The sequence below is a fragment of the Bufo bufo genome, chromosome 2, assembly GCF_905171765.1.
Source record: "Bufo bufo chromosome 2, aBufBuf1.1, whole genome shotgun sequence".
NCBI classification, from domain to species: domain Eukaryota; kingdom Metazoa; phylum Chordata; class Amphibia; order Anura; family Bufonidae; genus Bufo; species Bufo bufo.
The window spans coordinates 33,706,513-33,771,725 of record NC_053390.1 but is presented as its reverse complement, the minus strand read 5'-3'; the positions used below and the strand labels follow the sequence as shown (position 1 = coordinate 33,771,725).

Below are 65,213 nucleotides of genomic sequence, written 5' to 3'. Positions count from 1 at the left end.
TTATTATGATGTACAGTTTCTTTGGTGATATTCTGTATTATTGTGTTTTCTTTCTGGTTTGTCGTGCTTGCACGTGTCGTACACATGGAGCATTTTCTTTCATGTATTTTATTCTCTTTGTAGGATGAGTCCGCTGATGGGTTATACCCATTTGTTCCTGTGGAGTAGCTTCGTCCTGTTCCAGTTCAACGGTTGCGGGTTCAGAGGTCTACCCTTTTTCCAGAGGTTCCGGAAGAAGACTCTGTTGTTGTCCCTTTCGGGGTGTTTCAAGTTCGTATGGTTCCAGTTTCATGCGGTTCAGTTTGGAGTGTCCAATGTCCGGTCCGGTTGGAGTGGCATCCGCCAAGAAAGAGGAAGTGCTATGGTCTAGTGGACATTATATAGAGGACTAAGGTGGGAGGGACGGTTGCTATGGCAATATGTTAATTTGGTTTCAGTTTTCTTTGCTGCTGTGGCTGTCAGTAAAGAGAGATGATGCAATACTCGCCTCCGTGTCTTTCATAAAATCATGACTTTACGTCATAAACTAGTAAAATCCCATAATTTTCTTTTGCTCTCAATAAATCTTGTGTTAAGCATAAAAAAAAAAAATATATGATTTCATCGAGCAGTTTTGATGGGGGAGAGTTTTTTTGACACTCGCCCTGACAGAAATTTTACCTAGAAACTGCACTGGTGTAATGTATACGGTGCAGAGCTGTGTGTGTAATGTATACGGTGCAGAGCTGTGTGTGTAATGTATACGGTGCAGAGCTGTGTGTGTAATGTATACGGTGCAGAGCTGTGTGTGTAATGTATACGGTGCAGAGCTGTGTGTGTAATGTATACGGTGCAGAGCTGTGTGTGTAATGTATACAGTGCAGAGCTGTGTGTGTAATGTATACGGTGCAGAGCTGTGTGTGTAATGTATACAGTGCGGTGTGTGTAATGTATACAGTGCGGTGTGTGTAATGTATACAGTGCAGAGCTGTGTGTGTAATGTATATGGAGCAGAGCTGTGTGTGTAATGTATACGGTGCAGAGCTGTGTGTGTAATGTATATGGAGCAGAGCTGTGTGTGTAATGTATACGGTGCAGAGCTGTGTGTGTAATGTATACTGTGCAGAGCTGTGTGTATAATGTATACGGTGCAGAGCTGTGTGTGTAATGTATACAGTGCAGAGCTGTGTGTGTAATGTATACGGTGCAGAGCTGTGTGTGTAATGTATACTGTGCAGTGCTGTGTGTGTAATGTATACGGTGCAGAGCTGTGTGTGTAATGTATACGGTGCAGAGCTGTGTGTGTAATGTATACGGTGAAGAGCCGTGTGTGTAATGTATACGGTGCAGAGCTGTGTGTGTAATGTATACGGTGCAGAGCTGTGTGTGTAATGTATACAGTGCAGAGCTGTGTGTGTGTGTAATGTATATGGAGCAGAGCTGTGTGTGTAATGTATACGGTGCAGAGCTGTGTGTGTAATGTATATGGAGCAGAGCTGTGTGTGTAATGTATACGGTGCAGAGCTGTGTGTATAATGTATACAGTGCAGAGCTGTGTGTAATGTATACTGTGCAGGGCTGTGTGTGTAATGTATACGGTGCAGAGCTGTGTGTAATGTATACGGTGCAGAGCTGTGTGTGTAATGTATACGGTGCAGAACTGTGTGTGTAATGTATACGGTGCAGAGCTGTGTGTAATGTATATGGAGCAGAGCTGTGTGTAATGTATATGGAGCAGAGCTGTGTGTGTAATGTATACGGTGCAGAACTGTGTGTGTAATGTATACGGTGCAGAGCTGTGTGTGTAATGTATACGGTGCAGAGCTGTGTGTGTAATGTATACGGTGCAGAGCTAGGATTGCAACCCGTAGGGGAATCACCCGGACAGTCCGGGTTTGTAATCCTGTGCCCGGGTACAAGCCTTTCTCAGACCCGGGCAAAGAAAGATTCATTTCAAACTGCAGAGACTTCTACGCTAGCCCCGGCCCTCCCCTGACAGCTGGCGGTGAGTGTCAGTGATGAGGACAGGTGTCAGCAGCGGACGTCAGCTGAGCCTGTCACTCACTGCTCACAGGCTGTGATTGCTAGCAGGGCGGGCGGCGCTGTCTTCAGACCCTGCTCTCTGCTAGTGAGTGGAGGAAGTGACATCAGAGGGGGAGGGGGAATCATTCTCCGGCAGCTGCCTGCACGTGGAGCTGCTCCACTCCTCCAGCCCCGCAGCAGTCAGTACTTTCTTCTTCTTTTCGTCTGGGAAGGAGACAGTCAGTAAAAAAAGGTATTTGAAGACAGTGTTTACTAAAAAATATTAATTGGAAGGGGGGGGGGGGGGGGGGGGGCACTTGTTAGTATTGCCCATAAAACATGCCCCCATAAAAAAAATCCCCCAGGTAACCAGTGACATGTTTTGTGGGGGCATCTTTTATGTGCAGTAATACATATCGTCCAAATACAGACAAATTTCATGTTCGTGCAAAATCCATTTTATTGATAGTTGTCGTCCGATCGACAAGTGTTTTGGGGCCGTGCAGGGTCCCCTTCATCAGGCCCAGAAATGCACTTGTCGTTTCAATGACAGCTATCAATAAAATGGATTTGCACTATAGATGCACCGAACTACCGATACCGATACTAATATCGCTGCTAATACAGAGTACTTGTACTCGCCCAAATGCTCCGACACCTTCCCTGATATTGGAACTTCCGGTCGGAGGGAGATGTCCCTCTGCCTGGCAGCGCCAAGGGAGCATACAGCCGACTTCCTTTCCAATCAGGAAGCCGGGAGGTGGGTTATCATCCGCTTCCTGATCGGCTAGGAAGCCTTCTTCACTTGTTGCTAGGCAGCCTGGCTTCCTAACCAATCAGCAAGCTGGGCAGTATGTCCCGGCCTCCTGATTGGTCAGGAAGGTACGCTGCCTACAAAAAAGTGAATTTACCAAAAAATTGCAGCGAGGTACTAAAGTGTTCGGGTTTGGCTTGAAGAAAAGGTGGCAACCCTATGCAGAGCTGTGTGTAATGTATACTGTGCAGAGCTGTGTGTGTAATGTATACGGTGCAGAGCTGTGTGTGTAATGTATACTGTGCAGAGCTGTGTGTGTAATGTATACGGTGCAGAGCTGTGTGTAATGTATACGGTGCATAGCTGTGTGTGTAATGTATACTGTGCAGAGCTGTGTGTGTAATGTATACGGTGCATAGCTGTGTGTGTAATGTATACGGTGCAGGGCTGTGTGTGTAATGTATACGGTGCAGAGCTGTGTGTGTAATGTATACGGTGCAGAGCTGTGTGTGTAATGTATACGGTGCAGAGCTGTGTGTAATGTATACGGTGCATAGCTGTGTGTGTAATGTATACTGTGCAGAGCTGTGTGTGTAATGTATACTGTGCAGAGCTGTGTGTAATGTATACTGTGCAGAGCTGTGTGTGTAATGTATACTGTGCAGAGCTGTGTGTGTAATGTATATGGTGCAGAGCTGTGTGTGTAATGTATACGGTGCAGAGCTGTGTGTGTAATGTATACTGTGCAGAGCTGTGTGTGTAATGTATACCGTGCAGAGCTGTGTGTGTAATGTATACCGTGCAGAGCTGTGTGTGTAATGTATACGGTGCAGGGCTGTGTGTGTAATGTATACGGTGCAGGGCTGTGTGTGTAATGTATACGGTGCAGAGCTGTGTGTGTAATGTATACGGTGCAGAGCTGTGTGTGTAATGTATACTGTGCAGAGCTGTGTGTGTAATGTATACGGTGCAGAGCTGTGTGTGTAATGTATACGGTGCAGAGCTGTGTGTGTAATGTATACGGTGCAGAGCTGTGTGTGTAATGTATACCGTGCAGAGCTGTGTGTGTAATATATACCGTGCAGAGCCGTGTGTGTGGAGCAGTACAGATGTGTATGTCTCAGGCTCAGGCAGCGCACACATCTCTATCACCTCATGAGGAGGAGCTTCTTATTATCTAGAATCTGAATCTCCTCAGACAGCACTGCCTGGAGCCTGACTCCGCCCACACATGGTCACATGGTCATGACATCACCAAAGGTCCTTTCGCCTACTAGTCATCTATTACTCCAGGTCATGTGATTCCTGACTCCTCCCACACAGGTGACTAATCACATGGCTATGACATCATCACAGGCCCTATAACAACAGAACAACCAAGCTGCAGCTCTACAGCAGGAGGTAAGTGTGTGGTCACAGGCATGTAAGGATTGGGGTCCATGGTGACCCTGTGAGGGGCGCAGCTTCTCTTTATGGCCGTTCTCTGACCTCACTGACACAGAATGTTGTTGCGCTACAAGACCCTTAAAGGGGTTGTGACATATCGCTTGGACCCCTACCTCTGGGGCCCGCTCCTTTCTCCAGAATTGGCCCCTCGAAGTGAATGAGAGCGCACCTCACATGCACAGCCGCCCACCACTCATTTCTATGGGCGTGGCGAAAATAGCCAAATGCTGGTTCTGCCATTCTCGGGACTCCCATAGAAGTAAATGGAGAGCAGGCTGGTCTTGCGCGGTGCAGCCTCATGAGATGAGCGAATAAAAAATAAAACACCTGATCCATTTGATCGCGATGGCCCGGCGGCCGCCATCTTGATTGAAGATCATGCAGCTGGCATGGTGAAGTCTTACATCACCACGAACAGGATTTAGTGTGAGATCTTCAGGCAAGATGACGGCCGCTGGCCCGTCATGATCAAATGGATCTGGTAAGTATGTTTTTTTCTTTTTTTTTTGCATTTCCATGGGGCCGATAGAAATAGCCGAGCCAGCGTTCCCTGAATTCAATGAAGGCCATTATAGCTCCAGCGGAGGTAGGATTTAGTGTCGTATTTTTGTCATGAGTAAGGATCTGTATTTGGTGGTCTGAAACGCGTAGACCTGATGTACATGTATGCATTTTAAGCACCTATTTATTAAAGCTTGAACACGTTGTTTGGAAGCTGGATCTCCTTTCTTCATTTATGATACCACTATCGCTTAGTTCCTGGCGTATGTCCGTGCCTCCTCACTAACTCAAGACCAGGGGAGCCTCGACAACCCTCTTAGTGTTTAGTGTAGGTTCCCGTCCTAAAGAGATCGCCTTGCCGTTGGTGGACAGGCACAAGTCATTTTGTACAAAATGTATTTGCCAAGAATCTCACATTTATAACATAGCATTAGTACATTTTCTATGGGGAGTATGGCACGATTGTGTTTACTGTATTATATGTGTTTGCAGTGTGCTGGTGCATTGTGTTTTTGCTTTTGCGCTGTCGGCCATGCTGACGTGCACCGGTGCATTGGGATGTGCTGACTAACCCCCATTTCTTTCTTCAAAGATATTAATGACCTACTGTATACTCGGGATAGGTTATCAATATGCCCTTTCCCCTGCAATCAGCTATTTTAAAGGGGTAACAGCACTTGTGTGAGCGCTGCTTCCTCTTCAGTTACCTGTTCGCCGTGTAACTACAGCTTGACTAGGAAGAGCACTTGTGATTACACTGCGCTGCCTCTATAAGCAATACAACATGAAGGTAATTTGAAACGTAAGCAGCCCTCATGCGAGCACCACTACTACTATAGACTGAGGCACCCTCCGAACTTACATACCTTCCATGAGTGGAGCATTGATCTGGCCTTCAGTAGGACTTGTCTGGTACGAAGTGTCACACAGTATTCTGTAACCAGAAGTGGAACAGAGGAAATCCTCAGTCTGTAGCAGCCACGGACATAGCCTGATCCCAATGCAAATGATGCTACCAATATCGGTGCTACACAATGGGACTACCTTCCCACAGGAATACTTACTCCCAGAACAAGGAGGGAGGATACTGCTACCACCGGTAACCCTCATTCCCTGCACCAGCCCTCCCAGTAAGGATCAGTGGAAGAGGACGGGCTGGGCAAGATAGAAAATTCCTCTGCTGTGGATCAGTGGCAGGAACGTCTTCCCCGTCTCCTGTTGGATCAGGTACAGGGGATGAACTTTTTATTGCTGTCTTACATGTTTTTTCCTGTCCCTGGGAGGCGGTGAAACCCTCCTGTCGGTATTGTTGTGGAGGTTTGCGGAAGAGAGAAGCTTGCTGCTTTTTCAAGGCTGCTAATCTAGTGCTGGTCTAATCAAGTGCTGGTCTGCAAGTGCATTGGAGATATTCAGGAGACAAACTTAGTCTAACTCCGAGTTTTTCCACTGTAGCAGAACTTCAGTGGTGTTTCGGGTGGATACTCAGACACTGTGTTTCACAAGAGGTAAGGAATTTGCTAGACACGGTATCTCTATTGTCTGATTGCAAATGAGCATAGGCGGGTAAGGTGTTAATTTGCTGTTGGGGGAGGAGTCTTTGTGGAGGGTGTGTATATATAGCAACATTGCATTAGCTTGCTAATTATAGCTTGCTGCTTTTTCAAGGCTGCTAATCTAGAGCTGGTCTGCAAGTGCATTGGAGATATTCAGGAGATACTCAGGAGGTAATCTGGAGGTGGATACAATCTAAAAAAGTAAGATTTTTTTTTATTTTTTTTCCCCCCTCTTTGCAATGGCAGACCTGGTTCTGTGCAGCAATTGTTGTGCTTTTATTTCAGGTTCCACTCTTCAGAGGTTTGGATACTGTCTGATCTGTACAGTCGTGGCCAAAAGTTTTGAGAATGACACAAATATTAGTTTTCACAAAGTTTGCTGCTAAACTGCTTTTAGATCTTTGTTTCAGTTGTTTCTGTGATGTAGTGAAATATAATTACACGCACTTCATACGTTTCAAAGGCTTTTATTGACAATTACATGACATTTATGCAAAGAGTCAGTATTTGCAGTGTTGGCCCTTCTTTTTTAGGACCTCTGAAATTAGACTGGGCATGCTCTCAATCAACTTCTGGGCCAATTCCTGACTGATAGCAACCCATTCTTTCATAATCACTTTTTGGAGTTTGTCAGAATTAGTGGGTTTTTGTTTGTCCAACCGCCTCTTGAGGATTGACCACAAGTTCTCAATGGGATTAAGATCTGGGGAGTTTCCAGGCCATGGACCCAAAATTTCAACGTTTTGGTCCCCGAGCCACTTAGTTATCACTTTTGCCTTATGGCACGGTGCTCCATCGTGCTGGAAAATGCATTGTTCTTCACCAAACTGTTGTTGGATTGTTGGAAGAAGTTGCTGTTGGAGGGTGTTTTGGTACCATTCTTTATTCATGGCTGTGTTTTTGGGCAAAATTGTGAGTGAGCCCACTCCCTTGGATGAGAAGCAACCCCACACATGAATGGTCTCAGGATGCTTTACTGTTGGCATGACACAGGACTGATGGTAGCGCTCACCTTTTCTTCTCCGGACTAGCCTTTTTCCAGATGCCCCAAACAATCGGAAAGAGGCTTCATCGGAGAATATGACTTTGCCCCAGTCCTCAGCAGTCCATTCACCATACTTTCTGCAGAAGATCAATCTGTCCCTGATGGTTTTTTTGGAGAGAAGTGGCTTCTTTGCTGGCCTTCTTGACACCAGGCCATCTTCCAAAAGTCTTCGCCTCACTGTGCGTGCAGATACACTCACACCTGCCTGCTGCCATTCCTGAGCAAGCTCTGCACTGGTGGCACTCCGATCCTGCAGCTGAATCCTCTTTAGGAGACGATCCTGGCGCTTGCTGGACTTTCTTGGACACCCTGAAGCCTTCTTAACAAGAATTGAATTGAACCTCTTTCCTTGAAGTTCTTGATGATCCTATAAATTGTTGATTGAGGTGCAATCTTAGTAGCCACAATATCCTTGCCTGTGAAGCCATTTTTATGCAACGCAATGATGGCTGCACGCGTTTCTTTGCAAGTCACCATGGTTAACAATGGAAGAACAATGATTTCAAGCATCACCCTCCTTTTAACATGTCAAGTCTGCCATTTTAACCCAATCAGCCTGACATAATGATCTCCAGCCTTGTGCTCGTCAACATTCTCACCTGAGTTAACAAGACGATTACTGAAATGATCTCAGCAGGTCCTTTAATCACAGCAATGAAATGCAGTGGAAAGTTTTTTTGGGGATTAAGTTAATTTTCATTGCAAAGAAGGACTATGCAATTCATCTGATCACTCTTCATAACATTCTGGAGTATATGCAAATTGCTATTATAAAAACTTAAGCAGCAACTTTTCCAATTTCCAATATTTATGTAATTCTCAAAACTTTTGGCCACGACTGTAGACAGCTCTCCATAATGCAACAGGAAATTACCTTTTTGATATATGAGATTTGTAAATTGACCATTAAGCAAACTCCTACTGAGAACATTGCAATGCCACTGCCACAAAGGCCCCCTAGAAATGGAAGATGGGTTACTGTAGGTTCTGGTAGACTGAGAGTTGTGGATAGAAGACATGTCCCACAGTCTGTGGCTCTCCATAATTCATTTGCAGCACTTTCAGAGTGCAAGAGCAACATGGCGGATGGCTCAAGCACAGTGGGTGAGAAACAATCATCTCCCATGCCTAAAGTATGCAAGACTGCAGCCAAAGACAAAAAGGAGAAGGTGAGGACTGATAGTAAGCAGCTGTTGGTGGGCGATTCCATCATAAGAGGTGTGAAGTTTGAGGAGAATGGTGTTGTAAGATGTCTCCCTGGTGCTACCGCTAGCAGGGATAGACGACGGATCCTTAATATTGTTAGGCAAGCAAACAGGAAAGGGAAATAGATGTTATTGTCCATCTGGGGACAAACGATCTGGCTTGCAATGAGGTTTCAAAGGTGAAAGAAGCTTTTCACACACTTGGAAAAGATATACGGGAGGTTGCATCAACTGTTTCATTATCTGCAGTTTTGCCTGTGCATAACCTTCAGCATGACAGGAAGATGCGCATTAAGGAATTCAATGTATGGCTTGGTGAATGGTGTCGGAACCAAGGGTTTGGCTTTGTGTCTCATGTTAGCTCTTGTTGGAATGGAAAAGAACTGTACAAGAAAGATGGTTTGCATCTTTCTCTCAAAGGAACGAATGTCCTCGGTGAACAGTTCCAAGTATTTGCTAAGGAGCATTTAAACTAGGAAAGGGGGGCAAAAGAGTGATAATCCAGCAGTCCGACTGCCCCCCGGAACAATGCCAGAAGATGCCAGTAGCACAAAGGTTAAGAAATGACAAACTCAGATTCTTATCTACAAATGCTCGCAGTTTAGGGAATAAGATCAATGAACTTGAGGCTATAATGGCATCTGAGAATATAGATGTAGTGGTTGTTACTGAGACGTGGTTCAAGGGGAGTAATGACTGGGATATATCAATACCAGGGTTCTCTCTATACAGGAAAGACAGAGAAGGCAAGAAGGGGGGAGGGGTGGCCCTGTATGTGAAAGACAACATAAAATCTACTTTGATACAAGTTAGCGAGAACAATTTAGAGTCAGTTTGGGTTACCTTGCAGCTTGATAATCATAAGGTAACTCGTGTAGGTGTGATATATAGACCACCTAGCCAAGTCAAAGAATTAGATGATCTACTAGTTGAGGAAATAGCTAAAATGACATTGAAGGGGGAAGTTATCATTATGGGAGACTTCAATCTTCCTGATGTAAACTGGAAAACCAAAATAGCTAGTTCTGCCAGGAGTACAGATATTCTAAATTCCCTACTGGGATTATCTCTACAGCAAGTAGTTGAGGAGCCAACCCGGAAGGAGGCCATTTTAGATTTAGTATTCACAAATGGGAATTTGGTATCTGATATTACTGTAGGGGAAAGCTTGGGATCTAGTGATCACCAGTCAGTGTGGTTTACTATAAGTACAGTGACTGAGTCACACCACACAAAAACAAAAGTTTTAGATTTTAGAAAAACTGACTTTTCTAAAATTAGATTAGCGGTATACGAGTCCCTATCAGATTGGAACAGTTTCATTGGAGTCCAGGAGAAATGGGACTACTTAAAAGAGGCACTATTGAAGGCAACAGAAAATTGCATTAGGCTTGTCAGTAAAAGCAAAAAAAGGAAAAGACCACTGTGGTACTCAGCAGAAGTGGCCAAAATCATTAAAAACAAAAAGATAGCATTTAGGAATTATAAAAAACAAAACAAAACAAGGATGACAGGCTAATTTACAAGATTAGGCAGAGAGAGGCCAAACAAGTTATAAGAGCTTCTAAAGCACAGGCAGAAGAGAAATTAGCTCAGTCAGGGTAAAAAGGCCAGAAGGCATTCTTCAGATACATAAATGAAAAAAGTAAACTAAAACAAGGAATTACCAAATTAAAAACAAAAGAAGGAAGGTATATGGAAGAAGATAAAGAACTAGCTGACTGCCTCAATGAATACTTCTGTTCAGTCTTTACGAAGGAAAATGAAGGAAAAGGACCTCAGTTAGGAAAGAAGACTAATGAATCTTTTGATGCATGTGTCTTTACAGAGGAAGAGGTTCTAAGTCAGCTGTCTAAAATCAATACAAATAAGTCACAGGGGCCTGATGGGATACACCCAAAGCTATTAAAAGAGCTCAGCGGTGAACTAGCAAAACCATTAACAGATTTATTTAACCAATCACTGGCAACAGGAGTCGTTCCAGAAGATTGGAAATTAGCAAATGTTGTGCCGATTCACAAGAAAGGTAGTAGGGAGGAATCGGGCAACTATAGGCCAGTAAGCCTGACATCAATAGTGGGGAAATTAATGGAAACCATACTTAAGGAGAGGATTGTAGAACATCTAAAATCCCATGGATTGAAAGATGAAAAACAGCATGGGTTTACTTCAGGGAGATCATGTCAAACTAATCTTATTGATTTCTTTGATTGGGTGACTAAAACAATAGATGGCGGAGGTGCAGTAGACATCGCTTATCTAGACTTTAGTAAGGCTTTCGATACTGTCCCACACAGAAGGCTTAGCAATAAATTGCAGTCTTTGGGCTTGGACTCCCATATTGTTGAATGGATTAGGCAGTGGCTGAGGGACAGGCAACAGAGGGTTGTAGTCAATGGAGTATATTCAGACCAAGGTCTTGTTACCAGTGGGGTACCTCAGGGATCTGTTCTGGGATCCATATTGTTTAATATCTTTATCAGCGAAATTGCAGAAGGCCTCGATGGTAAGGTGTGTCTTTTTGCTGATGACACAAAGATTTGTAACAGGGTTGATGTTCCTGGAGGGATACACCAAATGGAAAAGGATTTAGGAAAACTAGAGGAATGGTCAAAAATCTGGCAACTAAAATTTTATGTGGATAAGTGCAAAATAATGCACCTGGGGCGTAAAAACCCAAGAGCAGAATATAAAATCAGTGATACAGTCCTAACCTCAGTATCTGAGGAAAGGGATTTAGGGGTCATTATTTCAGAAGACTTAAAGGTAGGCAGACAATGTCATAGAGCAGCAGGAAATGCTAGCAGAATGCTTGGGTGTATAGGGAGAGGCATTACCAGTAGAAAGAGGGAGGCGCTCATGCCGCTCTACAGAGCACTAGTGAGACCTCATTTGGAGTATTGTGCGCAGTACTGGAGACCATATCTCCAGAAGGATATTGATACTTTGGAGAGAGTTCAGAGAAGAGCTACTAAACTGGTACATGGATTGCAGGACAAAACTTACCAGGAAAGATTAAAGGACCTTAACATGTATAGCTTGGAATAAAGACGAGACAGAGGGGATATGATAGAAACTTTTAAATACATAAAGGGAATCAACAAGGTAAAAGAGGAGAGAATATTTAAAAGAAGTAAAACTACAAGAGGACATAGTTTTAAATTAGAGGGGCAAAGGTTTAAAAGTAATATCAGGAAGTATTACTTTACTGAGAGAGTTGTGGATGCATGGAATAGCCTTCCTGCAGAAGTGGTAGCTGCAAATACAGTGGAGGAGTTTAAGCATGCATGGGATAGGCATAAGGCCATCCTTCATATAAGATAGGGCCAGGGGCTATCCATAGTACTCAGTATATTGGGCAGACTAGATGGGCCAAATGGTCCTTATCTGCCGACACATTCTGTGTTTCTACAACATCTACACTGTAATATCTCCTCAAATGTTTCCCCTTATTAACTACAGTAAGTGTATTTTTACATTACATTTTGTGTGTTTTTTACATGTTTCTTCTTCTTTCTGTTTAGGTTCCAAAAATATAGAATTGTCTGTTAATATCTTCTACGTGACAGAATTTTCCTGATAGACTCATTAAGGATGTATAGGGACAGAGACAAGATGGCTGAGAGGATAATAAATCTCACCCTAGAGATACTCTTCCAACTTACTGGAGAGGTGAGAGATTCTGATGATGTCACATTACATCATTCTTATCTATGGTAATAACAGAAGGACATGGCTGTAGAGGTTATGGACTCTGGAAATGTCAGTACTGATATTTATTACGCTGTCTTCCCATAAACAGGGTTACACAGTAGTGAAGAAGACCTCTAGTGAGGTTCCTTTGTCTGAAGGATGGGGAAGAACCCTGAGCCCAATCACGTGGTCTCCACATCACCCCCTGATACATGAGGAAATCAATGAACAGAAGATCCTAGAACTCACCCACAAGATGATTGAGCTGCTGACTGGAGAGGTGACACTGCTGGGAATGCTTGGACATTATACAGGAACAGCACTGGAGGGGTCTGGGTGATGACGGTATCATTGTGTTGTCAGGTTCCTATAAGGTGTCAGGATGTCACTGTCTATTTCTCCATGGAGGAGTGGGAGTATGTAAAAGGACACAAGGATCTGTACAAGGACGTCATGATGGAGAACCACCAGGCCCTCACATCACCAGGTAATAGACAGGACTGAATACAACCATATGTATGGTTTATGGCCACTGCTGTCCATCCACCTAGTGTCCAAGCTGTGCGATGTTATGGCGTTGTGAACCTGCGGTAGGACCCTTCTGGGAAGGTCCTTGAGACAGAGGAGAGCAGGGCCAGTGTAAGGACATGTTTAGAATGCTGGGGCAGTGAGATGTGTAATAGAGCTGCCACTGACAACCTCTGGCACTACTCCAGAAGCAGTATCAGAGTAGCATCTCAGTGGGGAGACAGGCACACACTGAAGTGGTAATACAAAGGTAGAACTAGATCGTTTTGAGAGACATCTAGCATTCAGCTGCATGTCAAGATTTAGTGGGTGTATAAGAGATAAAGAAAATCAATACTTACATCCTACCTATGATAAAGGTCTAGGTGGAGTCCCCCAAGTATATGTGTGTCACAGAGTTTAAACCTTTTAGCCTATCCTCCAGTGTGCAGCAAGCAAGTATCTGAGATCACTCAGGAATGTTATCTTACCAGCATTGTGGTGCCATTAAGGAAAAAAATACAAAAAACTCTATGACCCAATAAAGACTTCTGTAGTGCTACTCAATGGTATTTGCCAGTCAGCAGGTGACACGAGCTGGGAGAAGTGTCCGTGCCACCAGAGTATAAGGGACAGCAAGGTGTTTTTTCCCTTCGCCCATGACAGCACCACGAGACAGGAAACCTGCAGAATAAGGTCTCATGCACACGACCGCAAAAACGGGTTCCGTAGTTCCGTGTATGTTTTTTCTTCTGTGGGTCTTCCTTGATTATTGGAGGATCCACGGACATGAAGGAAAAAGTCGTTTTGGTGTCCGCCTGGCCGTGCGGAGCCAAATGGATCCGTCCTGACTTACAATGCAAGTCAATGGGGACGGATCCGTTTGACGTTGACACAATATGGTGCAATTGCAAACGGAACCGTCCCCCATTGACTTTCAATGCAAAGGAGTCCCTATTATACCATCAGATCGGAGTTTTCTCCAATCCGATGGTATGTTTTAACTGGAAGCGTCCCCATCACCATGGGACGCCTCTATGTTAAAATATACCATCGGATTTGAGTTATATCGTGAAAACTCATATCCGACAGTATATTCTAACACAGAGGCGTTCCCATAGTGATGGGGACGCTTCAAGTTATACTACGAACTGTGTACAGTCGTGGCCAAAAGTTTTGAAAATTACATAAATATTGGAAATTGAAAAAGTTGCTGCTTAAGTTTTTATAATAGCAATTTGCATATACTCCAGAATGTTATGAAGATTGATCAGATGAATTGCATAGTCCTTCTTTGCCGTGAAAATTAACTTAATCCCAAAAAAACCTTTCCACTGCATTTCATTGCTGTGATTAAAGGACCTGCTGAGATCATTTCAGTAATCGTCTTGTTAACTCAGGTGAGAATGTTGACGAGCACAAGGCTGGAGATCATTATGTCAGGCTGATTGGGTTAAAATGGCAGACTTGACATGTTAAAAGGAGGGTGATGCTTGAAATCATTGTTCTTCCAATGTTAACCATGGTGACCTGCAAAGAAACGCGTGCAGCCATCATTGCGTTGCATAAAAATGGCTTCACAGGCAAGGATATTGTGGCTACTAAGATTGCACCTCAATCAACAATTTATAGGATCATCAAGAACTTCAAGGAAAGAGGTTCAATTCTTGTTAAGAAGGCTTCAGGGCGTCCAAGAAAGTCCAGCAAGCGCCAAGATCATCTCCTAAAGAGGATTCAGCTGCAGGATCGGAGTGCCACCAGTGCAGAGCTTGCTCAGGATTGGCAGCAGGCAGGTGTGAGAGCATCTGCATGCACAGTGAGGCGAAGACTTTTGGAAGATGGCCTGGTGTCAAGAAGGGCAGCAAAGAAGCCACTTCTCTCCAAAAAAATAGGGACAGATTGATCTTCTGCAGAAAGTTTGGTGAATGGACTGCTGAGGACTGGGGCAAAGTCATATTCTCCGATGAAGCCTCTTTCCGATTGTTTGGGGCATCTGGAAAAAGGCTTGTCCGGAGAAGAAAAGGTGAGCGCTACCATCAGTCCTGTGTCATGCCAACAGTAAAGCATCCTGAGACCATTCATGTGTGGGGTTGCTTCTCATCCAAGGGAGTGGGCTCACTCACAATTTTGCCCAAAAACACAGCCATGAATAAAGAATGGCACCAAAACACCCTCCAACAGCAACTTCTTCCAACAATCCAACAACAGTTTGGTGAAGAACAATGCATTTTCCAGCACGATGGAGCACCGTGCCAAAAGGCAAAAGTGATAACTCAGTGGCGCGGGGACCAAAACGTTGACATTTTGGGTCCATGGCCTGGAAACTCCCCAGATCTTAATCCCATTGAGAACTTATGGTCAATCCTCAAGAGGCGGGTGGACAAACAAAAACCCACTAATTCTGACAAACTCCAAGAAGTGATTATGAAAAAATGGGTTGCTATCAGTCAGGAATTGGCCCAGAAGTTGATTGAGAGCATGCCCAGTCGAATTGCAGAGGTCCTGAAAAAGAAAGGCCAACACTGCAAATACTGACTCTTTGCATAAATGTCATGTAATTGTCGATAAAAGCCTTTGAAACGTATGACGTGCGTGTAAATATATTTCACTACATCACAGAAACAACTGAAACAAAGATCTAAAAGCAGTTTAGCAGCAAACTTTGTGAAAATTTATATTTTTGTCATTCTCAAAACTTTTGGCCACGACTGTACATGACTGCCCTCTGCTGCCTGGCAGCACCCGATCTCTACAGGGGGCTGTGATTCGCACAATTAACCCCCCTCCCTCCCCTGTATTACATTCATTGGTGGCCAGTGCGGCCCCCCCTCCCTCCCCTGTATTACATTAATTGGTGGCCAGTGCGGCCCCCCTCCCTCCCTCCCCTGTATTACATTCATTGGTGGCCAGTGCGGCCCCCCCTCTCCCCCCTCCTAATTAAATCCCCCCCCCATCATTGGTGGCAGCGGAGAGTTCCGATCGGAGTCCCAGTTTAATCGCTGGGACTCCGATCGGTAACCATGGCAACCAGGACGCTACTGCAGTCCTGGTTGCCATGGTTACTTTGAAATTTTAGAAGCATTATACTTACCTGCGATGTCTGTGACTGGCCGGGCGCTCCTCCTACTAGTAAGTGAAAGGTCTGTGCGGCGCATTGCTTGTAGCACAGACCTGTCACTTACCAGTAGGAGGAGCGCCTATTTGCTAAGTAACCATGGCAACCAGGACTGCAGTAGCGTCCTGGTTACCGATCGGAGGCCCAGCGATTAAACTGGGACTCCGATCGGAACTCTCCGCTGCCACCAATGATGGGGGGGGGGGAGAGGGGAGGCCGCACTGGCCACCAATGAATGTACAAACCGGATTCCAAAAAAGTTGTGACACTATACAAATCGTGAATAAAAACTGAATGCAATGATGTGGAGGTGCCAACTTCTAATATTTTATTCAGAATAGAACATAAATCACGGAACAAAAGTTTAAACTGAGAAAATGTACCATTTTAAGGGAAAAATATGTTGAATCAGAATTTCATGGTGTCAACAAATCCCCAAAAAGTTGGGACAAGGCCATTTTCACCACTGTGTGGCATCTCCCCTTCTTCTTACAACACTCAACAGACGTCTGGGGACCGAGGAGACCAGTTTCTCAAGTTTAGAAATAGGAATGCTCTCCCATTCTTGTCTAATACAGGCCTCTAACTGTTCAATCGTCTTGGGCCTTCTTTGTTGCACCTTCCTCTTTATGATGCGCCAAATGTTCTCTATAGGTGAAAGATGAAGATTGAAAAATGCAGGGTCTTCCCTGAAAGAGATGACGTCTGGATGGGAGCATATGTTGTTCTAGAACCTGAATATATTTTTCTGCATTGATGGTGCCTTTCCAGACATGCAAGCTGCCCATGCCACACGCACTCATGCAACCCCATACCATCAGAGATGCAGGCTTCTGAACTGAGCGTTGATAACAACTTGGGTTGTCCTTGTCCTCTTTGGTCCGGATGACATGGCGTCCCAGATTTCCAAAAAGAACTTCGAATCGTTACTCGTCTGACCACAGAACCACAGAACAGTCTTCCATTTTGCCACACTCCATTTTAAATGATCCCTGGCCCAGTGAAAACGCCTGAGCTTGTGGATCTTGCTTAGAAATGGCTTCTTCTTTGCACTGTAGAGTTTCAGCTGGCAACGGCGGATGGCACGGTGGATTGTGTTCACTGACAATGGTTTCTGGAAGTATTCCTGAGCCCATTCTGTGATTTCCTTTACAGTAGCATTCCTGTTTGTGGTGCAGTGTCGTTTAAGGGCCCGGAGATCACGGGCATCCAGTATGGTTTTACGGCCTTGACCCTTACGCACAGAGATTGTTCCAGATTCTCTGAATCTTCGGATGATGTTATGCACAGTTGATGATGATAGATGCAAAGTCTTTGCAATTTTTCGCTGGGTAACACCTTTCTGATATTGCTCCACTATCTTTCTGCGCAACATTGTGGGAATTGGTGATCCTCTACCCATCTTGGCTTCTGAGAGACACTGCCACTCTGAGAAGCTCTTTTTATACCCACTCATGTTGCCAATTGACCTAATTAGTGTTAATTGGTCTTCCAGCTCTTCGTTATGCTCAAATTTACTTTTTCCAGCCTCTTATTGCTACTTGTCCCAACTTTTTTGGGATTTGTTGACACCGTGAAAATTGGAATCAACGTATTTTTCCTTTAAAATGATACATTTACTCAGATTAAACGTTTGATCTGTCATCTACGTTCTATTACAAATAAAATATTGACATTTGCCATCTCCACATCATTGCATTCAGTTTTTATTCACAATTTGTTTAGTGTCCCAACTTTTTTGGAATCCGGTTTGTAATACAGGGGAGGGAGGGGGGTGTGCCCCCTCCTGCCTGGCAGCACCTGATCTCTTACAGGGGGCTATGATACGCACAATTAACTGCAACAGTTAATTGTGCGGATCACAGCCCCCTGTAAGAGATCGGGTGCTGCCAGGCAGCAGGGGGCAGTCATGTACACAGTTCTTAGTGATGGGGACGCTTCAAGTTAGAATATACTATGGGAACGCCTCTGTGTTAGAATATACTGTCAGATCTGAGTTTTCACGAAGTGAAAACTCAGCTCTGAAAAAGCTTTTATGCAGACGGATCTGCGGATCCGTCTGTGTGAAAGTAGCCTACGGCCACGGATCACGGACGCGGATGTCAATCTTGTGTGCATCCGTGTTTTTTCACGGACCCATTGACTTGAATGGGTCCGTGAACCGTTGTCCGTCAAAAAAATAGGACAGGTCTTATTTTTTTGACGGACAGGAAACACGGATCACGGACGCGGATGAACAACGGTGCACTTTCCGAGTTTTCAACGGGCCCATTGAAAGTCAATGGGTCCGCATAAAATCACGGAAAACGGAACAACACACACGGATGCACACAACGGTCGTGTGCATGAGGCCTAAAAGGGTGGACACTCTCCTCCCAATTCATTGTGGTTTCCAGTCTCTGGGGAAGCCTGCAGTCTTTCCTTCAGGTTTCTTCCCTCTGGTGGTGCTCCTACGCTGACCCCTATAGTGGGCTTGATTTCTCCCCCAACATACCTGCTGTCCCCGGGAATATAATGCGGCTTCATTTGGTGCACTGAAAAGGACAGGCAGAGGCACAGCAAAACTCCTGAGAGAGTACTTTGTGTGCTGGAGCATGGAGTGCCTGGCGGTATCGCTGATGCGCTAGAGCAGGCATCCTCAAACTGCGGCCCTCCAGCTGTTGCAAAACTACAACTCCCAGCATGCCCGAACAGCATACAGGTATCAGCCTACAGCAGGGCATTGTGGGAATTGTAGTTTTACAACAGCTGGAGGGCCGCAGTTTGAAGATGCCTGCGCTAGAGGCACAGACGTCTGGACCCCAGGGGGAGGAGGAGGAGCTTCCGGCAAGGAGTTAGGCCGGGGAGAGCGGCATGGGTCATGTGGTTCGGCCCCTTGGCGTCAGGCGTGACGTCATCACAGAGCGCCTATGAGAAGGGCACGCGGTGAGCTGAAAGCTGGCATCCTAAACAGCGCTCTGGTGGCCAGCAACAGGATAAGCATGGAGGAGGACAAGCAGGTTGAGGAGTCTGCAGTCCCTCCAGCCTTGACAAAACCAAGGAAGGTGGTGACTAACGCTGGGTTCACACCAGAGCGTACTGAACGTACGCTCTGTATGCGCGATTGTACGTGCGTTTGCATTTGCGCCGCGGAGACAAGCGAACGCCCATTGTCGCGCGTTCCCGGAAGTCTATGTACAGGAACGCGCGACAATACGCCACAAAGAAGCTCCTGAACTTCTTGGGGCGTCGGGCGTTTTACAGCGCGATCGTACGCGCTGTAAAACGCTCAGGTGAGAACCATGCCGATAGGGAAGCATTGGTTTCTCCTTGTTGAGCGTTTTACAGCGCGTAGGAACGCATTGTAAAACGCTCAGGTGTGAACCCAGCTTAAAAGGAAGAATAAAGAATGTGTTCTTTGTAAAACTGGGTTGTCATCTGAATGGGAGAAGAGGATGTGTCAGTCCTGTATTGATAAAACGGTGGCTGAGGAATCGCCATCATTTTATAAATGTCTTCAGACACTAGTCAGATCGGAAGTTAATTCTACCTTATTATCCAAAAAAGAATCTAAAGTGAGACGACATAATACTGTACAGGAGCATATTTCGTCTGATTCTGATGAAGATGAGATACACTCCTCATTATATGGGCATACTGATGATTCATCCCTGTCTTCCTTGGAAGAAGGTGAAATCAGTGGTAGACACAGAAAAACTTCTAAATCCCGTACATTCTACTATGGGCATTGAAGAGGCAAAAGAACCCAGGTCCATCCAAGATATTATGTTTGGGGGGCTAGAATCCATACTGTTTAAAAACCCTGGGTCAGAAAAAGAAAAATCTCTGCACGGCCTAGACGTTAAAAGGACCTTGATTAATTATCTGTCCCGCACTAAGACTGGTGCAGATCTTCTTCACTCTTTGTCCTCTTTCAAGGAGTGAATAAGGGTAAGGTGGCCAAGTTCTATTGCTAGGTGGATTTTTTCTGCCATATCTTTGTCTTACATAATCTTGCATCCGGGTTGTCTCCTCCGGTGGGTCTTAAGGCACAGTCTACCAAGGCAGTTGCTACCTCCTGGGCAGAAAGATCCTCTGTTCCCATAGAGGATATTTGCAGAGCAGCTTCCTGGTATTCTCCTTCAACCTTTTTTAACCCCTTAGGGACCGGGCTCATTTTCACCTTAAGGACCAGGCCATTTTTTGCAAATCTGACCAGTGTCACTTTATAACTTTAAAAGCCATTCTGAGATTGTTTTTTTTTTCACATATTGTACTTCATGACACTGGTAAAATGGAGTAAAAAAAATTCATTTTTATTTATAAAAAAATAATAAATTTGCAAATTTCCAAGTTTCAATTTCTCTACTTCTATAATACATAGTAATACCTACAAAAATAGTTATTACTTTACATTCCCCATATGTCTACTTCATGTTTGGATCATTTTGGGAATGACATTTTATTTTGTGGGGACGTTAGAAGGCTTAGAAGTTTAGAAGCAAATCTTGAAATTTTTCAGAAATTTTCAAAAAAACACTTTTTAAGGACCAGTTCAGATCTGAAGTCACTCTGTGAGGCTTACATAATAGAAACCACCCAGAAATTACCCCATTCTAGAAACTACACCCCTCAAGGTATTCAAAACTGACGTCGTTAACCCTTTAGGTGTTCCACAAGAGTTATTGGCAAATGGAGATGAAATTTCAGAATTAAAATGTTTGTTTTGGCAAATTTTCCATTTTAATAAAAAAATTTCCAGTAACAAAGCAAGGGTTAACAGCCAAACAAAACTCAATATTTATTGCCCTGATTCTGTAGTTTATAGAAACACCCCATATTTGGTTGTAAACTACTGTACGAGCACACCATGTCCCATTTGAAGAATCCGTGGGCTGAAAAGGCACAGCAGCCTCCGATGGGAGAGGGAGGGAGCTCCCTCCCTGTTAACCTCTCCCATACAGCGGTCCCTACGGACCTCGGCATGGAAGGGGTTAAACAGCTGACATCTGTGCCAGCACAGATGTCAGCAGTTTCAAGCAGAGTGTCAGCAATGTGCTGACACTCGCCTAAAACCGCTCGGCCATCCTGAGAGAGGGGGCGGGCGGATGATCGCACGCCTGCCCTCCCCCCCCAGTATGCCCACACTGCATTGACCCAGTTCCGATCAGGAACTACACAAGACGTACCTGTACGCCCTGTGTCCTTAAGTACCAGGACATCAGGGCGTACAGGTACGCCCTGTGTCCCCAACAGGTTAAACACTATTGGCTTGATTTGAACTCATCCACTTCGGGGTCTTCCTTTGGGGAAAAGGTGCTTCTTTCTACTCTCCCACCCTGATTTTTTCACTAGTAAATCTCTAATGGTGCTGTCATGGGCGAAGGGAAAAATTATGATTACTTACTGGTAATTTGATTTTCCAAAGCCCATGACAGCACCTTTTTATATTCCCTCCCTGCTGTTTTTTTCTGGTTCTCTTATACTTACACGGGTGTAGCAAAAAAAAAAAAAGACTTGATATTAAGCGAAAATTATTATTATTATCACTAACATTATGTTGGAGGACTTCCTTCGATGCTTAGATATCACACTGAAGTGGGAGGAGAGTGTCCGCCCTTTTATTCTGCAGGCTTCCTGTCTGTGGGGGCGGATCCTCTTGTGGTGCTGTTATGGGCTCTGGAAAATCAAATTACCGGTAAGTAACCATAATTATTTTTTGCAAATCATGTTGTGGGTCTGGCTTCTTTTTTTTTTAGTGTTTTCCCCGTATACTTTGTTATAGGAAGTAAATGCCTTAAAGACTTTGGACACCTTTGGGAACAATTTAGTTTTTTGTTTTATAGCATTTTACTCATTTAGGGCTTAAAATCATTTTTTTAATTGGTCTTTATTAAAAAATATTGAGCTGTTCTGTCACAAAGGGTTAACTGTTTTTCTTTCTGTGTGCATCCTACTTTCACTTTGTGCCGGTTATCTAAAAACCCTTACCTTACTCCATATTTTTGATAAAAACCAATTGAAAAAATGATTATTAGCTCATAATGAGAACAATGCAATAACAAAAAAATGCCCCAAAGGTGTCCATAGCCTTTAAAGGGAATGTGTCATTAGAAGATTACCTGTTTTAAATCAAGTTTTTATGTTAAACATATTAATCCATATCACTACATATATTTAAAAAAAATCCTAAAGTCCAGTAGTTTTCACACTGGCCTAATAATAGGCCCCACTTCTTGTTTTCTACAGATCATTTTTCAGCAGTCATCTTATTATCACAGTCAGGATTCCAATGACCAATATTACAGAATCTAACACAGGATCCACCATTTACAATAGGTGATATCAAGGCTTATTTACTCCCTCCTGACCTCTGCACAGGTCACAGAGCATGCCAAGATAACTCTCCCAAAGAAGTCAGTGAGGACCCCCCATGTCCATTGTGTCTATGGCCCATGGTGGCTGCTGTAAAGCATATCTGTAAGTGCTGTTAGAAATAACTCCAACAGGATGGCAGCCCTCATAATCATGTTCAGGAAATAGAAATAAAAAAAAATCTACAATCAGAAAATAAAAATAGATATGGATTTGTGTCACTATCTGGTTTTAAAGGCTATGTACACCTTTGGAGACAATTTTTTTTATGATTTGCATTTTACTCATTTTGGGCTAAAAATCATTGTTTTAATTGGTCTTTATTAAAAATATTTAGCCATTCTGTCACAAAGGTTTAACTGTTTATCTAGCTGTGGGAATAGTACTTTCACTTTGGGGTCATATAATAACCCTTATCTCTGAATTAGTAAAAGGTCATTAAGCCACATTCTTATCAGTAAGATAAGAAATGAGCTTTAATGAGTGTTTATAAGATCAGAGATAAGGAGCCCATCGGTTCCCTGCCTGAAGGAGCATAGAGAAAATACACATCCTGCTAGCAGATAAACTCAAAGCTGTGCAGGGAAAACAGCTAATTATTTTTAATATAGATCAATTGAAAAAAAGATTTTTAGCTCAAAATGAGTACAATGCAATAATAAAAAAAAATAATACAAACAAATTGCCACCAAAGGTGTACATAGCATTTAAAGGGAGTCTGTCACCTCCATATGGCCATATACAGTGCTTACATGGCTCTGTAGCACACCTATCCGGACATAAGTCCGGACCTATCGATGAGGCAAGAGACTTGGAGGGCGGGCAAAGGCAGAGAGTGGGGAGGAGTAAAGTGAAAAAAAGGCAGAGCAGCCTGGGCACTTACACACTGAACGCCGCCCCTGGGCACTTGCGAGTGCTCATTTGCATATGAATTAAACTTCGTTTTTCCTGCTGGTGCAAGTATAAAGACAAAGACAACGGTACCATTACAATCCTGTATAGGTGTGCTACAGAGCCATGTAAGCACTGTATATGGCCATATGGAGGTGACAGACTCCCTTTAAAGGGTTTTTTCAGGCTTTTAATATTTATGCCCTAGCCTCAGGATAGGTCATCAATATTAGATCGGCGGGGGTCCAGCCCCCCTGCCAATCAGTTGGTGCTTTTTCTTCATACAGCTGATCGGCGGGGGTGCCGGGTGTTGGACCTCTGCCGATCTGATATTGATCACCCATCCTGAAGCTAGGTCATCAGTATTAAAAGCCTGGAAAACCCCTTTAAGGGCTCTTTCACATGAGCGGATCCAGTGCGCGGAATCCGCTGCGTGAAAGAGTGCCAAGCCCCATTCCGGACAGCAGAGACACGGAGCATTAATATGATTGATAATGCTCTTTGCCTCTCTGCGACCTTTTTACTACAAAATCACAGTGACAACTTTATCTCACTCTGATTCTGTCGTAAAAAGGTCACAGAGAGGCACGGAGCATTATCAATCATGTTAATGCTCCATGTCTCTGCTGTCCGGAACGGGGCTTGGCTCTCTTTTACGCAGCAGATTACCTACACGGCATCCACTTGCGTGAAAGAGCCCTAACTGTCAGAAAAAATTATAGGTGTGGGTGACACATTCCCTTTAAAATAGCATATAAAAGTGAGCGCCCAAAAATGGTACAGAAAGCTTGTATGTAAAAAAAAGACAAAAAAGCCTGCCACATAAAAATTGTGGGGGATTTATCGTGCAGTATTTTTGTAGCTACAAATTTATAAAAATGTAGTGAGAAAATACATTTATCACATGTTTAACCCCTTAGGGACGCATGACGTACCGGTACGGCATGTTTCCCAAGTCCTTAAGGACTCATGACGTACCGGTACGTCATGGGTTTAAACCGCGATTGCGGCACGGCGGGGGATAATTGTGACAGGATGCCCGCTGAAATCATTGAGCGGGCATCCTGTCACAACGCCGGGGGGGGTCATGTGACCCCCCCCGTATCGGCGATCGCTGCAAACCGCAGGTCAATTCAGACCTGCAGTTTGCGGCTTTTACCTGCGGTTGCAGCGGTGGTCGGCGGTGCCATCGGGTCCCCATGCGGCTGTGGGGGGGACCCGATGGCATGGAAGGCATCGCGCTGCCTTCCGGTGACGAGCCTGTGAGATCCAGCCCCCTGGATCTCACAGGCAGGAAGCTGTATGAGTAATACACACAGTATTACTCATACAGCCAATGCATTCCAATACAGAAGTATTGGAATGCATTGTAAAGGAATATACCCCCAAAAGTTCAAGTCTTAAAGTGGGACAAAAAATAAAGTGAAAAAAAGAGTCCCCCCCCCAAAAAAAAAAGTTTCAAGTAAAAATAAACAAAAACGTAATTTTCCCCAAATAAAGTAAAAAAAAATTGGTAAAAAAAAGTACATATTAGGTATTGCCGCGTCCGTATCGACCGGCTCTATAAACATATCACATGACCTAACCCCTCAGATGAACACCATAAAAAATAAAAACTGTGCTAAATAAACAATTTTTTTGTCACCTTACATCACAAAAAGTACAACAGCAAGCGATCATAAAAGGCGTTTGCCCACCAAAATAGTACCAATCTAACCGCCACTTTATCCCACAAAAAATGAGCCCCTACCTGAGACAATCGCCCAAAAAAATAAATATATGGCTCCGAATATGGAGACACTAAAACATCATTTTTTTTTGTTTGAAAAAAGCTGTTATAGTGTAAAACTTACATAAATAAAAAAAAGTATACATATTTGGTATTGCCGTGTTCGTATCGACCGCCTCTATAAACATATCACATGACCTAACCTCTCAGATGAACACCGTAAAAAATAAAAAATAAAAACTGTGCTAAATAAACCATTTTTTGTCACCTTACATCACAAAAAGTGTAATAGCAAGCGATCAAAAAGTCATATGCACCCCAAAATAGTGGCAATCAAACCGTCATCTCATCCCGCAAAAAATGAGACCCGACCCAAGGTAATCGCCCAAAAACTGAAAAAATTATGGCTCTCAGACTATGGAAACACTAAAACATGATTTTTTTTGCTTCAAAAATTAAATCATTGTGTAAAACTTACATAAATAAATAAAAAGTATACATATTAGGTATCGCCGCATCCGTGACAACCTGGTCTATAAAAATATCACATGATCTAACCTGTCAGATGAATGTTGTAAATAACAAAAAATAAAAACTGTGCCAAAACAGCTATTTCTTGTTATCTTGTAATATAGATCAACCAAAAATCATATGTACCCTAAACTAGTACCAACAATACTGCCACCCTATCCCGTAGTTTCTAAAATGGGGCCACTTTTTTGGAGTTTCTACTCTAGGGGTGCATCAAGGGGGCTTCAAATGGGACATGGGGTCAAAAAAAACAGTCCAGCAAAATCTGCCTTCCAAAAACCGTATGGCATTCCTTTCCTTCTGCGCCCTGCCGTGTGCCCGTACAGCGGTTTACGACCACATATGGGGTGTTTCTGTAAACTACAGAATCAGGGCCATAAATAATGAGTTTTGTTTGGCTGTTAACCCTTGCTTTGTAACTGGAAATAAAATATTAAAATGGAAAATCTGCCAAAAAAGTAAAATTTTGAAATTGTATCTCTATTTTCCATGAATTCTTGTGGAACACCTAAAGGGTTAACGACGTTTGTAAAATCAGTTTTGAATACCTTGAGGAGTGTAGTTTCTAGAATGGGGTCATTTTTGGGTGGTTTCTATTATGTAAGCCTCACAAAGTGACTTAAGACGTGAACTGGTCCCTAAAAATTGGGTTTTTGAAAATTTCTGAAAAATTTCAAGATTTGCTTCTAAACTTCTAAGCCTTGTAACATCCCCAAAAAATATCATTCCCAAAATGATCCAAACATGAAGTAGACATATGGGGAATGTAAAGTAATAACTATTTTTTGGAGGTATTACTATGTATTATAGAAATTATTTTTGGTAAATTTGGTATTTTTTTTATAAATAAAAATGATTTTTTTTACTTCATTTTACCAGTGTCATGAAGTACAATATGTGACGAAAAAACTATCTCAGAATAGCCTGGATAAGTCAAAGCGTTTTAAAGTTATCAGCACTTAAAGTGACACTGGTCAGATTTGCAAAAAATGGCCAAGTCCTTAAGGTGAAATAGGGCTGAGTCCTTAAGGGGTTAAATGTCCTGTCTGACAGGCACTCTCACTTTTCACTTTACTTTTCAAACTGCTTTGCATGCCACAAATGTCTCTAAGTTCTGCCACAAATGGTTAACATTTACGAGAGAAGATAAGACTATACAAAAAAAAATTTCAGTAACATGCAGCAGAAAAAAGGTGCAAATACAATGATATACAGTACTGTGCAAAAGCTTTAAGCAGGTGTGGAAAAATGCTGCCAAGTAAGAATGCTTTCAAACCTAGAAGTATTAATCTTTGCATTTTGTTAATTCATAAAAATAAAAGTGAAAGAACAAAAGAGAAATCGAAATTCTATCAATATTTGCTGTGAATATTTGCTATTTTTCTAGGTACACTTAACACAGTTTTTTCAGGAAATTGGTGGGGAAGTTGTACCAAACATCTTGGAGAACTAACCACAGATGTTCTGTGGATGTAGATGTAGGCTTGCTCAAATCCTTGTGTCTCTTTATACAATCCCAGAGAGACTGGATAAAGAGATTAGGCCTCTTTCACACGGGCGTTGCGGGAAAATGTGCGGGTGCGTTGCGGGAACATGCATTCCGCGCGAGTGCAAAACATTGTAATGCGTTTTGCACGCGCGTGAGAAAAATCGGCATGTTTGGTACCCAAACCCGAACTTCTTCACAGAAGTTCGGGCTTGGGATCGGTGTTCTGTAGATTGTATTGTTTTCCCTTATAACATGGTTATAAGGGAAAATAATAGCATTCTGAATACAGAATGCATAGTGCAATAGCGCTGGAGGGGTTAAAAAATAAATAAATAATAATTTAACTCACCTTAATCTACTTGGATCGCGCAGCCCGGCTTCTCTTCTGTCTTCTTCTTTGCTGTGTGCAGGAAAAGGACCTTTGGTGACGTCACTCCGGTCATCACATGATCCATCACCATGGTAAAAGAATCATGTGACGGACCATGTGATGACCGGAGTGACGTCACCACAGGTCCTTTTCCTGCACACAGCAAAGAAGAAGACAGAAGAGAAGCCGGGCTGCGCGATCAAGTGGATTAAGGTGAGTTTAATTTTTATTTTTTAACCCCTCCAGCGCTATTGTACTATGCATTCTGTATTCAGAATGCTATTATTTTCCCTTATAACCATGTTATAAGGGAAAATAATAATGATCGGGTCTCCATCCCGATCGTCTCCTAGCAAACGTGCGTGAAAATCGCACCGCATTCGCACTTGCTTGCGGATGCTTGCGATTTTCACGCAACCCCATTCATTTCTATGGGGCCTGCGTTACGTGAAAAACGCACAAAGAGGAGAATGCTGCGATTTTCATGCAACGCACAAGTGATGCGTGAAAATCACTGCTCGTGTGCACAGCCCCATAGAAATGAATGGGTCAGGATTCAGTGCAGGTGCAATGCGTTCAACTCACGCATCGCATCTGCGCGGAATACTCGCCTGTGTGAAAGGGGCCTTAGAGCTCTGTGGGGGCCATATCATCACTTCCAGGACTCCATGTCCTTAATGAGATTGGCTCCATGTTTGGGGCCGTTGTCCTGCTGCAGAATCAATTTGGAGCCAGTCAGACACCTCCCTGATGGTATTGCATGATGGATAAGTATCTTTCTATATTTCTCAATCAAGCAGCCATGAGGACCCTAGATGCAGGGGGTGGCCAAGGAAACCTTGTGTAGTAGATGAAAAGTGCATCATGCTTGTTTGCCTTCAAAATCGGAAGAGCGTCATCAGCTCAGAACTGGCAGAAACCATTGGGACAGGGGTGGTCTTCATGGAAGAATTGCAGCCAAAAAGCCATTTTGATGTGGAAACAAGGCCAAACGGCTGAACTATGAATGAAAACATGTGAACTAGGGTGCAGAAAATTGGCAGCAGGTGATCTGTGATTGGCTGTAATAGAAGGCAGTTTGTTTGCTGAAGGCCCAAAGAGTGTTACAGCAGTAATGAGTTTCTGCAGGCAACAGTGAAGCACGGCGGTGGAGGCTCCTTGAAAATTTGGGGATATATTTCAGCAAATGTACCGTAGTTGGGGATTTGGTCAGGATTAATGGTGTCCTCAGCATTGAGTAATACAGGCAGATACTTATCCATCATGCAATACCATCAGGGAGACATCTGATCCACATCAGCTCCAAATTTATTCTACAGAAGGACTACGGCCCCAAACATACAGCCAATATTATTAAGAACTATCTTCAGTGTAAAGAAGTAAAAGGAGTCCTGGAAGTGATGATATAGACCCCCCAGACCGATGATCTCATCACCAGTGATGACCAGTTCGCAGTGTTTGCAAACGAACACATGCGGGCTGCCATCTTGATTCACAAGTCCGGAGATGCACAGGTAAGCCCTTACCTGTGCCTGTCTGAAATCAAATGCGGTCACCGGGAGCAGGCAGTTCCGAGAACAGCCGCCGGGGGCCTTCATCGGGCTGTTCTCGGAACTGCCTGCTCCCGGTGACCGCATTTGATTTCAGACCGGCTCCCGGCATATACACAGGTAAGGGCTTACCTGTGCATCGCCGGACTTGTGAATCAAGATGGCAGCCCGCATGTGTTCGTTTGCGAACACTGCGAACTGGCCATCACTGCTCATCACCAAATCTGTCTGAGATTACATAAAGAGAAGGAAGGATTTGAGTAAGCCTACATCCACGGAAGATCTGTGGTTAGTTCTCCAAGATTTTTGGGACAACCTCCCTGCCAAGTTCGTTTAAAAACTGTATGCAAGCTGATGGAGGTTTCGGACTTCCTGATTTGCAGACTTACTACAAAGCAATACAGTTAAAAAGGTGGCTACAACTATGCATTCCCAAATATAGAATGATAGGCTCTGACATAAATTAGCACTCATGTCGGAAAGACAACTTGCTGCACTGTGGGGCTTGGAGCAATTGACAGAGACTCCCTGCGGTATCATGAGAGGTATATATCTGACCAAACGCTCTATACACGCTAAGGTCCCCCTTTTCTCTGACCCTCCAAGACATCTAACTGCAGACCTTATTCCTCATTTATTGCATGCGCCAGTGGCTTATACCCCACAGTTTTGGAAATCCCTACAAAACATCCCATGCATTTGTTTAACTGATAAAAATAAACTATTAACACTTCTATTTTTGAAAGTGGCATTTTTCCACACCTGCCTTCTTTTGCACAATACTGTATGTTGGGCCTATGTGTGAAGAAAGATCATCACTTGCATCAAAGCCATGGCCATTTTGTATTGTATGTGACCCTACTGCTCTTACCCTCTGAACTGCTCTCTGATAAGCTGTATGTACATAGCTGTCATATAGTGTGTGACGGACACCACCTAAGAGCACTGATTCAAAGGTCACTTTATGATTATCCACCGAGCGTTTCACTAGGAAAGCGTTTGGGCAGGCATACTAAAAAATAACCCTCTGAAGATGCTGGCTTCAACGCAGCAGTGGACAACTACAAGAGAAGAGCATGGTGGCCTACCGGTATGATCTACTGTTCCTTGCTGTGAGGTTCACTGTTAGATTGTCATCTGCTTTCCCATCACTGTTTTGAGCTGGCTATACACTTCAGAATGCTCATTTGGCTGAAAGCTGTCTCCAAAATCTCCATACATATGCACGTTGGCCTTCGCCAAACTACATGTTTTGTGAAAAGGGAGAAGGGAAGACACCTTTTGAAGGCTGCTAATCTCCCCAAGAACAAAGTGTCAAACATGTTGAAACTTCCCGATCCTTAAACACATTAAATGGTAGGTGGGTTCAGTCAACATTAATCTAACATGACCAGCTTCAGTCAATTCATAATTGCATCTTCTTACTTACAGTATCTTGCATTTTTATGGATACCTTATTATAGAAATGCTATAAATTATCAATAGAATTTTATGGTTATAAATAATAAAATCTGTTTTATTCTTGGCAGGTTACTGTATCAGGAGCTCAGAGGGACATTTGATAGTACAATCATCTGCCTTAAAAACTGAAGATATCACACAACATACATATGAAGCGCATGCCATTATCCCACATGTACCCTCAGCCCTTCACAGCAAAGATCTAGATCCTTTTCAACATCTATCATCTGATTCATCACAGACTGTAGAGCAAAATACAAGCCACAGAAGTGATGTTGTACCTAAAAGAGCAAACACGGGGGAGAAGCCATTTTCATGTTCAGAATGTGGGAAATGTTATACCGTTAAGTCATCTCTTGTTGAACATCAAAGAACTCACACAGGAGAGAAGTCATTCTCATGTTCAGAATGTGGAAAATGTTTTACCCAGAAATCAAAACTTTTTAGACATCAGACAGTTCACACAGGAGAGAAGCCATTTTTATGTCTCGAATGTGGCAAATGTTTTGTAACAAATACAGAGCTTGTTGTTCATCAGAGAATTCACACAGGGGAGAAGCCATTTTCTTGTTCAGAATGTGGGAAATGTTATACTCAGAAATCACATCTTTTTCGACATCAAAGATGTCACACAGGGAAGAAGCCGTTTTTATGCCTAGAATGTGGGAAATGCTTTTCTCAAAAAGCAAATCTTATCGTACACCAAAGAACTCACACAGGTGAGAAGCCATTTTCTTGTCCTGAATGTGGGAAATGTTTCGCAAGAAAAGCAGATCTTGTTGAACATCTTGGAATTCACACGAGGGTGAAAGCATTTTCATGTTCAGAATGTGGGAAATGTTTTTATAAAAAATCACATCTTCTTGTACACCAAAGAACTCATAAGGGAGAGAAGCTATTTTCCTGTACGGAATGTGAACAATGTTTTATTTGGAAATTGCAACTTGTTGAACATCAACGGACTCACACAGGGGAGAAACCATTTTCATGCCAAGAATGTGGGAAATGTTTCATAAGAAAATCAGGTCTTGTTAAACATCAGAAAATGCACACAGGATAGAAGCCATTTTCAGGCCAAGAAAGTGGGAAATTTTATAGTGATAAATCAAACTTTGTTCAACATTAAAGAAGCCACACAAGGGGGGGAAAGCGAGGGCTAACTTCCTACACCCTACTTAGCGATTGCACAGCAGTTATGTTCATGCAATCAGCAGTAGGAGCCAGACGTAATATATAGCCAGGCTTTCTCTGCAATGGCCAGGATTGGAGCTAGCTCCGTTCCTGGCTATGTAACCCCATTAGATACCACAGTCTGTAGTAAACATACCTCAAAGTGGTAAAGCAGATGGAGGGGGCTCACTCTGACCCTATATCATGTACCTTCCTCTGGGCAACGAGATCAGAGTAATCATAATTGGTAAGGCAGCCGGAGGCTTAATGATGGCCTCCAGGTTTGTAAAGTACAGACCTTGCACAAGGGTTTGATAGGTTACCTGTCTGCAGAATACTAACAGGCAGACATTATGACTGTACTACATAATTAGTGCAGTGTACAGTTGTGGCCAAAAGTTTTGAGAATTACATAAATATTGGAAATTGGAAAAGTTGCTGCTTAAGTTTTTATAATAGCAATTTGCATATACTCCAGAATGTTATGAAGAGTGATCAGATGAATTGCATAGTCCTTCTTTGCCATGAAAATTAACTTAATCCCAAAAAAACCTTTCCACTGCATTTCATTGCTGTCATTAAAGGACCTGCTGAGATCATTTCAGTAATCGTCTTAACTCAGGTGAGAATGTTGACGAGCACAGGGCTGGTGATCATTATGTCAGGCTGATTGGGTTAAAATGGCAGACTTGACCTGTTAAAAGGATCCATTGTTAACCATGGTGACCTGCAAAGAAACGCAGCCATCATTGCGTGGCATAAAAATGGCTTCACAGGCAAGGATATTGTGGCTACTAAAATTGCACCTCAATCAACAATTTATAGGATCATCAAGAACTTCAAGGAAAGAGGTTCAATTCTTGTTAAGAAGGCTTCAGGGCGTCCAAGAAAGTCCAGCAAGCGCCAGGATCGTCTCCTAAAGAGGATTCAGCTGCGGGATCGGAGTGCCACCAGTGCAGAGCTTGCTCAGGAATGGCAGCAGGCAGGTGTGAGCGCATCTGCACGCACAGTGAGGCGAAGACTTTTGGAAGATGGCCTGGTGTCAAGAAGGGCAGCAAAGAAGCCACTTCTCTCCAAAAAAAATATCAGGGACAGATTGATTTTCTGCAGAAAATATGGTGAATGGACTGCTGAGGACTGGGGCAAAGTCCTATTCTCCGATGAAGCCTCTTTCCAATTGTTTGGGGCATCAGGAAAAAGAAGAAAAGGTGAGCGCTACCATCAGTCCTGTGTCATGCCAACAGTAAAGCATCCTGAGACCATTCATGTGTGGGGTTGCTTCTCATCCAAGGGAGTGGGCTCACTCACAATTTTGCCCAAAAACACAGCCATGAATAAAGAATGGTACCAAAACACCCTCCAACAGCAACTTCTTCCAACAATCCAACAACAGTTTGGTGAAGAACAATGCATTTTCCAGCACGATGGAGCACCGTGCCATAAGGCAAAAGTGATAACTAAGTGGCTCGGGGACCAAAACATTGACATTTTGGGTCCATGGCCTGGAAACTCCCCAGATCTTAATCCCATTGAGAACTTGTGGTCAATCCTCAAGAGGCGGGTGGACAAACCAAAACCAACTAATTATGACAAACTCCAAGAAGTGATTATGAAAGAATGGGTTGCTATCAGTCAGGAATTGGCCCAGAAGTTGATTGAGAGCATGCCCAGTCGAATTGCAGAGGTCCTGAAAAAGAAGGGCCAACACTGCAAATACTGACTCTTTGCATAAATGTCATGTAATTGTCGATAAAAGCCTTTGAAACGTATGAAGTGTGTGTAATTATATTTCACTACATCACAGAAACAACTGAAACAAAGATCTAAAAGCAGTTTAGCAGCAAACTTTGTGAAAACGAATATTTGTGTCATTCTCAAAACTTTTGGCCACGACTGTAGAATGTAAGCAGTCAACGGACTGAAATAATATGATTTAAAGTAGCGTTGAGTGAACTGAAGCAATCGAGGCAGAATTCGCTCCAAAGTTTAGGAAAACTTTGATTCGCAACAAATCCGAATTTCCTTGCGCTTTGTGGTAACGAATCAGTATTTCCTAAAATGGCGGCTGCACGTGTTACAAAGTGAAAGTAAGAAGTCCGTGAACGTAAGATCCTCCATAATGCAGAGCAGCCAGCCAATCCGCAGGTAGCCATCCCCTATGATGTCACAGCCCTATAAAACCCTCATCCCATACGGTCTCTGCCATTGTTCTGTGAGCTGATCATAGGGAGAGATGTGACAAGCGCTCATGTGCTAGGGCCAGTGTTGCTGCAAAGTGTTAATAGGGCAATATTTGAGAAGGAGACTGCAGGGAGAGTGTATCGCTGTGTGCATCACGTTCTAGAGCATCGACATTCAGAGTTAATCCATTAGTTTAGTGATAAAGTTACTGTGCTTCAGTATTAAAGACAGGTGTAATATATCACCATGTGCATCACTGTGCAATGTACCGACATTCATAGCTAATCCGTTCTTTTATCGTCTTGTGCATCACTGTACAGTTCACTGACATTCATCGCTAATCCCTTCTGTAATTTGTTGCATTACGCTGCGTTCGTATTACGGGCAGGTGTAATTTTTCACCCTCTACATTAGTGTGCAGTGGAGTGAAATTTATCATAGCTAATCCCTTTTGTTAGCTGTAGCAATACATTAACTCCATATTGAGAGTAGGTGTACTTTATCGCCCTGTATATAAGTGTGCAGTGGAGCGAAATTTATCATAGCTAATACATTCTGTTAGCTGCCTGTAGCGTTACATTGCGTCCATATTACAGGCAGGTGTAATTTTTCACTCTGTACATAAGTGTGAAGGGGAGTGAAATTTTTCATAGCTAATCTGTTCTGTTAGCTGTAGCATGACATTAAGACTGTATTATGGGCAGGTGTCATTTATCGCCCTGTACATAAGTATGCAGTGGAGCTAATACCTTCTGTTAGCTGTAGCATTAGGTTATGTCCATATTTCGGGCAGGTGTAATTTATCACCATGCACATAAGTGTGCGGTGGGGACGTTAGCATGGCGCGATGCAGGATGTGTGGGCATAAGGTGAGGCGTGGACAGTGTGCTAATGTTGAGACGACAGCCCTGCGTCAAAACATGAAACATCACCATAAAGCAGAAGGAAGCTCTTGTTCCTTAGACTTCAATGTCACCTATTGCTTCTGATGCTTCTTCTCCTCGTCACTTGTTTCATCAGCAATCGATCACGAGGAGATTGCAAATTCTGATGCTTCTTCTCCTCGTCACTTGTTTCGTCAGCAATCGATCACGAGGCGATTGCAAAAAGACAACAGCATACGTGCACTTATCCAGTGGCACAGAATTTGAATGTCCACCTGGCCAAGTTGCTGGTACTACAGTCCTTCCCTTTCCATGTAGTGGACTCTTCACATTTCAGAGAACTGATAGCTTGTGCCCAGCCAAGGTTTTTCCAAAAAAGCTGTATCAGGCCTGCACACATACATTGAACAGAAGGTTGTCCAGTCCTTGGGCCTCTTGGTGTCTGGTAAAGTTCACACCAGTGCTGACGTATGGAGTTGTTACTATGGTGAAGGACATATATGTTGTTCACAGTCCACTGGGTAAATGTGGTTTTGACCCAGGCACACCAGCAACTTGGCCAGGTGATGGCAACGCCGCCTCTCTGTTGCAATGCTGGGATTTCTTTGCCAATGTCTCTTCTTCCTGCACTTTGTCCTCACCCTCCCCTCTAGGCACAGTTCACAGTGGTCCTCCAGCATATCACTTATGCAAAGCTAGGCATTGTCATGCTGTTCTGCACCTGGTCAGCCTTGCCGAACTGAGCCATCGGGAGGAACTGCTCTGCATCATTAATAAAGAAATTAAACACTGGCTGTCTCCTCGCCAACTGGTGATAGGAACCATGGTTACTGATAACTGGAAGAACGTTTTGTCTGTGATGCATTAGGGAGCCCCCGACATGGCACACATCTTCAATCTCGTCACCCAGATCCTCAAGTCTTCCACTGAACTGCAACAGCTGTTTAAAAATGTCTGGGAAACTGTGCATGAACTTCAGCCACTCTCTTACCATGCCAGACATGCCCTCCTTGAGCTGCAAAGGCAAAATGCTCTTCCCCAACATCGCCAGATATGCAACGTTTACACGCCCAGGAATTTTGTACACAACTAGATGGTTTATCTGCTCAAGTGGCAGGAGAGGAGCTGGAGGGCGACAACGAAGATGAAGCCGATGACCCCAACAGACTGTGGGACCTCTAAGTCCCTTGCGCAAATGGCCAGATGCATGCTTTCTTGTTTGAGTAGTGACAGCAACATTGTCAGGATTCAGCAGAGGGATGACTACTGTCTATCCACATTGTTAGACCCTCTCTACAGGTCAAAAATGGGTGCATTTTTTTTAGACCTGAGAGGGATGCAAAAATGGTCTACTATAGAAACTTGCTGTGTAGTCGGTTGGGTGCTGCCTATGAGCCCCATGACCTGTCCTCAGGAAGGTCTGACTGGGGGGGATGGGGTGGGGGGGCCCTGCGTTCATGCGCCACTGCCATGACTGGTGGGAGGGCATGAGCAGCAAGAGCTCCATAAGCAGAAACTTAAGTATGGAGTCTCTGATGACCAGTTTTCTTCAGCTACCTTCTGAATAAACCAGCAGCAGCAGTGGGACATGCAGCAGAACCTCAGCCATCAGGTGGTGGCATACTTGGACTGCACCCTGTCACCCATGATCCAAAATCCCCTGGACTACTGGGCATGCAAACTTGAAGTGTGGCCGCAACTGGCCAAGTTTGCCATGGGCATATTTTCCTGCCCGGCCAGTAAATTAGAACTGCCGGTAACAGTGACCTATAATACTGATGCACAGTAATTTGACAGCTAACAAAAGAGATTAAAAAGCATGTGTTTGGACTGCCACAATATGGATTAAAAGAACTACTGCTTTATTGGCATTGCCTCTATTTATTTTGTTCCATTGAGGAGCCATTTGGACACAGCTCCTGTAAGGGCACGCATGGGTTTTTTGCTTTACTGAAGGGTGCTGTATGCTTTTCTTTTTGTTTAACTGAAGGGATTAGCTATGAATCTTGGTGCACACTGTTACTGCCACTGCTGCTACTTGAATCTTGGTGCACTGCACAGTTAAGTCCACGGCGATAAATTAGACCTGACGGTAACATTGACGTACAATACTGACGCACAGTAAATCTATAGCTAACAGAAGGGATTAGCTATGAATCTTGGTTCACCGCACACTGGTGTACATGGCGATGCACTCTACCTGCAGTTTAAGTTCCAAGCCTTCACACTGAGATTGGTCCACCAAGTGGGAAGAATGTGATTAGACAGATTGGGCTGGGTATACCAGATTTATAGCGATTTGTGATGAATTAATTCAGAATAAATCGAATTTCTTGGAGAACTTTGGTGAAGCTGCTGAATCAAATTTCTCAAAACTTTGCTCATCTCTGATTTAAAGTAAATAAAAAAACAGTAAAAAAGGCCAAAAAGTGCATTTTTAAGGGTAACTGAACCTTTCATTAAAAACAGAGGCTTTAGCACTGCTAAGAGTGCTCTGCCCTTTCAGCTTTCATCGGCTCGGCTTTTCGAGTATATGAATTACAGAGCCATAAAAAGTATACGGGATCTATTTTCCATACACTTGAAAAGCTGAACAGTGGTGCCGATGAAAGCCAAATGGGTAGAGCTCTCTGAGAACACCACTGCCCCTTATTTTTTTCATCAAAGGTTTAGTTACCCATTAACTATGAAAGTGATTATTACAAAAAACTAAACTATACAATACTGATATTGCCATATCGTTAATGACATTCCTGTAAATCTGGTGTGTTATTTCAGCTGCCTTGTGAATGTAAAAAATGAATATATGAAAAAGAATGCCATGTTTTCTGTTTATCGCCTCTCTCCTGCCAAAAAAAAAAAACCTGAATAAAAAGTAATAAAAAAGTTATAAGTACCCCAATATGGTATAATATAAACTGAAGGGCATTCCCAAAAAGAAAAGAAATAACAAGATGTCGCACAGCAGTCAATTTAAAAGGGGAAAAGTTATGTCTTTCAGTATATGGCCACACAAAATCAAGGCATTTTTAATAAAGTGTTTTTGTTTCGATAGTGGTAAGACATCTAACATATAAAGCTGAGTGTATGTATGGATGTGTGTATGTCCGGTACAGTGCCTGCACGGCCCCGCCGCTCTCCCTGCCTACTACAGACCCTCCTTAGGGATCTGTGGATGGGATAATGATGGGGGGGGGGGCTGTGGATGGCATTATGATGGGGGGATTTGTGGATGGGACTGTTATGGAGGGGATCTGTGGATGACACATATAGCAGTGCCATCCACAGATCCACTACCCCATAACAGTGCCATCCACAGATCCCCCCCACCATCATAATGCCATCCACAGATCCCCCCACCTTCATAATGCCATCCACAGATCCCCCCACCTTCATAATGCCATCCACAGATCCCCCCCACCATCATAATGCCATCCACAGACCCCCCACCATCATAATGCCATCCACAGCTCCCCCCCATAACAGTGGCATCCACAAATCCCCCACCCCGTAACAGTGCATCATCCACAGATCCCCCATAATAGTGTCATGCACAGACCACCATTAGTTCAAACCCACCAAAAGCACACCTTTTGGTCAAAAGACGGACTTAAAAACCCCACCCCCAGGTCCCGAAAGCCACGCCCCTGATCCAGTTAGACTACGCCCCTCCCACTCCGCAGCCGACGGGGATTGAAAAAATGAAGGTAAAAATCATCTTCTGTCAGCTGCAGGGGTGGGAGGGAGGGTGAATTTCTCCCTGCAGCTCACACTCAGACAGCACGGTGCTGCTGTCTGAGAGTGAGCTGTGTAACGGACCGTTTCAGCAGACAAGGGGTTAAAATCCGTTTAGGCGATGTGCCCCTTTCTGAGAGACAGGCACAGCTACTGCAGGATATACCAAACTCCCGAACTGGATACAAAATAGCACTCCAAACTGGAACCTCACGAATAGCTGCTAGCAGACGAACAGGGATCAGCTTACACTCCTGGCAATCAGTCTGTAACAGCATACAGTGAATCCCCCCAATAACGAGACAAGGCTCCGTGTTGAGGGTCAAGCAGTGGTCTGACTGTACTTCACGTACAGCCTCTTTTATTCATAAACCACAAACATAGTACTGCCCACAGGGGTTTGAAATACAACCAATCAGTAATTTACAACACATACAATGTAACTACAGCAACCAATCGTTCACGCCCCCAGAGGACCAGAATGAAGACTGTGACATAGGACAGATACAACATATCCCCACCATGCATCATGGTCTCCTCCTCTCTGTCCCGGAGACAACCTGAGGAGCAATCCAATTATCTCTGAGGACAAAGGGAGATCGCCAATACACATGTGGATATAACAGAACAGACATCACCCTTTAAACACACAATGGGACAATGGCACAATAGAAACACACCCAGCATTTTCCTCCCAAGCTGACAAGTTACACTTATTATAAATTGTTACAACTTTGTGAGTTTACATTGGCCATACATATAACTTACATCAATTTAAACAGTATAACTTGGGGACAAACCTATCCAAAATTCACTTGAATAGGTTCAGGGGTTTAAAAGTTAGTATATGGCCCATAATCCAGGGGCAAGAGGCTGATAAACAGGCCTCTCCAAAACACTGTGGCGAGGTTGGTTTCGCCACAAGCTGCTCAAAAGAACACGCCTGTGTCCGTCCAGGATGGAGGACAGGGAGTCTGAAAGCCGGACTGTCCGGCCAAAACCGGACCTCTGGCCACCCTAAGGGCAGGCTGCTGTGGAGGTCACAGTTAAAGGGACGGTCTGCTATGGAGGTCAGTGTTAAGGGGCAGATTGCTGTAGAGGCCACTGTTAAGGGGACGGGGTGTTGTGGAAATCACTGTTAAGGAGATGGGGTACTGTGGAGGTCACTAATAAAGGGGCAGTCACTGTGGAGGATACTGTTAAAGGGAGGGGCTGCTGTGGAGATCACTATTAAGGGGGCGGGATGCTGTTGAGGTCACTGTTAAAGGGGGGATGTTGTGGAGGTCACTGTTAAAGGGGTGGGCACTGTGGAGGTCTCTGTTAAGGGGTCAGGGAACTGTGGACGTCACAGTTAAGGGGACGGTCCGCTATGGAGGTCAGTGTTAAGGGGTGGGGTGTTGTGGAGGTCACATTTTAAGGGAACAGAGTTCTGTAGAGGTCATTGTTAAGGGGGCGACTTATTGTGGAGGTCACTGTTAACGAGACGGGGTACTGTGGAGGTTACTAATAAAGGGGCGGCCGCTGTGGATGTCAATGTTAAAGGGGAGGGGTACTGTAGATGTCAATGTTATAGTGGATACTGTCGATATCTTTTATTGACACACACAAACATTAGATGAAATAAACCCATGTGAAGCCGGGTCCTTCTGCTAGTAAAATATAAATTTGGATCAAGCAAATAAATAATCGATTGTGTTTATACCTGACAAATAAATCTGTTAGATTTTCTAATTCATTGGGATTTTATCACAATAAATGAACTTGAAAACAAGAACTCTCCAGTGAATCCATGATGACAGCCATGGAAAGGATCATTTCTGTTTTATTCAACACCTCATTGATCTCGATCATCAGCATGAGCTTGCCCACCAGATTCATGGCTACAGTCCTAGGAAATACAACTATTGGTGAAATAAAGTGTTGTGCACAACAGAAAACAGTGAGTGCGCTATCACTCGTGGTTTTATTTTTTGTGTCATACCGTCCAACCTATGATAATATCCCAATGGGTGCGCATTCTGTGCCGATATCAGCCAATGTAAATGGAGGCCGAAACTGTGTCAAGTTTGTGAATTGCTGAGAAAAGCTCCTGATGGAAGCCAGAAGAGAGTCCTTTCAGGTACAGGACACCACCTGGTATTCTCTTACACTGCAGTCCTATGGTGGGAGGTTACACCAGGAGCTTTCTCAGTATACTCTCTCATCTCTTGGAGTCACAGACTTGGCCCTCTCCTGGATCACATCATACCTTACAGGCCAAACATTCAGTGTCTCCCACTCACACAAACGCCTCCTCACACACCTTCTCTGCCGATGTCCCTCAAGCAGAGGTCGCGCTACATTTTTTCCGGAAGAGTAAAAATACTCCTCTGACCATTTTTGAGGAGTATTTTTAGCCGAGGAGGAGTATGTAATTTGCGGTAATTAATACATTTTAAGATGTTGCTATTTTGGCAAGGAAACCATTACCAGTCTCCTCTATAATTTCTTCCATGCAGAAATAGCAAATTTTGACCTTTTTACATTTCTCTCTCAGAAGACTGAATCCCTACCTTTCTTGAAGCACCAAATCTGTCACGTAGAGATTGGAGCGGTAGACTGTGCAAAACACAATGCAATAAGAATTCAACAGGGACGTCTGGTGGTTGTGGCAGGGAGCAGTGGCTGGCGGTCTGGGACGTCTGGTGGTTGTGGCAGGGAGCAGTGGGTGGCGGTCTGGGACGTCTGGTGGTTGTGGCAGGGAGCAGTGGGTGGCCGTCTGGGACATCTGGTGGTTGTGGCAGGGAGCAGTGGGTGGCCGTCTGGGACGTCTGGTGGTTGTGGCAGGGAGCAGTGGCTGGCGGTCTGGGACATCTGGTGGTTGTGGCAGGGAGCAGTGGGTGGCGGTCTGGGACGTCTGGTGGTTGTGGCAGGGAGCAGTGGGTGGCGGTCTGGGACATCTGGTGGTTGTGGCAGGGAGCAGTGGGTGGCGGTCTGGGACGTCTGGTGGTTGTGGCAGGGAGCAGTGGGTGGCGGTCTGGGACGTCTGGTGGGTGTGGCAGGGAGCAGTGGGTGGCGGTCTGGGACGTCTGGTGGTTGTGGCAGGGAGCAGTGGGTGGCGGTCTGGGACGTATGGTGGTTGTGGCAGGGAGCAGTGGCTGGCGGTCTGGTGGTTGTGGCAGGGAGCAGTGGGTGGCGGTCTGGGACGTATGGTGGTTGTGGCAGGGAGCAGTGGCTGGCGGTCTGGGACGTCTGGTGGTTGTGGCAGGGAGCAGTGGGTGGCGGTCTGGGACGAATGCACAGGAGGCAGTTATAGGACAGTCTAATACACGGTATATTAGACTATTGCACAGTATAGTGTACTTGGCGTCTCTGTACTTTACATCTATGAGCACTGTGGCTTTCACTATAAGGTCTGAAGCGCACGACTGTATCCATTTTGCGGTACGCAAATCACGGATGCGGTCCGTGTGCAATCCACATTTTCTTGCGGACCCATTGATTTAAGTGGGTCCGCCAGAACAGGAGATGCTCTATCTTTTGCAGCATCTATAGGGTTATTCACTTTAGAAAAAGACGACTGAGGGGAGATCTAATTAATATGTATAAATATATCAGGGGTCAGTACAGAGATCTATCCCATCATCTATTTATCCCCAGGACTGTGACTGTGACGAGGGGACATCCTCTGCATCTGGAGGAAAGAAGGTTTGTACACAAACATAGAAAAGGATTCTTTACGGTAAGAGCAGTGAGACTATGGAGCTCTCTGCCTGAGGAGGTGGTGATGGTGATTACAATAAAGGAATTCAAGAGGGGCCTGGATGTATTTCTGGAGTGTAATAATATTACAGGCTATAGCTACTAGAGAGGGGTCGTTGATCCAGGGAGTCATTCTGATTGCCTGATTGGAGTCGGGAAGGAATTTTTTATTCCCCTAAAGTGGAGAAAATTGGCTTCTACCTCACAGGGTTTTTTGCCTTCCTCTGGATCAACTTGCAGGATAACAGGCCGAACTGGATGGACAAATGTCTTTTTTCGGCCTTATGTACTATGTTACTATGGAGATGTGGATAGCACACGGATGTCCATATTTTGTGGATCTGCGATTTGCAGACCTCAAAATGGATACAGTTGTGTACATGAGACCTAATGGGGGCAAAATGGCTGCCCGTATATCTGGGACAACCTATTGCCTATTTGCCAGCCGTCCTTGGTTTTTCTGGAGTCTCCCTAAAAATGTAAGCCCTCTTAGATCCCAGCAGGACACATATAACATTGCACCAATCACAAATTGTGCCGTCCAATTAGGAGAAATCATTTAATGTGCTCACCAATCCTAAACGTCTTCCACTGGTCACATTCACTTCATGTTCTGGGCGGTCGGGCTGCGAGTCACTTTCTCCATGTGCTCACAGTGTCCTCTCAAGTGAAGAACGTGGGCCCAAACTCATAGCCCAACACATCACCATCAGCCCCCCCAGTCTCCATGTCAACATGCGCTGCGCCCGACTGGCCGATCATTCTATTCATCCGACCAGGGCAAGCATGCTGCGGCACATAGTGCCCCGGGGGGAGTCTGTTGGTATCTGGTTACTGTGGAGTTTGGGCGCACATTCTTCACTGGAGAGGACGCCGTAAGCACATGGAGGAAGTGACCCACAGCCCAAGACCTCTTACCCCCCCAGGCGCCACCCGATGAGAATCTCGCACCGCTGCAGGACTTCAGAGCGGTGTGCAGAATGGTCCGGCTGCCCGCTCAAACCGACCAATAACAAAGCTCCTTGATGTAAGGAGCTTTGTTATTGGTCATTTCAGGCATCGCTGCGCTGCCCATGCCGTTCACAGCGCTGATGAAAGGCAGGGAAAGTCTAAGACGTATTGGTACGCCTTAGACTTTTTTTAAGGAGTAAAATCGCCTGAAGACGCGTTTATGACGCTTGTACAGGCGTTATTGCGACTTCTGCCCTCGAGGCTCTGTTCTAGGACCCCTGCTCCTCTAAATCTACACCTTCGGCCTGAGACAACTCATCTGGTCCAGATATCACCACCCTACTATCTAGAATCCCACAATGCCTGTCCTCTCTAGCCTCCTTCTTCTCCTCTCGCTTTCTAAAACGTAACATGGATAAACCAGAATTTATCATTTTCCCCATCTCACTCAGCCCCCTCATCAGACCGATCTACCCCAGTCAATGGCTGCACACATTCCCCTGTCAACCAAGTCTACTGCCTTGGGGTTAACCTTTGTTTCTGCTCTGTCTTTCAAACCACACATCCAAGTCCTTTCCACCTCTTGCTTTCTCCAACTCAAAAACATCTCTCAGATCCAAACATTCCTCAATCCAGAGTCTGCAAAAATTCTTGTATATGCCCTCATCATCTCCCACCTAGACTACTGTAACATCTGTTGCCCCCCATCTAGCACTCTCTCACCCCTCCAATCTATCCTCAATTCTGCTGCCCGACTAATCCACCTCTCCCCCGTTACTCTCCTGTCTCTTCTCTCTGCCAATCCCTTCACTGGCTCCCCGTTGCCTAGAGAATCCAGTACAAAACACTTACCATGTTCACAACCTGTCCCCTCCATACATCTGTGACCTACACATAATCTCCGATCCTCACAAGACCTCCTTCTCTCCTCTTATCACCTCTTCCCACAATCGCCTCCAAGATTTCTCCCGTGCTTCGCCCACACTCTGGAATTCTCTACCCCAACATATCAGACTACACCGACAGTGGAATCCTTCAAAAGAAACCTGAAAACCCACCTCTTCAGACAAGCCGACAACCAGTGACCCTGCTGCCTCCATACCACTATGACCCGCACCTACTGTGTCCTTCTCCCATACCTTGTAGATTGTAAGCCTCACGGGCAGAGTCCTGTGTAATATGTATATAGTGCACAGCGATGAGTGTAATGTATACGGTGCAGAGCTGTGTGTGTAATGTATACTGTGCAGAGCTGTGTGTGTAATGTATACGGTGCAGAGCCGTGTGTGTAATGTATACGGTGCAGGGCTGTGTGTGTAATGTATACTGTGCAGAGCTGTGTGTGTAATGTATACGGTGCAGAGCTGTGTGTGTAATGTATACGGTGCAGAGCCGTGTGTGTAATGTATACGGTGCAGAGCCGTGTGTGTAATGTATACGGTGCAGAGCCGTGTGTGTAATGTATACGGTGGAGAGCCGTGTGTGTAATGTATACGGTGCAGAGCTGTGTGTGTAATGTATACAGTGCAGGGCTGTGTGTAATGTATACGGTGCAGAGCTGTGTGTGTAATGTATACGGTGCAGAGCTGTGTGTAATGTATACGGTGCAGAGCTGTGTGTGTAATGTATACGGTGCAGGGCTGTGTGTAATGTATACGGTGCAGAGCTGTGTGTGTAATGTATACGGTGCAGAGCTGTGTGTGTAATGTATACGGTGCAGAGCTGTGTGTAATGTATACGGTGCAGAGCTGTGTGTAATGTATACGGTGCAGAGCTGTGTGTAATGTATACGGTGCAGAGCTGTGTGTGTAATGTATACGGTGCAGAGCTGTGTGTGTAATGTATACCGTGCAGGGCTGTGTGTGTAATGTATCTGGTGCAGAGCTGTGTGTAATGTATACGATGCAGAGCTGTGTGTGTAATGTATACGGTGCAGGGCTGTGTGTGTAATGTATACGGTGCAGAGCTGTGTCTGTAATGTATACGGTGCAGAGCTGTGTGTGTAATGTATACGGTGCAGCGCTGTGTGTGTAATGTATACGGTGCAGAGCCGTGTGTGTAATGTATACGGTGCAGAGCCGTGTGTGTAATGTATACGGTGCAGAGCCGTGTGTGTAATGTATACGGTGTAGAGCCGTGTGTGTAATGTATACGGTGCAGGGCTGTGTGTGTAATGTATACGGTGCAGAGCTGTGTGTGTAATGTATACGGTGCAGAGCTGTGTGTAATGTACACGGTGCAGAGCTGTGTGTGTAATGTATACGGTGCAGGGCTGTGTGTGTAATGTATACGGTGCAGGGCTGTGTGTGTAATGTATACGGTGCAGAGCTGTGTGTGTAATGTATACGGTGCAGAGCGGTGTGTAATGTATACGGTGCAGAGCTGTGTGTGTAATGTATATGGTGCAGGGATGTGTGTGTAATGTATACGGTGCAGAGCTGTGTGTGTAATGTATACGGTGCAGAGCTGTGTGTGTAATGTATACGGTGCAGAGCCGTGTGTGTAATGTATACGGTGCAGAGCCGTGTGTGTAATGTATACGGTGCAGAGCCGTGTGTGTAATGTATACGGTGGAGAGCCGTGTGTGTAATGTATACGGTGCAGAGCTGTGTGTGTAATGTATACGGTGCAGGGCTGTGTGTAATGTATACGGTGCAGGGCTGTGTGTGTAATGTATACGGTGCAGAGCTGTGTGTAATGTATACGGTGCAGAGCTGTGTGTGTAATGTATACGGTGCAGGGCTGTGTGTAATGTATACGGTGCAGAGCTGTGTGTGTAATGTATACGGTGCAGAGCTGTGTGTGTAATGTATACGGTGCAGAGCTGTGTGTAATGTATACGGTGCAGAGCTGTGTGTAATGTATACGGTGCAGAGCTGTGTGTAATGTATACGGTGCAGAGCTGTGTGTGTAATGTATACGGTGCAGAGCTGTGTGTAATGTATACGATGCAGAGCTGTGTGTGTAATGTATACGGTGCAGGGCTGTGTGTGTAATGTATACGGTGCAGAGCTGTGTCTGTAATGTATACGGTGCAGAGCTGTGTGTGTAATGTATACGGTGCAGCGCTGTGTGTGTAATGTATACGGTGCAGAGCCGTGTGTGTAATGTATACGGTGCAGAGCCGTGTGTGTAATGTATACGGTGCAGAGCCGTGTGTGTAATGTATACGGTGTAGAGCCGTGTGTGTAATGTATACGGTGCAGGGCTGTGTGTGTAATGTATACGGTGCAGAGCTGTGTGTGTAATGTATACGGTGCAGAGCTGTGTGTAATGTACACGGTGCAGAGCTGTGTGTGTAATGTATACGGTGCAGGGCTGTGTGTGTAATGTATACGGTGCAGGGCTGTGTGTGTAATGTATACGGTGCAGAGCTGTGTGTGTGTAATGTATACGGTGCAGAGCCGTGTGTGTAATGTATACGGTGCAGGGCTGTGTGTGTAATGTATACGGTGCAGGGCTGTGTGTGTAATGTATACGGTGCAGGGCTGTGTGTGTAATGTATACGGTGCAGAGCTGTGTGTGTAATGTATACGGTGCAGAGCTGTGTGTGTAATGTATACGGTGCAGGGCTGTGTGTGTAATGTATACGGTGCAGAGCTGTGTGTGTAATGTATACGGTGCAGAGCTGTGTGTAATGTATACGATGCAGAGCTGTGTGTGTAATGTATACGGTGCAGGGCTGTGTGTGTAATGTATACGGTGCAGGGCTGTGTGTGTAATGTATACGGTGCAGAGCTGTGTGTGTAATGTATACGGTGCAGAGCTGTGTGTAATGTATACGATGCAGAGCTGTGTGTGTAATGTATACGGTGCAGAGCTGTGTGTGTAATGTATACGGTGCAGAGCTGTGTCTGTAATGTATACGGTGCAGAGCTGTGTGTAATGTATACGGTGCAGAGCTGTGTGTGTAATGTATACGGTGCAGAGCTGTGTGTGTAATGTATACGGTGCAGGGCTGTGTGTGTAATGTATACTGTGCAGGGTTGTGTGTAATGTATACGGTGCAGAGCTGTGTGTGTAATGTATACGGTGCAGAGCTGTGTGTGTAATGTATACGGTGCAGAGCTGTGTGTAATGTATACGGTGCAGAGCTGTGTGTGTAATGTATACGGTGCAGAGCTGTGTGTGTAATGTATACGGTGCAGGGCTGTGTGTGTAATGTATACTGTGCAGGGTTGTGTGTAATGTATACGGTGCAGAGCTGTGTGTGTAATGTATACGGTGCAGCGCTGTGTGTGTAATGTATACGGTGCAGAGCCGTGTGTGTAATGTATACGGTGCAGAGCCGTGTGTGTAATGTATACGGTGCAGGGCTGTGTGTGTAATGTATACGGTGCAGAGCTGTGTGTGTAATGTGCACGGTGCAGGGCTGTGTGTGTAATATATACGATTCAGAGCTGTGTGTAATGTATACGGTGCAGAGCAGTGTGTGTAATGTATACAGTGCAGAGCTGTGTGTGTAATGTATACGGTGCAGAGCTGTGTGTGTAATGTATACGGTGCAGAGCAGTGTGTGTAATGTATACGGTGCAGAGCTGTGTGTAATGTATACGGTGCAGAGCTGTGTGTGTAATGTATATGGTGCAGGGCTGTGTGTGTAATGTATACGGTGCAGAGCTGTGTGTGTAATGTATACGGTGCAGAGCTGTGTGTGTAATGTATACGGTGCAGAGCTGTGTGTGTAATGTATACGGTGCAGAGCTGTGTGTAATGTATACGGTGCAGAGCTGTGTGTGTAATGTATACGGTGCAGAGCTGTGTGTGTAATGTATACGGTGCAGGGCTGTGTGTGTAATGTATACTGTGCAGGGTTGTGTGTAATGTATACGGTGCAGAACTGTGTGTGTAATGTATACGGTGCAGAGCTGTGTGTGTAATGTATACGGTGCAGAGCTGTGTGTAATGTATACGGTGCAGAGCTGTGTGTGTAATGTATACGGTGCAGAGCTGTGTGTGTAATGTATACGGTGCAGGGCTGTGTGTGTAATGTATACTGTGCAGGGTTGTGTGTAATGTATACGGTGCAGAGCTGTGTGTGTAATGTATACGGTGCAGCGCTGTGTGTGTAATGTATACGGTGCAGAGCCGTGTGTGTAATGTATACGGTGCAGAGCCGTGTGTGTAATGTATACGGTGCAGGGCTGTGTGTGTAATGTATACGGTGCAGAGCTGTGTGTGTAATGTGCACGGTGCAGGGCTGTGTGTGTAATATATACGATTCAGAGCTGTGTGTAATGTATACGGTGCAGAGCAGTGTGTGTAATGTATACAGTGCAGAGCTGTGTGTGTAATGTATACGGTGCAGAGCTGTGTGTGTAATGTATACGGTGCAGAGCAGTGTGTGTAATGTATACGGTGCAGAGCTGTGTGTAATGTATACGGTGCAGAGCTGTGTGTGTAATGTATATGGTGCAGGGCTGTGTGTGTAATGTATACGGTGCAGAGCTGTGTGTGTAATGTATACGGTGCAGAGCTGTGTGTGTAATGTATACGGTGCAGAGCTGTGTGTGTAATGTATACGTGCAGGGCCGTGTGTGTAATGTATACGGTGCAGAGCCGTGTGTGTAATGTATACGGTGCAGAGCCGTGTGTGTAATGTATACGGTGCAGAGCTTTACGTGTAATGCATATAGTGCAGAGCTGTGTGTGTAATGTATACGGTGCAGAGCCGTGTGTGTAATGTATACGGTGCAGGGCTGTGTGTGCAATGTATACGGTGCAGAGCTGTGTGTAATGTATACGGTGCAGAGCTGTGTGTAATGTATACGGTGCAGAGCTGTGTGTAATGTATACGGTGCAGAGCTGTGTGTGTAATGTATACGGTGCAGAACTGTGTGTGTAATGTATACGGTGCAGAGCTGTGTGTGTAATGTATACGGTGCAGAGCTGTGTGTGTAATGTATACTGTGCAGAGCTGTGTGTGTAATGTATACGGTGCAGAACTGTGTGTGTAATGTATACGGTGCAGAGCTGCACGTGTAATGTATACGGTGCAGAACTGTGTGTGTAATGTATACGGTGCAGAGCTGTGTGTGTAATGTATACGGTGCAGAACTGTGTGTGTAATGTATACGGTGCAGAGCTGTGTGTGTAATGTATACGGTGCAGAGCCGTGTGTGTAATGTATACGGTGCAGGGCTGTGTGTGTAATGTATACTGTGCAGAGCTGTGTGTGTAATGTATACGGTGTAGAGCTGTGTGTGTAATGTATACGGTGCAGAGCTGTGTGTGTAATGTATACGGTGCAGGGCTGTGTGTGTAATGTATACTGTGCAGAGCTGTGTGTGTAATGTATACGGTGCAGAGATGTGTGTGTAATGTATACTGTGCAGAGCTGTGTGTGTAATGTATATGGTGTAGAGCTGTGTGTGTAATGTATACGGTGCAGAGCCGTGTGTGTAATGTATACGGTGCAGGGCTGTGTGTGTAATGTATACTGTGCAGAGCTGTGTGTGTAATGTATACGGTGTAGAGCTGTGTGTGTAATGTATACGGTGCAGAGCTGTGTGTGTAATGTATACGGTGCAGGGCTGTGTGTGTAATGTATACTGTGCAGAGCTGTGTGTGTAATGTATACGGTGCAGGGCTGTGTGTGTAATGTATACTGTGCAGAGCTGTGTGTGTAATGTATACGGTGTAGAGCTGTGTGTGTAATGTATACGGTGCAGAGCTGTGTGTGTAATGTATACGGTACAGAGCTTTACGTGTAATGCATATAGTGCAGAGCTGTGTGTGTAATGTATACAGTGCAGAGCTGTGTATGTCTCAGGCGGCGCACACATCTCTATAACCTCAGGACTGGAGGACTCGCTTCTTATTATCAACAAAAATCTGAATCTCCTCAGACAGCACAGCCTGGAGCCTGACTCCGCCCACACATGGTCACGACGTCACCAAAGGTCCTCTACAGTTAAAAGTATAACACCTGGTCATGTGATTTCTGACTCCTCCCACACATGTGACTGATCACATGACTATGACATCATCACAGGTCCTGTAAGTACAGAACAACCACGGGTTTGCCCATCAGGAGGAGGTAAGCCTGTGCTCACAGTCCTGTAAGGATTGGTGAAGGTGAGCATCTCTCTTTTTTGTACTTAAAGGGGTTGTCCAGTTTTCAAACACTTTTGGACCTGTGGAGGGAAGCACACTTACATGCCCCCTGCCGTTTGACTCACTTAGGGACATGTCACAGCACTGACACACGTAACCCTTGTTAATGCCGGAAGTTGACCACCAGGGACAGGAGCAAAGTAGACCAAAGGAGCTGACACCGAGTGGTGAGGAGCAGGTAAGTATCCATGGATTGGGAGGGGCTGCCCAAAAGTGCTTGGAAACTGGACAACCCCTTTAAGGTGCTGTGATCCCACTGCCACTCATTTTTGTGTGCTGCAAAACCCCTTTTAGGATCTATGAAAATTGGGCATCGCCGTAAACATGCCGACTCGACAGTACGTTTCAGCCCCTCACAAATATTTTTTTTTCACAGTTTTGAACTACTTTTAACAATGAACAGTAGATTATACAGTCCCAAAGAACGACTCGTCCCGCAAAGAAACAAGCTTTCACTCGGCTATGTTGAGGAAATTTTTTTAAAAAAAAGTTCTGGATCCTGGAAGGCAACAAAAAAAATAAAAAAAATAGCTGTGGCGGGAAGGGGTTAAATATCGCGATGGTCCAGTTCTATTATACAACGATACCAGGTAGAAATGTGGAGTTTTATAAAATAGTTTTGCAAAATAAAACCACTTTTTTTTATGGAATTTTTTTTTTTTATATTTTTATTTTTTATTCTTTTTTTTATTTTTATGAAAATGTATGAGTGTTTGTTTAGTCACAGCGTGGAGCCTGTGATCCCACCTCTTGTATACTGCTTTGTTCTACTCAGCGAACTGTCAGGCAGTCTGTTAGGGCCGGGCCTTTCATAGGCTCCTAGCTAATCCATCTACCGCCTCCATCTTTATCTCTGATCCCGACCATTATAAAGTGGGTTGTCGGCAACATATTACAGCTAATGGATCGGCCATTAGAAATCCTGGAACATAAATGTACATCAGGGTGCAGAAAGTTGGTCCATTCCACAATGTACAGTGATATCGTGGTGCATGAAGGGGTTAAAGAGGACCCGTCACTTTTCCTGACGTGTCTGTTTCTGTAAGGCCTCTTTAACACGGGCGTCGCGTGGGAGGGCCGGATAGGATGCGGGTGCGTCGCGGGAAAATGCACGATTTTTCCTCGCGCGTGCAAAGTGTGTTAATGCGCTTTGCACGCGCGTGAGAAAAATCGGCATGTTTGGTACCCGGACTTCTTCACGGAAGTTCGGGCTTGGGATCGGTGTTGTGTAGATTTTATTATTTTCACTTATAACATGGTTATAAGGGAAAATAATAGCATTCTGAATAAGGAATGCATAGTTAAATAGGTATGGAGGGTTAAAAAAAAAAAATTTAACTCCCCTCATCCACTTGTTCGCGCAGCTCAGCTTCTCTTCTGTCTTCTTCTTGGATGACCTGGGAGGAAAAGGACCTTTGGTGACGGCACTGCGCTCATCACATGGTCCATCATCATGGTGATGGACCATGTGATGAGCAAAGTGACGTCACCAAAGGTCCTTTTCCTCCCAGGTCATCAAAGAAGAAGACAGAAGACGAGCCGGGCTGCGCGAACAAGTGGATTAAGGTGAGTTAAAATATTTTGTATTTTTCTTTAACCCCTCCAGCGCTATTGTACTATGCATTCTGTATTCAGAATGCTATTATTTTCCCTTATAACCATGTTATAAGGGAAAATAATAATGATCGGGTCTCCATCCCGATCGTCTGCTAGCAACCGTGCCTGAAAATTGCACCGCATCCGCACTTGATTGTGATTTTCACACAGCCCCATTCACTTCTATGGGGCCTGCGTTGCATGAAAAAACGCACAATATAGAGCATGCTGCGATTTTCACGCAACGCACAAGTGATGCGTGAAAATCACCGCTCATGTGAACAGCCCCATAGAAATGAAAGGGTCCGGATTCAGTGCGGGTGCAATGCGTTCACCTCACGCATTGCACCTGTGCGGAAAACTCGCCTGTGTGAAAGGGGCCTAACTGTTTGCATTCCCCATGTAATTACTATTTTTAGGACTCTATGTTGTGCTGTTCCTTTATTATTCCTGATGGAAGTTGATGAATGAATTACTAGCAGTCTGCAATGAAGGTCCAGGTCCTCTTTAAAGGCTATGTATTCCTTTGGGGGCTATTTTGTTATGATAGCATCTTACTCATTTGAGGCTAAAAAAAAAAATATCTTTTTTTCAATTAGTCTTTATTAAAAATATTGAGCCGTTCCGTCACCAAGGGTTAACAGTTTTTCTAGCTGTATGTATAATGTGTGTCATAAACACTTATTTAAGCCACATTCTTATCAGAAAGAGAAGGGTTGAGCTTTGATGAGTGTTTATAAGGTCAGAGATAAGGAGCCCGTCAGCTGGCGATCTGATGGAGCAGAGAGAAAATTCAGATCATGCTAGTAGAGCATCTCGGCTCTGTGCAGAGAAAAGGACTCCCTATTCTTAATAAAGACCTATTGAAAAAAATATTTTTAGCTCATAATGAGTACAATGCACTAATAAAAAAAAATTGCCCCCAAAGGTGTACATAGCCTTTAAGCTCTTGACTGTACTATATTTGATCCCCAGTCTGACATTCCCGTATATGCTAGCCTCCTTTCTTAATTGCAGCCGTCTTCACCAAACACCTTTCAATTCATAGGGAGAAACCTTCAGCAAATCCACTGTAACCCAGGCCGATGTGCTATAGCTTTTGTGTATATTCAACTCGTGTTCTAATCCTTACAAAAACGGTGAATACAACATATACAGTGTAATAGCTCCTCAAATTTTTCCCATTAGGTAATGTATTTTTACATGAGATTATGTGTGGTTTTTACATTCTTTTCTTCTTTTTTTCCCCATTCAGGCTCCTACAACATAATATCCTCTCCGTTGATATCTTCTATATAAGAGGACATTCCCAATTGGCCTATCAAGAATGGATAGGAACAGAGACAAGGTGGTGGAGAGGATATTACATCTCACCCTAGAGATACTGTTCCAACTTACTGGAGAGGTGAGAGGTTCTGATGATGTCACATTACATCATTCTTATCTATGGTAATAACAGATGATATGACTGGAGAGGTGAGAGATTCTGATGATGTCACATTACATCATTCTTATCTATGGTAATAACAGATGATATGACTGGAGAGGTGAGAGATTCTGATGATGTCACATTACATCATTCTTATCTATGGTAATAACAGATGATATGACTGGAGAGGTGAGAGATTCTGATGATGTCACATTACATCATTCTTATCTATGGTAATAACAGATGATATGACTGGAGAGGTGAGAGATTCTGATGATGTCACATTAGATCATTCTTATCTATGGTAATAACAGATGATATGACTGGAGAGGTGAGAGATTCTGATGATGTCACATTACATCATTCTTATCTACGGTAATAACAGATGATATGACTGGAGAGGTGAGAGATTCTGATGATGTCACATTACATCATTCTTATCTATGGTAATAACAGATGATATGACTGGAGAGGTGAGAGATTCTGATGATGTCACATTACATCATTCTTATCTATGGTAATAACAGATGATATAACTGGAGAGGTGAGAGATTCTGATGATGTCACATTACATCATTCTTATCTATGGTAATAACAGATGATATGACTGGAGAGGTGAGGGATTCTGATGATGTCACATTACATCATTCTTATCTATGATAATAACAGATGATATGACTGGAGAGGTGAGAGATTCTGATGATGTCACATTACATCATTCTTATCTATGGTAATAACAGATATGACTGGAGAGGTGAGAGATTCTGATGATGTCACATTACATCATTCTTATCTATGATAATAACAGATGATATGACTGGAGAGGTGAGAGATTCTGATGATGTCACATTACATCATTCTTATCTATGGTAATAACAGATGATATGACTGGAGAGGTGAGAGATTCTGATGATGTCACATTACATCATTCTTATCTATGGTAATAACAGTTGATATGACTGGAGAGGTGAGAGATTCTGATGATGTCACATTACATCATTCTTATCTATGGTAATAACTAGTGTTGAGTGAATTAAGCTTCGGATCATCAATCCGAAGTCGATTCATTTAACCCCTTAAGGACTTAGGGCGTACTGGTACGCCCTATTTCCCGAATCCTTAAGGACTCAGGGCGTACCGGTACGTCCTAAGTTTAAATCGCGATTGCGGCGCCGGCATCCTGTCACAACGCCAGGGGGGGTCATGTGACCCCCCCCATATCGGCGTTCGCAGAAAACCGCAGGTCAATTCAGACCTGCGGTTTGCTGCGTTTCCGGTCCATTCGGGTCTCCGGTGACCCGATGAACCGGAAAAAGACTGTGATCGCTGGTGTGATTACACACCACCAATCACAGTACGAAGATTTGGAGAGGCGGTGCTGGCCCTGGTGCTTCCTGCGCTCCTCTCTCCCCTCCTCTTCTGCACCAGTACCCTGCAGCACCGTCCTCACCAGGCTCCTGAGATCCTCCCCTAATCGGCACCCATCACCCTCCTGCACTCATCGCCCTCCAGGTAGGTTAGGGTCAGTGAGGGAGAGGCACCGTTAGGCAGGGATAGAAGGGAAAAGTTAGTTAGGAAAAAAATAAAATAAATCACTGTTATCTAAACTTTTTTTTTTGTTTCAGACCCTAGACCGCCACTTGCCCCCCCACCACCAGGACCCTGTGGCCCACCCTAGTACGAGCCACCCTGGGGCTCGTACTGGTTTCCCGGCCCACCAAATAAGCCCACCGGAGCCCCCTGCCGGTGAACTTAGCTGGTGTCCCCCAGTGGATTTTGAGCCCGAGATTCCGGATTTTGTTGGCAATCCAGGAATCCAGATTCCCACAGTGGGGTTTACTGAAATTGACTTTTTTAGTTTTTTTTTCAGTAACCCATTTGTGAATCTGATGGTGGAGCAGACGAACCTGTACGCCCAACAGTTCGTTGCTCAACACCCTGGCTCAGTTTTGGCTAGACCCGGTGGCTGGACGCCGGTCAGTGCAGCCGAGATGAGGACGTTTTGGGGCCTCGTGCTGCACATGGGCCTAGTGCAAAAACCCCAGTGTCAGGCATTACTGGAGTGGGGACGTCCTCTACCCGACCCCACTTTACAGTACGGCCATGACACGTTCCCGATTTGAGGCCATCCGGAAATGTCTGCATTATTCAGATAATGCAGCATGTCCCCCCCTTCCCGAGGTGATCCTGCCTATGACCGTCTGTATAAGATACGGCCGGTCATCGATCACTTCGGGGCCAAATTTGTGCAGGCCTATGTACCTGGAAGGGAGGTCAAGGTTGATGAGTCTCTCGTTGCGTTCAAGGGGAGACTCAGTTTCCACCAATACATTCCCACTAAGCGGGCTAGGTATGGCGTGAAGCTGTACAAAATTTGTGAGAGTACCTCAGGGTACACTTACAAATTTCGTGTGTACGAGGGGCGAGAGTCCCGTATTGAACCCCCAGAATGTCCCCCCACTCTGGGTGTTAGCGGGAAACTCGTGTGGGACCTTATGTACCCACTGCTGGATAACGGTTACCACTTGTACGTGGATAACTTTTATACTAGCATTCCCTTGTTCAGGTCCCTCGCCGCCAGATCCACGTTTGCTTGTGGTCACGGAGGCAGCGGCCTCTCTGCTTCAAGTCACGGTAACAACGCCCCGTTCTCTGCCCCTTCACTGTGACTGACAGCCAGCCAAACTGTCGTGCATAAGCGCTGCCAGTCACAGCGAAGGGGCAGGGAAGGGGGCCGCTGCCCCCTTGACTTCAAGCCTGACTAGAGAAGTGCAGCGGGCAGGGGATAAAAGAACGTTTTTACAGCTTTTGCTTCATCTGCCTGCAGGAAGAAAATGATCGTTACAAACACACTGCTGGCTACTCTAAGGTACTGCTGCCGGCTTGGGATGCTTTTTGGAGGTGACGGGTTCCCTTTAATGCTGTCTCCCTACAGCATGAAAATGTATTGGCTCCGTGGAGCCAAACTTCATCTCATGCGCAGTTGGGTGAGACTTAAAGGGATTCTGTCACCAGGATTAAGGATATAGCGATATTGATATGTGCCCATTAGTCTCCATGCAGTGTTTACAATGACCCCACTGTTACTGCTCTGTGTGTGTTAGATTCTTATAAAAACCGATCTTATTGATTTGTAAATCACCTCTGTCAGGAGCCCAAGGGGTTGTCCCACGATCTCCTGGAGCCCAGCCGCACCCATCGATCCGGAGCCCAGCACCGCCTACCACTTAATTTATTCACTCCACTATCCCTGACGCCAGTTCTTCTCAGTGCCGTAATCTCGCGCAGGCGCAGTGGACACTGTAGTCTGCGCCCCCGTGCGGACTACTGGCACCGGCTTCAACGAGTCAACTGCGCATGTGGTAGGCGGTGCTGGGCTCCGGATCGATGGGCGTGGCTGGGCTCCAGGAGATCGTGGGACAACCCCTTGGGCTCCTGACAGAGGTGATTTACAAATCAATAAGATCGGTTTTTATAAGAATCTAACACACACAGACTGCGCATGAAATGAAGTTTGGCTCCACGGAGCCAATACATTTTCATGTAGGGAGACAACATTAAAATGTGACGTTTTTGAATGAATCGACTTCAGATTGATGATCCAAAGCTTAATTCGCTCAACGCTATTAATAACAGATGATGTGACTGGAGAGGTGAGAGATTCTGATGATGTCACATTACATCATTCTTATCTATGGTAATAACAGATGGACATGGCTGTAGAGGTGATGGACTCTGGAAATGTCAGTAGTGATATTTATTACTGTGTCTCCCCATATCCAGGATTACACAGTGGTGAAGAAGACCTCTAGTGAACGCTGTCAGGCTCCTGTGTCTGAAGGATGGGGAAGAACCTTGAGCCCAATCACGGGGCCTCCACCTCACTCCGTGATACATGAGGAGATCAATGAACAGAAGATCCTAGATCTCACCCACAAGATGATGGAGCTGCTGACTGGAGAGGTGACACTGCTGGGACATTATACAGTAACAGCACTGGAGGGGTCTGGGTGATGACGGTATCATTGTGTTTAGGGCTGCAACGATTAATCAACGTTATCGACAATATTCGATAACGGGATTCGTTGTCAACTAATCCAGTTATCGAATAATCGGCCGATTCGTTGCTATGCCTGCGGGTCCTTGAACTTTAGATCACTGCATCTTTATTACCTTACAATGAAGCTCCATTAACAGGCAGAGCGGGTGGCGGCGTAACGTCACTTACTCACGTGACGCACCTGCTCCACCTACTTTATTCATAAAGTAGGTGGAGCAGGCGCGTCACGTGAGTAAGTGACGTTACGCCGCCACCCGCTCTGCCTGTTACTGGAACTTCATTGTAAGGTAAAAGAAGATGCGCTGATTTAAAGTAAAAGTTACTGCCGGTTAAGGAATACTGCTGTGAGCGTCGGGGCCAGGGCTGTTATGGGGGGGGGTGGGTGATCTGTGGATGGCACTGTTATGGGGGATCTGTGGATGGCACTGTTATGGGGGATCTGTGGATGGCACTGTTATGGGGGATCTGTGGATGGCACTGTTATGGGGGATCTGTGGATGGCACTGTTATGGGGGATCTGTGGATGGCACTGTTATGGGGGATCTGTGGATGGCACTGTTATGGGGGATCTGTGGATGGCACTGTTATGGGGGATCTGTGGATGGCACTGTTATGGGGGATCTGTGGATGGCACTGTTATGGGGGATCTGTGGATGGCACTGCTATGGGGGAGATCTGTGGATGACACATATAGCATAAGATGCTATATAGTGTCATCCATAGATCCCCCCATAGCAAAGTCATCCACAGGTCCCCCTCCCCATAACATTGCCATCCACAGATCCCCTCCATAAGTGCCATCCACAGATCCCCTCCATAAGTGCCATCCACAGATCCCCTCCATAAGTGCCATCCACAGATCCCCTCCATAACAGTGCCATCCACAATTTTTTTTTAATATGGCCTTTGAACATAATGTTTCAAGTAAAATCATATAAACCCCTTTTTTTGTCATTTTGGTGTTTTTCCCGATTAATCGATGAAATTATCGACAACTAATCGATTATTCAAATAATGGTTAGCTGCAGCCCTAATTGTGTTGTCAGGTTCCTATAAGGTGTCAGGATGTCACTGTCTATTTCTCCATGGAGGAGTGGGAGTATGTAGAAGGACACAAGGATCTGTACAAGGATATCATGATGGAGGACCATCAGCCCCTCACATCACCAGGTAATAGGACTAAATACACATATCCTTTCGAGGCTAAGAACAGCTTATGATTTTTTTTATTGTTCATTTGCTTCATATATGCAACGTTGCGCCACTTTCAAAAACGCTCTTTGTTTAAAAATCTCCTAACATTTTGCTTCTGCAGAGTATATGGTAAATCCTACACGTAGCTGCTGCTGCTGCTGCTGATAAACTTGATATAAATCCATCAGAGCACTGCTCCTGTTTCTGAAAGCTCTCTTATCTCCCCTTCCCTTCTCATAGTGCAGGGCTGGCCAACCTGAGGCTCTCCAGCTGTTGCAAAACTACAACTCCCAGCATGCCCAGACAGCCTACAGCTATCAGTCTACAGCATGGCATGGTGGGAATTGTAGTTTTACAACAGCTGGAGAGCCACAGGTTGGCCAGCCCTGTCATAGTGTGAGAGATAGCAGGGTGGGGGAAGGTTGTACATGGCAGATCATAGTTTGGGAGGAAACCTCACTCATGGCAGTCTTCAGTGGGATAATCATATAGGTTGTGTATAAGTGTAGAGAGACAGCAGAGCATGGTAGGCAGGTTTGCCCAGCGGTTCTGTAATGTGTATGGGCAGCTTTAGTCAATCCATAATTGCATTTTGCTACATGCCTTGCATTTTTTATGGAACTTTTATTATAGAAATGTTACAAAATACCATTATAATTTTTATGGTTATATTTAGTGATGAGCGAAGTTATGAAAAATTTGATTCGGTCACTTCACCGAATTTCACGAAGAAATTAGATTTGTGACAAATGACTTTGTCACAATGCACATTCCTTGGTATGTAGCGGGCTCAACGACGGGGAACGACAATCGTGCCGTCCCCCATCATTGAACCTCTCAGATGCCGCGTTCATTGCTAATTGTGGCATCTGATGCTATAATTGTGTACTTTCAGGGACTAATCCGGTAACAAAAAAACAAAAACCTTATCCATTTGCTTGCGGAGAGGCCATCTTGATGGAAGACACCGCATGAAATCTCACGTGATGATGTGATGACATCATCACTCTGGCTGGGCGTGGTGACGTTATCACTGATGATGTCACTGTGCCTGGCCAGCGTGATGATGTCATCATGTCTCCACGCGAGATTTCATCTGGTGTTTTCAATCAAGATGGCCACGACGGCCTCTCCTCGAGCAAATGGATAAGGTATGTTTTGGGTTTTTTTTTTTGCTGCCATTTCAGGAAAAATAAATTTGTTACCACTAAAGCTACATGCACACGACCGTATGTGTTTTGCGGTCCGCAAAAAAAAAAATACGGATGACATCCGTATGCCATTTTTTTTTTTTTTTTGGCGGATCCATTGTAACAATGCCTAAAACTGACAAAACTAGGACATGTTCTATTATTTTTTTTGCGGGGCTACGGAACGGACATACGGATGCGGATAGCACACCGTGTGTTGTCCGCATTTTTTGCGGACCCATTGAAATGAATGGATCCGCATCCTATCCTCAAAAAAAATGGAACGGACATGGAAACAAAATACGTTTGTGTGCATGAGGCCTAAGGGTGAGGAAATTAGGCTTCGCTCAACACTAGTTATATTATTCAAAAATATTAATCTGTTTTATTCTTTGCAGAAGACTGTGCCAGGAGCGCAGAAGGATGTCTGATATCTTCATATCTTAGAGCAGATAATTGTGGTGTCACACAAGATACATGTGAAGAGTGTGCCATCCTCTCAGATGTCCCTTCAGCCCTTCACAGCAAAGCTCTATCATCTGACCCTCTTAAACATCTATCTTATAATTCATCACAAAATGCTAACCAAAATATAAGTCACAAAACAGGTGTGGAACATCAACAAAATCACATAGAAGAGAAGCCAATTTCATGTTCAGAATGTGGGAAATGTTTTACTCATAAATCAGCACGTGATAGACATCAAAAAAGTCACACAGGGGAGAAGCCATTTTCATGTTTAGAATGTGGGAAATGTTTCTCCCAAAAATCTGATCTTGTTAGACATCAGAAAATTCACACAGGGGAGAAGCCATTTTCATGTTCTGAATGTGGGATATGTTTTTCTGTGAAATCATATCTTTTTGAACATAAAAAAAAACACATAATGGAAAAGCCATTTTCTTGTCCAGAATGTGAGAAATGTTTTATTTCGAAATCAAATTTTGTTCAACATCTGAGAATTCACACAGGGGAGAAGCCATTTTCATGTTCTGAATGTGGAAAATGTTATAGTGCAAAAGCAGATCTTGTTAAACATCTGAGAATTCACACAGGAGAGAAGCCATTTTCATGTTCTGAATGTGGAAAATGTTATAGTGCAAAAGCAGATCTTGTTAAACATCTGAGAATTCACACAGGAGAGAAGCCATTTACCTGTTCTGAATGTGGAAAATGTTACAGTGCGAAAGCAGATCTTCTTAAACATCAGAGAACTCACACAGGGGAAAAGCCATTTTCATGTTCAGAATGTGGGAAATGTTATAGTGTGAAATCGGATCTAAATATGCATCAAAGAATTCACACAGGGGAGAAGCCAATTTCATGTTCTGAATATGGAAAATGTTATAGTGTGAAATCAGATCTTATTGAACATGAGAAAAATTACAAAGGGGAGACACCATTTTCATGTTCAGAATGTCATAAGTGTTTCTTAAGAAAAGCAAATCTTCTTGAACATCAGAAAATTCACACTGGAGAGAAGCCATTTTCATGCCAAGAATGTGGGAAATCTTTTATCCATAAATCAGATATTGCTCGACATAAAAAAATTCACACTGGGGAGAAACCATTTTCATGCCCAGAATGTTGGAAATGGTTTACACAGAAATCACATCTTGTTACACATCGAAGATCTCACACAGGAGAGAAGTCATTTTTATGTCCAGAATGTCATAAGTGTTTCTTAAGTAAAGCAAATCTTCTTGAACATCGGAAAATTCACAATAGAGAGAAGCCATTTTCATGCCAAGAATGTGGGAAATCTTTTACCCAAAAATCAGATCTTGCCCGACATCAGAAAATTCACACAGGGGAGAAGCCATTTTCATGCCAAGAATGTCAAAAAAAATTTACCCAAAAATCTGATCTTGCCCGACATCAGAGAATTCACACAGGAGAGAAGCCATTTTCATGCACTGAATGTGGAAAGTGTTTTAACCAAAAGTCAACTCTAATTTCACATCAAAGAAGACACTCTGAAAACACATTTCATGCCTCGAATGAGTCATAAACATACAATAACTCACACAAGAAAGCAACCATTTTTATTATAACCCTTTCCCTCATCTTGATATAACTGTATGTGGAACTGGGGGATAACATCCTGCACCTCAAAAGTCAAGCTAATTGTTGGATTAAAGGGAACCTGTTACCTGGATTTTGGGTATAGAGCTGAGGACATGGGTTGCCACATGGCCGCTAGCACATCCGCAATACCCAGTCCCCATAGCTCTGTGTGCTTTTATTGTGTAAAAAAAACGATTTGATACATATGCAAATTACCAGCGCTGGGATAAAGGAAATGGGGAACAATCAAGTAGCTAATACCTGTTCTGATGAGTGTATGTTCGGAGATGCTTCTCCGAACATAGCTAATACCTGTTCTGATGAGTGTATGTTCAGAGATGCTTCTCCGAACATACACTCATCAGAACAGGTATTAGCTATTTGATTGTGCCACATTTCCTTTATCCCAGCGCTGGTACTTTACTTTTACATTCAATATATATAATTTTGTGGATCGAGGCAGCCGCCATCCCTCAGGTACTTAGCAGCGGCTCTGTGGACTGTTTGTTCACAGAGAAAGGATAATCAAATTGTGATAGCGCAGGTACAACTATTATACTTTACATATGCAAATTAACCTGAGATTAGTCCTGTCCCTGACTCATCTCAGGTTAATTTGCATATGTATCAAATCGTTTTCTTTTACACAATAAAAGCACACAGAGCTATGGGGACTGGGTATTGCGGATGTGCTAGCGGCCATCTAGCAGCCCATGTCCTCAGCCCTATACACAAAATCCCGATGACAGGTTCCCTTTAAGAGATTATGAAAGCGGCTTATAATTATACTATTAGTCTAGTTTCACAGTAGCATTAAAACCGTCTGGCAGAGGAACAGCCGTCCAGAGTTCATTAAATCTGACATAGTCATAAAACAGCTGGAGCACCGTAAGGCTCCATTGACTATAATGCGACCTGGTACGGATCCGGACTGGTTCCGGCATAAGTGCCAGGATTCAGCTGGGCAAATAATGCAATCACGCTGGATAAAAGCCAGATCCGGTTATGCTGGATACGATGAACTCCGGCAGGCTGTTCCTTTGCCAGAACAGCCTGCCAGATGGATTTAATGCTAGTGTGAACCTAGCCTTACATTTAAAAGTAATTGTAAAACTTGCTATACAATCAAGGGTTAGTCAAACATTGTGCCTTATTGAGAGAAAATTGGCGTAAACCCCAGTTTATCAGTAGACATGTGCAGAACATCTGCATATTTTGCTTAACTTTTACTTGTTATCTTGTTTTTCTATTGGTGACAACATCCAAACCGCTCGACAACTACTGGAACCACCTGAAATTTGTCATAATAAGCCCTTCTATTATGTTTCTCAATAAATATGAGAAACTAGCTACATCACTTCAGATGTTTCTCTAACTGAAAACGGTGTGTCTGCATTCTTATTGTGTTCGTTGACCACTGTAATCTAGTCCAATAATCAGAATCTCTGGAGTAAACTCTTCACGGATGAGAGCAGGTTCGCACTGAGCACGTGATAGATGTGACAGAGTCTGGAGACGCCGTGGAGAACGTTCTGCTGCCTGCAACATCCTCCAGCGTGACCGGTTTGGCAGTGGGTCAGTAATGGTGTTGGGAGGCATTTGTTTGGAGGGCCGCACAGCCCTCCATGTGCTAGCCAGAGGTACCCTGACTGCCATTAGGTACCGGGATTAGATCCTTAGACCCATTGTGAGACCATATGCTGGTGCAGTGGGCCCTGAGTTCCTTCTGATGGATGACATTGCTAGGCCTCACACAGCGGCTGCCCCTTTATTAGTGACCTCCACAGTAGCCCGTCTCGTTAACAGTGATTTCCACAATAACTCGCCCCCTTAGCAGTGACCTCTACAGAGCTCTGTTTCCTTAAAATGTGACCTTCACAATACCCCGCCCCCTTAAATGGTTTCGGTCATCAGAAAAATGGGTATTTTTGGCCTACCCAAAACGGCGTTCTTCCAATTCCTTCAATTAAGACATGCATACCAAACGCAATTTCCAAGGAACATAGTAATTGCCGTCTCTCCTCCTGTGGTGAAACAATTACTAGAAGCCAGAGTTGCCAAAGGCCTGATAACCCAATTATATAAATACATTATTGACGCCACTACCCCCTCAAACCCTTTAGTTGTAAAGGGGAAGTGGGAAGAGGATGTGGGGACAATATCTCAAGACCAATGGAATGACATCCTGGCTTTAACTCCTAGTCTTACTTTGAATGAGTCTCAGAGATTATCTCAGTTATACCTGCTACACAGAGTGTATAGAACCCCCAAACTTCTATTCAAAATAGGTGTGAGACCGGACTCCACATGCCCTAGATGTGGTGCAACGGAAGCGACACTGCTTCACATGGTATGGAACTGCCGAAAGCTGGGAAGAGATACGGGAAATCATAGCTACAGCAACTCGGATACGATTGCCCAATGATCCCAGAGTCTGTGTGTTGGGTATACTGGATCCCAGTGGATTAAATGATAAATTATCCTTATGTATCCACAGATAGGGGAGGGGTTGGCGCCATCCTGGAGGAGACACAGTATGGGTAATTGTCCTATGTTTTGCTTTCAATTGAATCCTATATATGCACTTTAGTGGACAATCATGTCGGATTAACTGGGACCTGCGTCCACTGTATGTTTCCTCCAGTGATGTCGTTTTTTTAGCTCCTGTACCAATTCTTTTAACCATGTATGTATTTAATTGTGATTCATTTAATGTGATTTTTTGTAATAAAGAAGTTAATCAGTATTAGCGGTCTGGCATTTTCTATGTAGGTTATGTTGATTGACAGGGCCAACGGACGGTATCGTCCTCTGGCTGGTCCTGTCTGCTATCAAGATCTCGCGCCTGCGCCGTAACGGTATTCATTCGGCGCAGGCGCACTGAGAGGTGGACGCTCGCTCGGCCGCTCCATCCTCAATGCGCCTGCGCCGATGACGTCACATCTACACCCGGCGCAGGCGCATTGAGGATGGAGCGGCCGAGCGAGCGTCCGCCTCTCAGTGCGCCTGCGCCGACTGAATACCGTTACGGCGCAGGCGCGAGATCTTGATAGCAGACAGGACCAGCCAGAGGACGATCCCGCCCGCTGGCCCTGTCAATCAACATGCGGAGGGGGCGTCTTTAGGATAGGCGGATGCGGCTGCCACCAGCGAGTAGCCGCCCTATTTGCTGGTAGCAAGGTAATTTGCATATTTTAAAAGTACGTTTTTAACAAAATCTGCTGAACAGAAATGATTAATTTTCTGTTAACTTAGGTGGTTATAACCTCCTTTGGGAGATGTTTAAATAAATTACAATGAAGATGGGGTGGTGTAGTCATCTCTCTGCAAGATAATATTAGGGGGGGGAGTTGGGTGATAGTTAAATTTGTTATTTAACAAAATTTTTGTATTGCTCTGTATTATCATTGCATTTGATTTTTGTCCATGTTCATGACTGGCTGGATCCTGATCATTATGTGCAATGTGTACTTTATTTTAAATCAATAAAAATGGGTATTAACCTGGCTGACACTAGCGATGTACTAATGTCAGCTGAACATAACTATATTAGTCGCATGTCACTATGTGCTGCCGTTATTTAGAAAAAAAATGAACTTTTATAATATGCAAATGAGCCTCTAGGAGCGGGGGGGAAGGGGGGTGTTACTCCTGCTCCTAGAGGCTCCGTTCGCTTACCTCTTTCCACGCCCTTCTACACTTGA

General features: G+C 44.5%; 2 protein-coding genes across 4 annotated transcripts; both read left to right on the top strand.

Moving 5' to 3' along the window:
• Positions 1-29,206: 29,206 nt before the first annotated feature.
• LOC120990688 (gastrula zinc finger protein XlCGF17.1-like) lies at positions 29,207-31,852 on the top strand. The gene is made up of 2 exons (XM_040419595.1): positions 29,207-29,279; positions 30,264-31,852. The coding sequence occupies exons 1-2, from the start codon at positions 29,207-29,209 to the stop codon at positions 31,253-31,255; spliced, it is 1,065 nt and encodes a 354-aa protein (XP_040275529.1). The 3' UTR covers positions 31,256-31,852.
• Positions 31,853-49,855: 18,003 nt separating this feature from the next.
• LOC120992105 (gastrula zinc finger protein XlCGF26.1-like) lies at positions 49,856-61,671 on the top strand. Of its 3 annotated transcripts, XM_040420876.1 has the most exons (6): positions 49,856-49,896; positions 52,825-52,974; positions 56,782-56,961; positions 58,105-58,228; positions 59,841-61,235; positions 61,320-61,671. In XM_040420876.1, the coding sequence occupies exons 2-6, from the start codon at positions 52,897-52,899 to the stop codon at positions 61,451-61,453; spliced, it is 1,911 nt and encodes a 636-aa protein (XP_040276810.1). In that variant the 5' UTR covers positions 49,856-49,896; positions 52,825-52,896; the 3' UTR covers positions 61,454-61,671. The 3 variants fall into 3 exon arrangements, with proteins under 3 accessions (XP_040276810.1, XP_040276808.1, XP_040276809.1); XM_040420874.1 differs by having other exon boundaries at positions 59,841-61,671; XM_040420875.1 differs by lacking the exon at positions 49,856-49,896 and adding an exon at positions 50,487-50,563 and having other exon boundaries at positions 59,841-61,671.
• Positions 61,672-65,213: the final 3,542 nt, after the last annotated feature.

Bases quoted from the DNA above. Each gene is read 5' to 3' on its own strand.
- LOC120990688 (XM_040419595.1), top strand. From the start codon at position 29,207: ATGTCGGAAAGACAACTTGCTGCACTGTGGGGCTTGGAGCAATTGACA. The intron at 29,280-30,263 runs GTATATATCTGA...TATTCTTGGCAG, and splicing joins TCCCTGCGGTATCATGAGAG to GTTACTGTATCAGGAGCTCA.
- LOC120992105 (XM_040420874.1), top strand. From the start codon at position 52,897: ATGGATAGGAACAGAGACAAGGTGGTGGAGAGGATATTACATCTCACC. The intron at 52,975-56,781 runs GTGAGAGGTTCT...CCCCATATCCAG, and splicing joins TGTTCCAACTTACTGGAGAG to GATTACACAGTGGTGAAGAA. The intron at 56,962-58,104 runs GTGACACTGCTG...TTGTGTTGTCAG, and splicing joins TGGAGCTGCTGACTGGAGAG to GTTCCTATAAGGTGTCAGGA.